We start from the raw sequence: 72,089 nt of genomic DNA, 5'->3' as shown, positions 1-72,089 counted from the left end.
CCAGGCATGCCTCCAGTGTTAGGTATGTGTGATAAGGACATGTTCAGCTACCGCTTGGTGTGCTCATCACTTTGTACACTCTCTCCTCTCTATCCTAGATGCTCTGTCAGGAGGAGATTGAGACATGCACCAGTGTACCATCTGCCAGTCGACCTTGCAACCCTGGAGGATAGGTATATCATCCTGACCTACTGTCTGAATCGTCAGACCATCATGAATCTACGTACCCAGTTGGAGCCAGATCTATTGCCTGCCATAAGTAATCCCTATGCCATCCCTCCCACAGTCCAAGTCCTGTCAGTGCTACACGTTCTTGCCACAGGTTCTTTTCAAAATACAGTTGGCTTGGTAGCAGAGATGTCACAGCCAATGGTCAGTCTTGTGTTGAAGGATGTACTGTGTGCTTTCTTGAAACACCTGGACAGCCACATCAGGTTCCCCCAATGTTTGGATTTGGCCTATGTGAAGGCATACTTCTATGATATGGGACACATCTCTCATGTGATAGGGGCCATAAATGGCAATCATAGAGCTTTGGTCCCTCCCAGTGCCAATAAACAGGTGTATAGGAACTGGAAAAACTACCACTACATCAATGTTCAGGTGGTGTGTGTTAGAAATGGGGTTTTTGGTTGGCAGTCAGGTTACCCTCTGTCGAAGCAAGAACCCTCACTCTAGTCAGGGTAAGTCACACACAATCCAAATTATCCTTTGCCCACCCGCTGGTGGCTTGGCATGAGCAGTCAGGCTTAACTTAGAAGGCAATGTGTAAAGTATTTGTGCAATAAATCATACAATAACACCATATAGCACCACAAAAATACACCACAGAGGGGGTTATTACAACTTTGGAGGAGGTGTTAATCCGTCCCAAAAGTGACGGTAAAGTGACAGATATACCACCAGCCGTATTACGAGTCCATTATATCCTATGGAACTCGTAATACGGCTGGTGGTATATCCGTCACATTTGGGACGGATTAACACCTCCTCCAAAGTTGTAATAACCCCCACAGTGTTTTAGAAAAATATAGAATATTTATCTGGATATTTGTAGATCAACACAATAAAAGATGCAATAAGAATTTGTAGGAATATCACTGAAAAGTTATATAAAGGGGGTCATTTCAACCCTGGCGGTCCAAGACCGCCAGGGCTGTTTCGACGGAAGCACCGCCAACAGGCTGGCAGTGCTTCCTGGCATATTACGACCTGCACCGCCGGGGCCGGCGGTTTTCCGCCACAATGGCCCCGGCGGTTGTAATTCGCCAGGGCAGCGCTGCTAGCAGCGCTGCCCAAGGGATTACGAGTCCCCGACCGCCAGCCTTTTCCTTGCGGTCTGAACCGCCAGGAAAAGGATGGCGGTACGGGGAGTCGTGGGCCCCCTGACAGGGCCCCATGCGGCTTTACACTGTCTGCTTTGCAGACAGTGAAAAGCGCGACAGGTGCAACTGCACCCGTCGCACGGCCGCACACCGCCGGCTCCATTTGGAGCCGGCTCCCATGTTGCGGCCCACATCCCCGCTGGGTCGGCGGGCAGAAACTTGGTTTCCTCCCGCCGGCCCAGCGGGGATGTCCAAATGGGCACCGCGGGAGTGCGGCCGCATGGCGGTCACAGCTTGCCAATGTTGTAATGACCCCCAAAGTGTCTTAAGTCTTTAAAAAGCAAAGGGCCTGATTACAACTTTGGAGGAGGTGTTAATCCGTCCCAAACTGGGACGGATTAACACCTCCTCCAAAGTTGTAATCAGGCCCAAAGTCTCTTTCAAGCACAAAGTACCTGGTTTGGAGTGGAAAATCTCAGCAGAGGGCCGCAGAGGAGGAGATGCGTGGAAAAATGGTGTGTGCGTCGGTTTCGCCCCTTCACACACGGACTTGCGTCGTTATTTTTCACACGGGGAGACATGCGTCGTTCTGCGGGAACAAAAATGGTGTGTGCGTCGGTTTCCGGCACGCGGGCCGACTCCTTCTATGGTTCGCGGGATTACCAGATGTCCCAGGGTCTGTGCGTTGATTCCTCGGCTTGTTATCCGGCTGTGCGTCGTTCTGGGAGGCTGTGCATGGAATTTTCTTTCTAACGGCAGGCATAGCGTTGATTTCCTCTCTGGAAGCCGGGTGGCGTTGTCCATGCGAGGCCGTGCGTCGAAGTTCCGGTCGCCCCATAGGTGTCGCGTCGGGCAGCGTTGGCATGCAGCGATTTTCTCATCGTGGAGCAAGCTGTACGTCGAATTTTTCGGCACACGAGGAGTCCAAATGAAAAAGAGAAGTCTTTTTGGTCCTGAGACTTCAGGGAACAGGAGGCAAGCTCTATCCAAGCGCTTGGAAAGCACTTTGGCAGCCAGACAAGAGTTCAGCAAGGCAGCAGGCCAACAGCAAGGCAGCAATCCTTTGTAGAAAGCAGACAGGTGAGTCCTTTGAGCAGCCAGGCAGTTATTCTTGGCAGGATGCAGGTTCTGGTTCAGGTTTCTTCTCCAGCAACTGTCTGAGGTGGTAGGGCAGAGGCCCTGTTTTATACCCAAATGTGCCTTTGAAGTGGGGGAGACTTCAAAGAGTGGTTTAGAAGTGCACCAGGTCCCCTTTCAGTTCAATCCTGTCTGCCATGATCCCAGTAGGGGGTGTGGCAGTCCTTTGTGTCAGAGCAGGCCCTCCACCCTCCCAGCCCAGGAAGACCCATTCAAAATGCAAATGTATGCAAGTGAGGCTGAGTACCCTGTGTTTGGGGTATGTCTGAGTGAATGCACAAGGAGCTGTCAACTAAACCTAGCCAGACGTGGATTGTAAGGCACAGAAAGATTTAAGTGCAGAGAAATGCTCACTTTCTAAAAGTGGCATTTCTAAAATAGTAATATTAAATCCAACTTCACCAGTCAGCAGGATTTTGTATTACCATTCTGGCCATACTAAATAGTACCTTCCTACTCCCTTCAGATCAGCAGCTGCCACTTCAACAATGTATGAGGGCAGCCCCAATGTTAGCCTATGAAGGGAGAAGGGTGGGTGAGTGTGGGTGTTTAGGTGTCTTGGGAGGAGGGGGTTGCTGGGAGATGCCGTGGTGGATGGGTGACTGTCTGTTGTGGTGGTGTCTGCAGGTATGGTACATGTGCTGTATGTGGGGGTGTAGGTGGTTGTGGTAGTTGTAGATGTGGTGACTAGGGTGTATGTCTGCGGGTCTGCTTTTGTGCTGACTGTGCTAAGATATAACTGATGGCTGGTTCTGTGAATGATGGTATGGTGGCTGCAGGCATGGCTGGTGTAGAGTCTAACAGGGAGGGGGTGGGTGGGTAGTCAGTGCAGTGAGTCGATGTGGTGTGTCTACAGGTGGGTGTTGCTTGTGTGCATGGCTGTGGCGGTTGTTCAAAGGATCTCTGTAGGCCAGCCATGGCTCTCTGAATGCCCTTCAGGAATATATTGCCCTGTTGGACTTGAGGTGTTAGTCCCTGGATGCCATTCATGATGGTGGACTGACCCACTGCAGGGCTGACTTTGGCAGGAACAGAGGTACATGCGGTGAAGGAGATGCCCACCCTCCTAGGTGAACGGGCAACTGGGAGGGGAGCAACAGGGAGGGCGGTGGTAGTAAGAGGGGTGGTGGACAAAGATGGTGCTGGGGTAGTCCCAGATGGGTCCACTTCCACCAGGGATTGTCCACTGGAGGAGGATTCCGAAGAAGAGGTGGTAGATCCAGTCTCCACATGGCACTCCCCTCGCCCTCCGTCCCACTCGCTGTCACTGGTGGAAGCTTCCTGAGTCCCGTGGGCTGCTGCTTCCCCACTCGCCTGTGCCCCTTCTCCTTTGCCAGATGATGCTGATGCACACAAAGAGAGGGAGAGGGAGGGGGAGTGAGACGGATAGGGGGAAAGGGTCAACAGATACCTACCATTGATACAGCTAAACATGTTAATCTGTGACAATACATGTCATAGCTAGCCAATGGCATTTGCCAATACACATTACCTATATCATGTCATTACATGTCACTACTACCCACACTTGAATGCCAACCCTCACACCTACATCAATACCAAAGTAGGACCGCACTACTATAGTCATCCCCATAATGTCAACCAAAGCCCTTTTAGCTGGCACAGCATGCTCTGGATGCAGGATCAATAGTATGCCTGAATACACATCTTACCTCTCCATACCCCGTTCACCCATCGGGTGTGCAGCTGACTGAACACAACACTTCAGGCCTCCACAGTAACAAAATCTGAATAGTCCATGCCCTCTGTAACATGTCAATCACAGTGTAGACAACTCCACTCACAGACCATAATGAACCTACCTGTCATATATCATGGCTGGCCACTCGGTACAGTGATCCCATTATGCAGAATAACTCTGATTCAGGCAATAGGCAATACAAGTCAGACACCCAAACAGTTCACATCTGAAGTGTACTATGCAAATCTGCTGTATATCCATGTGATCAGTCAGACCTATCAAAGAGCCAGTGCAGCTGATACCCAACACATATATCTCTACTCAGCATACTGCTAAGTGCATCGACAATGTGCCATGTACCACATATAACACATCCAAACACATCCACTGAGTGCAGTATCACAACAGATGTGCCACTTGGACACACATATCACATTATGGCCCACTTCCAATGCCCCCACAAATGCAGGTACACCAGTTTGACTATGTTCCATGACAACTCTAGCCTCACACACACCATTCCACAAACGGCAACTCCTGTCACAGAATCCAGACAACACACATTTCAGAGGGGACATTTTTGCATTCATTAGGCACACATGGACACACACCACTGGCTCTATGCCAAATACACATTCCAATTACACATAAGGCAGCCTGAGGAGACTGAATCCAAATATTGGATCACATCAACAAGCCATATGTCATGCAATACCCAAACCATCTGTCACTACCTATTGGCCAAGTCAAGCTGCAATGGTCACAGGCCATCAAATGTGCATCAAAATGTCCATGATGACATGATGCAGGAAGTTACTCAGCATTGCAGCATAGGAATTACTAGGGCTTTGTCATACACGCCAAGTCCACACCATAGTGACAAATAAATGATCTCCCAGTCTGGATGGTGTGGACTGACTGCCCCCAAACCCGAACTCAAATCCTGTGACCTTGGATAATGGTCCCTGTAAACTGCCTGATCCGGCTGAATCCACTTCTGAAAATGACCCTGTTAGAGTAATTGGTGTAGTTTCTGGCTTTGGTACTGGCTCTTCCCCCCACTCCATCCCTGCAATCTGTTCTGTGGCTTCTCCAGCGCACATGAGACTAATTTGGTGGAATGTGGCTGGTTTAGCCAGCAAACTGGGCACCCAAGATTGGATAACTTACATTGAGTCCGGGGATGTTTGCATGTTCCAAGAGACTTGGGCAAGGGAAGATTGTAACCATCAAGGTTACGAGTCATTTTCCATCTCGGCTAGGTGGGAGGGTAAGGGCCGCCCCTCTGGTGGACTCACAACTTGGGTGGCTTCCCACTTAGGATGTCAGGCTTCACGCCTACCGGTGCCATCAGATGATATCCTAGTGGTTTTATTAGCCTGGCCGAACCTAGCGAAACTTGCCCTGATAAATATTTACTCTAGGCCAGTGGGAGCTTCGCGGGAATCCCCCACTATAGAGGAGCTTTCAGTATATTTAGCGGAAATGCCAAGAGATATCCCTTACATAGTGGGAGGGGATTTAAATTCCCATTTCGAGCCGTTGGTCGGTCTCGTAGAGGGATTTCCCATGGAAGAAGAGTTCAGGTGGTCAGTACCCTCTGTTGTAGCACCTTCTCCAAAGGCATGGACGCCTGTGGCTTTGCAGATTACTGCTCTCACCCTAAAGCATGGAATTAGAGCCTGCAATGGACGTATTAAGTCTGATGTACCAAGCAAAACCACGTACAACAGAGTGGGAAGAGAGTCCCGCTTGGACTATGCTCTTGTACAGATAGTGAACTGGTCTTCTATCCTGGACTTTAGGGTGGTGGAGAGACTGGATAGTGACCATAACGCCCTTGAACTCGATCTTAGCCATCCTGGGCCAAAGGCCTCCATAACAACCATGGGGGAGTCCAAACCTGAACTACTATTAGACAATAACAGGAGAAGAATCAGGTGGGATAAACTAGCTACGAGCCAAGTGAAACTTTCGAAGCTCTACGCAGGTTTAATCCCCATTTTGGAAAAAGTAGGAGAGCTAGCCAACGATGTGGGCAATATAGTCCACCATGAGAAATTATATCAGGCCCATGAGGACCTTATAAAGGGAGCGGCCTCTGAGCTTTTTACCAGGGTCCAGAATCAGAAGAGGATCCAACAACATAACTCCTTATGGTACAATGCAGTATGCAGGAAGGCAAAGGGAGAACTCCTCAGATGCATCAAGGTGGGAACAGATAGAGAGAAGCTGCGAGAAAGTAGACGGGCTTATAAAACACTGGTCATCCATGCTAAAACCGAATGGGAGGAGAACCAGTGGGAGGAGCTTACCACTTCCCTCGCAACAAGAGATCACCGAATGTTTTGGAGAGTAGTAAACGGGGGGTCGGGGAACCTCCATTCGGCAATAGAACCAAATATTGCAGCAGGGGTGTGGCAGGCACACTTCCAGTCTCTCTACAGTTCCGAGCAGGGAGAAACTAAGATTGATTTCGGTACTGGACTGGTAGAGTATGGCGGGGATTTGATAACAGTGGGGGAGGTGAAGGTAGCACTAATGGGACTTAAAGCTGGAAAGGCGCCAGGATTGGACGGCCTGCCCGGGGACCTGTTCAAGCAGGAGCCCGGTGTTTGGGCCCCCTATCTGGCTGCAGTGTTTAATGGAGTTTTGTGTGGCATGGAAATTCCGAGTACTTGGCTGGGGGCAGAGGTGGTTCCTATATTTAAAAAGGTCTCGCCCCTGCTCCCTGCCAACTACAGACCAATCAGTCTAATTGACGTGTCACAGAAGCTGTTTGGCAGGATACTGCTGAATCGGCTTCAGGACTGGGTGGAAGAAACGGGTGCCCTCAGTCCGTATCAGGCGGGATTTAGAAAGGGAGTTTCTACAGTGGACCAGGTTTTTCGTCTGAACGTTATCTATTGGAGGGCAGCAATATTGGAAGGGGGTAGTTTATACACTATATTTGTGGACCTGAGGGCTGCGTTCGACCTCGTGCCCAGAGGGAAACTCTGGAGTGTTCTGGCTGAGATGGGGGTCCCCCCAGACATCCTGATAATTTTAAAGAGATTGCACCATAATAACTATGCCCGGGTCAGGTGCGGGAAACACGGGGAAGTAACGGACAGATTCCCCGTTGACAGGGGGGTTAGACAGGGCTGTGTATTGGCACCGACCCTGTTCTGCCTCTTCGTCAACGGGGTAATCGCCCATCTCAATGGAACTGAATACACTGATGCCCCAAATTTGAATGGCAGCAGGGTGCCTGCAATCATGTTTGCAGATGACACCCTGTTGCTGTCCAAAACCCCCATGGGGATACAGAGGATCCTTGATTCTTTTGTGGCTTTTTGCACAGATAGGGGGTTAGAAATCAATGCTAACAAAACCAAGTTTATGGTTATGAACCCAACCCCAAGATCACGCCCGAACCCCTTACTGGGAGATTCACGTTTAGAGAGAGTCTCCACCTTTGAATATCTAGGTGTAACGTTGAATGAAACCATGTCCTGGGGAACTCACCAGACCAGGGTTAATCTTAAATTAGTGCAGACCACTGGCGGCATTGCTGGGTTGATGAGAAGCTCCACATATCGACCGCTGGGGCCGCTTATCCAGATATACAAGGCACAGGCTAGAGGAGCTCTGATGTACGGGGCGGAACTGTGGGGTCACACAGCTTCCTGCAGTTTGTCTATAACTGAGAACAACTTCATTAGACAGATAGTAGCACGCCCGTGCAGTACTCCGCTCCTCCCCCTGAGGATGGATCTGGGTCTGAGACCAATAGCAGATGAATTAGGTCTCAGACCCATAGTCTTCTGGCGAAGGCTATGGAGCACCGAAGAACTCTCTTCTTATAGGGCGGAACTGAGGGAGTTTTTAACCCACCCTAAAGCTCTACTGATCCCGTGGATAAAATACATAAAAAAGTCCTGTATGGGATTGGGCCTCCCTGACCTGTGGTCGGATCCAGCTAACGCCTCACTAAGGATCCCACGAAGAGCTTTGGTCAGTGCTTACCACGAGCAGAAATTAGCTATGGCCCTAGACTGCAAGAATGAGGGGTCATTAACATCTGTATTCGCGCAAAGCAAGGACTCATACCGCCTGGAGAGGGTTCTGGATGCTATGTCTCCTGTGCTGGCCAGGAAGCTATTTCTCCAATGGAGATATGGCACATTGCCTCTGCGATCTTACACCTGCTCCTGGTCAACACTGCCATCTACCAAGCTATGTCCGACATGTGTGGGAGCAGAGGAAAGCGATTTGCATGTGGTCTTGTTTTGTCCAACTTACAAGGCCGCCAGGAAATATTGGCTCCTACCACTTATTAGAAACCTTGGTTTTAGGGAGTACCTCCCGGTGTACAGAATTTTAAAAACTGATGTTTCAGGTCCAATTGTGTTTGCACTAGCCAAATTCCTTACCAATGTCTGGCATATTCGTACCCGTATTTTAAAGTTGCAGGCTCCTATCTAACTTTAAGTTTTTATTTTAATTGTATGGTCTTTTATCTGATGTGTTTCCTGTTTACTTTTCCTTGATGGTTTTACATGTTCATATGTGTGTTTTTTGTGTACATCTTTTATGGCCAAATTGGCCGAAATAAAGATTAATTGATTGAAATGATCTCCCAGTGCACTCATCACCTCTGATACCATTCCATAGGTTCAAAGGCCATATCCCCCCTCGGTATAGCTCCTAGGAATATGTGATCTGTGCAACCAGGTCTCATAAGTTCAACATTTTTCAGTATCCCAGTTTGGTTACCTACACATACTATACAGTCAGCAGATAACCTATGTCTGCCTAGTCAACTATCTGGGCAATACTCCTGTCCCATGAGAGCCATTTCTGTGGTGGAACTGTAATGCCAGCCCCACAATCTCTCAATACCAGATACAGTACATGGTGTACATAGTCCCAGTGATAAAAGTAGAATCACACTGTAGCATATACAGGTAGGATTCACAGATGGTAGTGGACTGGCACCTCAGATCCACTAATGTAGATGGATGAGCTGGCCATACACAATGCTTAGGGTGATTATAACACTCACATCCATTGTATGCCCAGAATGGAGTCAGCGATATATGCCTATGTCATCAGTGCATCTTAAAATTACAGACAAGGAGTGGTATGGAAATGTGAGATGTACACCCACTGACAGTAAAGCATGGAAACATATCTAATAAAGATACTCTGCCAGGGTGCCCATTACCCATTACCAAAAGTCCATAAACATGTAGCATAAACAACAATGTCACTTGGCCTGCAGTGAGGCACCCAGTCCCATTTAAGGCCAGCCATGTCCCAGGATACAGTCAGTACTCACAACCTTGTGGCTGGTCTGCTGCCCTCAAATGCCCATCTACCTCAGGGTAGGCCACCTCCAAAATGCAGGCCATTAGGGGGATCAGGGTCCAACAGGCACCTCTCCCTCATTGAGAGGATATCCCTTGCTGGGCCTCCATGGTCTTCTGGGCCCAGCATCTCAGGTCCTCCCACCATTTGGGACAATGGGTGCTCCTCCGGCTATGGACCCCCAGGGTCTGCAACTGCTTGGCGATGGCAGGCCATATGCCCTCCTTCTGATAGGCAATTACCTGCATGGGTGATACAGACAGAAGGAAGAAGTCATGTAGACTTACACCCTACTAACAGCAGTGGACTATAAACAGCAGACTCATCAAATGCCCCCAAATACCCATTGTGACAGTTCACACAACTTAACTCCATGACCCTTGCATGCATGTACTCCCTGACTGGTACACTAACGCCAGTCACCCTCACACCCACCCCTTTCACACATGACTATGGCATCGGGCTCACCTGCTCCTCTGGTGCCCCATGCATCTGTCCATACAGGGGTAAGAACCCTTCCACCAGTTTCTCCAACTCTTCTTGGGTGAAGGCTGGTGCTCTATCACCTGCAGGACATGGCATGATGGCTCCCAGAGACAGTACACAGCAGGTCATGTCATGGAGGTCTTGCTTGCAAGAGTATCAGGAGTCAAGTGAGCAAGGCTGCAGAAAATAGCAGTCACGGGCACCGCATACAGGTCCGTCACTGCAGATGGTGATTGACATTGGCCCCAGTTCCCCATTGGCAGCAATTTTAACCAATGAGAAGTTGCACTGCGATTACAACCGCCTACTGCCATGACGACATACGCCAGCAGACTTAGGTCACTTCCATCTGTCCTGTGCTGCAGGACAGGTGGCTGCCATTTTATGCGCATATCATGCCTTGCTGCAGCTAAATAAGTGCACTGTATACGTTTTTTACCAGAATGTGGAGCAGGCCTATGTTATGCCATCATGATTAGACTGATTCATGTGACATGCATGACACAGTGATGTCATATGGCAAGTTGTCAGATGACATGTATGTCCAGAGACTCAGAGTCTCACAGTCGGTGTAACCATATGTAACCATATAGCATGACTACATACATTCCCAGTACAGGACAGCTCATTGTACCACATATGGAACATTACACATGTGATGTGAGTCACAAACTATTGATCAGGTCCAGCAATGTGCAGCAAGGATGGTGCCTATGCTGCTTTAGCATGTCCAATGTAGTGTGTTTCAGCAGTACCAGGCATGCCTCCAGTGTTAGGTATGTGTGATAAGGACATGTTCAGCTACCGCTTGGTGTGCTCATCACTTTGTACACTCTCTCCTCTCTATCCTAGATGCTCTGTCAGGAGGAGATTGAGACATGCACCAGTGTACCATCTGCCAGTCGACCTTGCAACCCTGGAGGATAGGTATATCATCCTGACCTACTGTCTGAATCGTCAGACCATCATGAATCTACGTACCCAGTTGGAGCCAGATCTATTGCCTGCCATAAGTAATCCCTATGCCATCCCTCCCACAGTCCAAGTCCTGTCAGTGCTACACGTTCTTGCCACAGGTTCTTTTCAAAATACAGTTGGCTTGGTAGCAGAGATGTCACAGCCAATGGTCAGTCTTGTGTTGAAGGATGTACTGTGTGCTTTCTTGAAACACCTGGACAGCCACATCAGGTTCCCCCAATGTTTGGATTTGGCCTATGTGAAGGCATACTTCTATGATATGGGACACATCTCTCATGTGATAGGGGCCATAAATGGCAATCATAGAGCTTTGGTCCCTCCCAGTGCCAATAAACAGGTGTATAGGAACTGGAAAAACTACCACTACATCAATGTTCAGGTGGTGTGTGTTAGAAATGGGGTTTTTGGTTGGCAGTCAGGTTACCCTCTGTCGAAGCAAGAACCCTCACTCTAGTCAGGGTAAGTCACACACAATCCAAATTATCCTTTGCCCACCCGCTGGTGGCTTGGCATGAGCAGTCAGGCTTAACTTAGAAGGCAATGTGTAAAGTATTTGTGCAATAAATCATACAATAACACCATATAGCACCACAAAAATACACCACAGAGGGGGTTATTACAACTTTGGAGGAGGTGTTAATCCGTCCCAAAAGTGACGGTAAAGTGACAGATATACCACCAGCCGTATTACGAGTCCATTATATCCTATGGAACTCGTAATACGGCTGGTGGTATATCCGTCACATTTGGGACGGATTAACACCTCCTCCAAAGTTGTAATAACCCCCACAGTGTTTTAGAAAAATATAGAATATTTATCTGGATATTTGTAGATCAACACAATAAAAGATGCAATAAGAATTTGTAGGAATATCACTGAAAAGTTATATAAAGGGGGTCATTTCAACCCTGGCGGTCCAAGACCGCCAGGGCTGTTTCGACGGAAGCACCGCCAACAGGCTGGCAGTGCTTCCTGGCATATTACGACCTGCACCGCCGGGGCCGGCGGTTTTCCGCCACAATGGCCCCGGCGGTTGTAATTCGCCAGGGCAGCGCTGCTAGCAGCGCTGCCCAAGGGATTACGAGTCCCCGACCGCCAGCCTTTTCCTTGCGGTCTGAACCGCCAGGAAAAGGATGGCGGTACGGGGAGTCGTGGGCCCCCTGACAGGGCCCCATGCGGCTTTACACTGTCTGCTTTGCAGACAGTGAAAAGCGCGACAGGTGCAACTGCACCCGTCGCACGGCCGCACACCGCCGGCTCCATTTGGAGCCGGCTCCCATGTTGCGGCCCACATCCCCGCTGGGTCGGCGGGCAGAAACTTGGTTTCCTCCCGCCGGCCCAGCGGGGATGTCCAAATGGGCACCGCGGGAGTGCGGCCGCATGGCGGTCACAGCTTGCCAATGTTGTAATGACCCCCAAAGTGTCTTAAGTCTTTAAAAAGCAAAGGGCCTGATTACAACTTTGGAGGAGGTGTTAATCCGTCCCAAACTGGGACGGATTAACACCTCCTCCAAAGTTGTAATCAGGCCCAAAGTCTCTTTCAAGCACAAAGTACCTGGTTTGGAGTGGAAAATCTCAGCAGAGGGCCGCAGAGGAGGAGATGCGTGGAAAAATGGTGTGTGCGTCGGTTTCGCCCCTTCACACACGGACTTGCGTCGTTATTTTTCACACGGGGAGACATGCGTCGTTCTGCGGGAACAAAAATGGTGTGTGCGTCGGTTTCCGGCACGCGGGCCGACTCCTTCTATGGTTCGCGGGATTACCAGATGTCCCAGGGTCTGTGCGTTGATTCCTCGGCTTGTTATCCGGCTGTGCGTCGTTCTGGGAGGCTGTGCATGGAATTTTCTTTCTAACGGCAGGCATAGCGTTGATTTCCTCTCTGGAAGCCGGGTGGCGTTGTCCATGCGAGGCCGTGCGTCGAAGTTCCGGTCGCCCCATAGGTGTCGCGTCGGGCAGCGTTGGCATGCAGCGATTTTCTCATCGTGGAGCAAGCTGTACGTCGAATTTTTCGGCGCACGAGGAGTCCAAATGAAAAAGAGAAGTCTTTTTGGTCCTGAGACTTCAGGGAACAGGAGGCAAGCTCTATCCAAGCGCTTGGAAAGCACTTTGGCAGCCAGACAAGAGTTCAGCAAGGCAGCAGGCCAACAGCAAGGCAGCAATCCTTTGTAGAAAGCAGACAGGTGAGTCCTTTGAGCAGCCAGGCAGTTATTCTTGGCAGGATGCAGGTTCTGGTTCAGGTTTCTTCTCCAGCAAGTGTCTGAGGTGGTAGGGCAGAGGCCCTGTTTTATACCCAAATGTGCCTTTGAAGTGGGGGAGACTTCAAAGAGTGGTTTAGAAGTGCACCAGGTCCCCTTTCAGTTCAATCCTGTCTGCCATGATCCCAGTAGGGGGTGTGGCAGTCCTTTGTGTCAGAGCAGGCCCTCCACCCTCCCAGCCCAGGAAGACCCATTCAAAATGCAAATGTATGCAAGTGAGGCTGAGTACCCTGTGTTTGGGGTATGTCTGAGTGAATGCACAAGGAGCTGTCAACTAAACCTAGCCAGACGTGGATTGTAAGGCACAGAAAGATTTAAGTGCAGAGAAATGCTCACTTTCTAAAAGTGGCATTTCTAAAATAGTAATATTAAATCCAACTTCACCAGTCAGCAGGATTTTGTATTACCATTCTGGCCATACTAAATAGTACCTTCCTACTCCCTTCAGATCAGCAGCTGCCACTTCAACAATGTATGAGGGCAGCCCCAATGTTAGCCTATGAAGGGAGAAGGCCTCACAGTAGTGTAAAAGGACATGTAGACTAGGCAGGTACATGTCCTGCCTTTTACCTACACAGCACCCTGCTCTAGAGGTTACCTAGGGCACACATTAGAGGTGACTTATGTGTAGAAAAAGGAGAGCTTTAGGCTTGGCAAGTACTTTTAAATGCCAAGTAGAAGTGGCAGTGAAACTGCACACACTGGCCTTGCCATGGCAGGCCTGGGACAAGGTAAAGGGGCTACTTGAGTGGGTGGCACAACCAGTGCTGCAGGCCCACTAGTAGCATTTAATCTACAGGCCCTAGGCACATACAGTGCACATTACTAGGGACTTATGAGTATATTAAATAGTCCAATTGTGTATGATCCAAAGTTACCATGTTTAAAGGGAGAGAGCATATGCACTTTAGCACTGGTTAGCAGTGGTAAAGTGCGCAGAGTCTAAAAGCCAGCAAAAACAGAGTCCAAAAAGTGGAGGGAGGCAGGCAAAAAGTTAGGGGTGACCACCCTAAGGCATGTCAGGTCTAACATGTGTCCCCCCCAGCTGAAAGTGGGGAGAGCTACCCGACCTCCTGGGAGCTCTCATCGCTAAGGCGGAAGTATCTGGAGAGACCATCAGCATTGGCGTGGTCAACCCCTGGGCGATGTTCCACCATAAAGTCCATCCCCTGTAGGGAAATGGACCACCTCAAGAGTTTTGGTTTCTCACCCCTCATCTTCATGAGCCATCTGATGGGCCTGTGGTCTGTCTGAACCCGGAAGTGAGTCCCAAACAGGTAGGGTCTTAGCTTCTTCAGTGCCCAGACCACAGCAAATGCTTCTCTCTCAATAGCATTCCACCTTTGTTCCTGTGGTAGTAGTCTTCTGCTAATGAAGACTACTGGTTGGTCTGAGCCCTCCTCATTTAGCTGTACTAGAACAGCCCCTATGCCATGCTCTGAAGCGTCTATCTGCACAATAAATTCCTGGGAGTAATCAGGGGCCTTGAGCATGGGGGCCGTGCACATGGCTTTCTTCAGAGAATCAAAGGCTTTCTGACAAGCCTCTGTCCAATTCACCAACCTAGGTTGTTTCTTGGAAGTGAGTTCTGTCAAGGGGGACACAATGGTACCATAGCCCTTGACAAATCTGCAGTAGTATCCAGTGAGGCCCAGAAAGGCTCTCACCTCAGTCTGTGTTCTAGGTGGTTGCCAGGCCTTGATAGGTTCAATCTTGGCCTGCACCTTGCCACCACCTACTAGGTGTCCTAAGTACACCACAGAACCCTGCCCAATCTGGCACTTACTAGCCTTGATAGTCAGGCCTGCCTGTTGCAGAGCCTGAAGCACCTCCTTGAGGTAGAGCAGGTGTTCCTCCCAGCTGGAACTGTAGACAGCTATGTCGTCCAGGTAAGCTGCACAGTAGGCATCTTTACCAGCTAGGACCCCGTTAACCAACCGTTGGAAGGTAGCGGGGGCATTTTTCAGTCCAAATGGCATCACCCGGAATTGGTAATGGCCATCAGGGGTGGAAAATGCTGATCTTTTTTTAGCCCCCTCAGTCAGGCCGATTTGCCAGTACCCTGAAGTAAGATCGAACGTACTCAGGAACTTGGCAGCACCGAGTCTGTCAATGAGCTCATCAGCTCGGGGGATGGGGTGAGCATCAGTCCAGGTGACTGAGTTAAGACCCTGGTAGTCCACACAGAACCAGAGTTCTGGCTTCGCACCTGGGGCAGTAGCCTTAGGAACCAATACCACCGGGCTGGCCCAGGGCTACTGGATTTCTCAATAAACCCTAAAGTCAACATCTTGGAGATCTCCTTCTTGATACTGGCCTTCACCTTATCCGACAACCTGTACATTTTGTTCTTCACAGGGGGACTGTCACCTGTGTCAATGTCATGAACACAGAGGTGGGTCAGTCCAGGAGTAAGGGAGAACAGGGGGGAGAACTGTTCTAACAGCTCATAGCAGTCTCCTCTCTGGTTTAGAGTCAGGGAGTCAGAGAGAATGACACCCCCCACTGACCCATCCCCTTCTTTGACAGAGAGGAGGTCGGGGAGAGGTTCACTCTCCTCTTCCATGCCCTCATCTGTGACCAGGAGCATACTGACCTCAGACCTCTCAAATTGAGGTTTGAGCCCGTTGTGATGGAGGACCATTAGGGGGTGCCTAGAGGTCTTGAGGTCCACTAGGTAAGTGGCCTCCCCTTTACGCTCCTTGATCTCAAAGGGGCCAGTCCAGCGGTCCTGGAGAGCCCTGGGCTCTACTGGCTCCATCACCCAAACTTTGTCTCCAGGTGAGAACTCAACCAGAGTGGTCTTCCGGTCATACCACTCCTTCATCACCTCTTGACTGGCCTCGAGGTTACTCTGGGCCTGCTTCCAGAAGCATTGGGTTTGGTTGCGGAGGGCCAGCATGTAGCTGACCACATCCTGGGGAGGTGACTTGGGAACTTTCTCCCAGCCCTCCTTCACAATGCTTAGGGGTCTCCTGACAGGGTGAACATAGAGAAGCTCAAAGGAGCTGAACCCCACCCCTTTCTGGGGCACCTCTCTATAAGCAAACAACAGGCAGGATAAGAGGACGTCCCACTTATGCCTCATGGCCTCAGTCTGGCCACTAATCATGCCTTTCAGGGTCTTGTTGAATCTCTCAACAAGCCCATTGGATTAAGGATGGTAAGGGGTGGTAAACCGATAGGTCACCCCACACTCATCCCACATGGACTTCATGTATGCAGACATGAAGTTTGTGCCCCTGTCAGACACAACCTCCTTAGGGAATCCCACACGGGTAAATATTCCCAACAGGGCTCTGATTACCACTGGTGCAGTCCCTGTTCTCAGAGGGATTGCCTCTGGATAGCGGGTGGCATGGTCCACCAAAACCAGGATAAACCTGTTGCACAAGGCAGTTTTGGGGTCCAAGGGAGCAACAATGTCGATGCCCACCCTTTCAAAGGGGGTGCCAACAACTGGGAGCGGGAGCCGGGAGCCTTAAGCCATTTCTCTGTCTTCCCACTAGCCTGGCAGGTGGGGCAAGCTCTGCAGAAGTTATCTAAGGCTGTTCTTATACTGGGCCAATGGAAGTGGGTGTCAAGCCTGTTAAAGGTCTTGTCTTGGCCCAGGTGTCCTGCCAGGGGGATGTTGTGACCCAGACCCAGTAGGAAGTTCCGGTAACACTGGGGGACCACCAGCACACGGGCTGCCCCAGGACCTGGAACCTTACGCTCACTGTAAAGAGATCATTCTCCCAGTAAATATAGTGAGTGCCAGAGGCGTCACCTGCTGGTTTGGCTGTGGCCTGTTGCCTCAGACCCTCAAGGGCGGGGTATTCCTTCAGCGCCTTGCAGATTTCTGCTCTGGCTGCTCCCCCCTCTACTTGCCAGCCAGCAAGTTTAGGTAGGTTACCCAGGTCAGCTATGTCCTCCCCAGTTGGCTCAGGGGCCTCGTCCACCACCGTGGGAACATTTGAGGCGGGTTTCCCGCGCTTCTTGCCCTTCCTCTTTGCAGCTGTCTGGGACATTTTTCCAGGCTCCAGACACCCTTGACTCCCTTCCCGGGCAGCCATTGGACCGTGTGGTCATGCAGACCCACTCAGGTAACCCTAACGTCTCCAGGTGGGATCTGAGCTCTACTTCTTTCCAAGCAGTATGCTCAAGATCATTGCCTAACAGACAACCTACAGGCATAGCAGGACTCACAGCTACTTTCAGAGTACCAGAGACCCCCCACACTCATAGGGAACCAGAGCCACCGGTAGGTGACTCTCACGATTGTCAGCGACTATGACCTGGTGGAATGTATTAGGGGCTATCTGCTCTGATGACACCAGTTGACTCTTGATAGTAGTCATACTGGCTCCTGTGTCACGCAGAGCCTCCACCTTTTGCCCATCAATGGTGACCCACTGTCTGTACTTGGAAGTATTTTGGGGCATGTGGGCTTTGGGCACCATTTCTCTTTCTCCCAGGGACACTAGGGAAACCTCTGCCTGTTCCCAAAAGTTATCTGGGTCCATCTCCCCCCGAAGCGCTACACTAGTCAACCAAGGTGTCTGTCCAGTAGTGGACGGTGCCCTCTTGGAGCTCTGGGGGTTGCCTTTATAGTGACCATACTGGTAGCACTCTAAGCATTTGGGGTTGGATCTCCCTGATTTATCATAAGTCCCTGGCTTTTTCCCAAATCTGGAAAAGGAATGGTTGTCACCCCCTCCCTGTGAATTCTTTTGGGGGCCTTTGGAGAGTTCCTTATCTGTAAGTTTATCCCCCCCCTCTTTCTTCTGTTGGGAACCCTGACCACCTTTGTGGGTGTCCCCCCAAGGTACCTTTTTTGAACACTCTGGTGCTAACCCAGAGGTCTGCCTCCTCAGCAAGCTTCCTGGGATCAGTCAGCTTACTATCTACCAAGTGCTGGCGCAACTCTGTAAACGTAGTATTGAGCATATGCTCTCTAAGAATCAAGTCATAAAACCCTTTATAATTATCTACTTTGTTGCCCTGCACCCATCCATTCAGTGCCTTACTGGAAAAGTCAAAGAAATCTACCCATGTTTGTGTGGTTTGTTTGGTGCTGTCCCTGAACCTCTGACGGTATCCCTCAGGGGTTCAGCCCAAACTTGGCAAGTAAAGTGGCTTTCTGAAGTGGGTGTGTGTTTTGATCAGGTTGATCCAATGTGAGAAGTGTGTCCCTCCCCAATGGCGGCACATAACCCCACATAGCTACCCCCCCATTGCCCTTCAGGAACCTCATGAGCCCTTAGTGCAACTTCATAAGCAGCTAACCATTTATCTATGTCATCTCCCACCACAAAACTGGACACCACATTTTTGGGTATACAAACCTTCTTTTCTCCAGCAGGTCCTGTCTGTATGCTGCCACCATTACTGCTGGATTCAGGCTGTCTCGCCTTGATCTCCAGCTCCTTGAGACTCAGTTCATGAGCCAACAATAGTTTCTTTTCAGCCAAAGCTCTTTCAGCTTCCACCTGCTTGGCTGCTCTTTCAGCCTCAGTTTGTTTGGCTTCTCTCTCTGCCCTCTTTTCCTCCTGTTGGGCCTCAATTTTCAGTTTTGCCATTTGCAATTGGGACTCCCTTTCTTCTCTCCTTTCCTCTGCGGTCAGGCTTGCTCAGAGACCCTGCTCCCTGGTCTGGAAGGAGGCACAATTGCAGTGGTAACATTACCCACTGATGGCAATAAATCCTCTGAGAGGCCATTTTCTGGCTCCTCTTCCTCATCACTTTCCTCTAAATGGGCTTCTGCCCAGGCCCTCAGCGCCACTTGAAAGTCCTCCTTTTTGGAGGCCCCTTGGGTGGGTACTCTCATCACCCTGCAGAACCCTTTTAGCTGTTTGACAGTATATGTCTCCAACAGGGCTAGGTCCAAATCTCCTACTTGAGACCCAGCCAGAGACATGCTGAGTGAGGATTTAGTTTTTGAAAATTGTCAGGAAAAACGAATTTGCAAAAGAGATAAAAATCAAATTGACCTTCAACTGTGGGTAGGTAGTGAAATACTTAGCTACTGTATGTCACTGCACAAATACAAGTCCTATCCTCACCGCTGATCACCAATGTTAGAAATGGGGTTTTTGGTTGGCAGTCAGGTTACCCTCTGTCCAAGCAAGAACCCTCACTCTAGTCAGGGTAAGTCACACACAATCCACCACATATAGCACCACAAAAATACACCACACAGTGTTTTAGAAAAATATAGAACATTTATCTGGATATTTGTAGATCAACACAATAAAAGATGCAATAAGAATTTGTAGGAATATCACTGAAAAGTGATATAAAGGGGGTCATTCCAACCCTGGCGGACGGTGTAAAAGAGGCGGCCAACCCGCAAACAGGCAGGTGGCCAAAAAAATTGAATTCTGACCCTGGCGGGAACCGCCAACACAGCCCGCCACTTTAACACTCCGACCGCCACAGCGGTACAGACAAGCAGCGCGGCGGTCACCGCCAACAGACAGGCGGCAGACAATGTACCGCCCACCCTATCACAACTCACCAATCCGCCACCTTTTCCGGGGCGGGAGCCCCGCTGATAAAAACACGGCGGAAACAGACTACGAACGGGAAAACGCTCACCTCTACACACTCCACGAGGAATCTGGACAGCATGGAACCCGAACTACATATCCTACCAGCTATTGTCTACCTGCTCCTCTACCAGAAGCACAAACGCCGGCGCAGAAGACAACGGTGAGTACTGCACCTACGACACAGGGGAGGGGGGAGGCAAAAAATTACAGGGGCATACATACGCCACACACCCACCCCCACCCTCACCCACTACAACACACACATCAATGCAGAGCAACAAGTCAGAGTAACACCCCCCAATCCCCCCGGAAGAATGCAAAGACAAAATAAAATGATCATTAAAAATGAAGTATATTATAGCATAATTGAAGTTAAGTGAAATATGAAATATATAAATAAAATATATTACATCATGAACAATATATACATAGGTCAAAAGTCCGGCCCATATTGGCTATCATCCATTGTTCGTGGGCCAATGGGCCTAAACACATGGGCAAAACCCACACATGAGACCCGATTCCATTGGAGAGAACAACAGGCACCTCAGGGGGAAGGGAAGGGGGGGCACCTCAGCCAGTTGAGTCCACGACGCCAGATCCACGAGGGGCATCCATGCCCACTGTACCATCCTGGGGAGTGCAAAGCCACAGTCTCACAAGTCTCTACGGTGGGTGGGTTGCCCACTGTACCATCCTGGGGAGTGCAAAGCCACAGTCTCACAAGTCTCTACAGTGGGTGGGTTGCCCACTGTTCCATCCTGGGGAGTGCAAAGCCACAGTCTCTCAAGTCTCTACAGTGGGTGGCTTGCCCACTGATCCATCCTGGGGAGTGCAAAACCACAGTGCATCAAGTAGATTACAGACTCCACTGGTTCTGGAGGAGGCATGGTGCCCAGAGTGCTTCGTGAAGCCCTGGCCGACACAGATCCGGCCCTGCCAATGGGCCAGCGGTGCTTGAGATGAAGGGCCCAGCGGAGCGGTGCTTGACAGGAAGGGCCCAGCGGAGCGGTGCTTGAGATGAAGGGCCCAGCGGAGCGGTGTTTGACAGGAAGGGCCCAGCGGAGCGGTGCTTGAGATGAAGGGCCCAGCGGAGCGGTGCTTGAGATGAAGGGCCCAGCGGAGCAGTGCTTTACAGGAAGGGCCCAGCGGAGCGGTGCTTGAGATGAAGGGCCCAGCGGAGCGGTGCTTTACAGGAAGGGCCCAGCGGAGCGGTGCTTGAGATGAAGGGCCCAGTGGAGCGGTGCTTGACAGGAAGGGCCCTGTTCAGCGGTGCTTGTCTTGAAGGGCCCAGTTCGACGGTGCTTGTCACGGCGGGGCCGTGTTTAGCGGTGCTTGTCTTGAAGGGCCCAGTTCAGCGGTGCTTGTCACGGCGGGGCCCTGTTCAGCGGTGCTTGTCACGGCGGGGCCCTGTTCGGCGGTGCTTGTCACGGCGGGGCCCAGTTCGGCGGTGCTTGTCACGGCGGGGCCCTGTTCGGTGGTGCTTGTCGCGGCGGAGCCCTGTTCGGCAGTGCTTGTCACGGCGGGGCCCTGTTCGGCGGTGCTTGTCACGGCGGGGCCCTGTTCGGCGGTGCTTGTCACGGCGGGGCCCAGTTCGGCGGTGCTTGTCGCGGCGGGGCCCTGTTCGGCGGTGCTTGTCACGGCGGGGCCCTGTTCGGCGGTGCTTGTCGCGGCGGGGCCCTGTTCGGCGGTGCTTGTCACGGCGGGGCCCAGTTCGGCGGTGCTTGTCGCGGCGGGGCCCTGTTCGGCGGTGCTTGTCACGGCGGGCCCAGTTCGGCGGTGCTTGTCACGGCAGGGCCCTGTTCAGCGGTGCTTGACATGTGTTCCCAGGGAACCAGATCGGGCCAATTTTTTGCGCTCAGTCGCCATCCGACCTTTCGCTTGCGGGGCCCTCCTGTGCTGGAGTCCTGGGCCCGTGGGTGACCTCCTTCACACCAGAAATGGGGCTGGTGGGGCCCTCCTGGGCAGCTCGCCTGCTGCCGGAAATGTCCGCCCTGCTGCCCTTGCCCTCCTTCGCCGATTCTCTGGGGCCCTTGCCTCCCTTTGTGGATGTGCCAGGTGACGGTGCCAGGGTAGTGCCTTTGAGGGCTGCCGTCTCTGGCCTCTTGCGCCGGCCCTTCCCTTTTTTAGTTTTTTTCCCAGGGGGTGGGCTGGCTGTCCCCTTGCTGCTGGCCGATGTTGCTGCCCTAGAAGCTGGTGGACTCCAATAGCCCTGGACTATGGTCCTTGTAGGTGCAGGGCTTGTGGTGGCTGAGGTGCTGTTTGGACTCTTACGAGATGGAGGGGGTGGGTCAGGTGATGCAAAGAGGTTAATTTTTGAGAGGAAAAACTTTTTAGGAGCAGTGGGAAGGGTAGGTGCAGTGGGTATGGGAGTGGAGGAAGAGGATGTGGTTGTAGGAGAGTCAAGTGTGCTGTCTTTCGGTGCAGGTGCTTGTGACGGAGGCTGTCGTGAGGTGGATGGCTGTTGGGTGGGTGGCTGCCTGCGTTTGTGTGGTTTGGAAGAGGGGGTGACAGACACACTGGGAGAGGACACAGGGGACGTGTAAATGGCAGTGGGGGTGGTGACTGCACATGTGCGGAGTGTTCTGGTGGGTGTGCTGGTGACGGATGTACTGGCTGATGGTGGTGTGCATGCAGGTGTGAGTGGAGACGTCACAGGGAGGGAGGAGGGAGACGAGGAGGAGGGGGACACAGAGGAGGCAGTGGCTGTTGGCATGTCTGCATGTGGATCTTGCATGTGTGAATGCTTGTGTGATCTGTGGTGCTTATGTCTGGATGAGCTGCCCTTGGGTGTTGATGTGTGTGCAGGCTGGTCTGTAGGTGTGGCTGGGATAGGCAGAGGAACAGGGGAGTGGGACTGGGATGAGGAAATCGGAGGGGGGAGGCAGGAGACAGGGACAATGGCTGCCGTCAGTGCTGAGGCCAGAGCGTTGAACGATCGCTGATGGGCAGCCTGACCCGAATGAATGCCCTACAGGTATGCATTGCTCCGGTGCACCTCCCTTTCTACACCCTGGATGGCATTCAAAAGGGTAGACTGCCCAACAATGAGCGTCTGGAGGAGGTCAATGATCTCCTCACTGAGGGCAGCAGGGGTAACTGGGGCAGGGCCTGAGGTGCCTGGGGCGAAGGAGATGCCCGCCTTCCTGGCCGAGCGGGCACGGGGCGAACGCTGAGGGGCTGCTTGGAGGGCGGAGCTGGTGCGCTGGGTGGCGGCTGTACCTGTTGTAGCGGTGGGCATGGATGTTGCCGCCACCACAAGGGAGCTCCCTTCCGAGGACGTGTCTGTGTCGCTGACGTCTCCACGGGTCCCCGTTGTGGAGCTCCCCTCTCCCTCCGTCTCACTGGTGAACTCGGAGTCGGTTGCATGGCCCTCCGGGGCCATGTGAGATGCAGCTCCCTCGTGCTCCAATGCCACTTCTCCTCCGCCTGATGATGCTAATGCACACATGAACAGGATGACTAAAAAAAAGTGGGGGGGGGGGAAATGACATGTTGAGTGCATGCATTGGCGACACCGTTGGCGGAGAAGACAGACACAGAAGCCCCCTCCACTACGCTGCGCACTCAGTGTACACTACTCAATTATTGTGACTTGGCCTACAAGCCTATGGACAACAACTGCACACATAGGTGACCCAGGGCCATGGATAGCTATACTTAGCACCCTACAGAGGTGGGGGGCTGGGGCACAGGGCCATGCCTTACGGAGGGGCCAAGCCTACAGAAATTGCCCTGGCCTAGAGATACCCACAGCCCTCCTCGCCCGCCCAGACACCTCCACTGTGCGCTAACATAGCAGAATGTGCTGGTACTCACCTCCTTGAGTCTGCTGTGATGTCCTCACGCGCCCATCCAAATCAGGGTAGGCCACCGCCAGGATCCGGGACATCAGGGGGGTCAATTGACGGGAGCCACCCCTCCTACGTTGGGAGGCCATCCCCAGCAGAGCCTCCGCGGTCTTCCTGCGGCGGATGTCCTCCCACCTCTTGCGGCAGGGGGTGCCCCGTCTGTTGTGGACCCCCAGGGTCCGGACGTCCTTGGCGATGGCACGCCAAATGTCGATCTTCTGATGGGCGCTGACCTATGTGACATGGACAGGGTGGGAAAATAAATATCATCATTTTCTGCATGGTCGATGTGAGTGGCCCCCCCTCCCCAACCTTGCCATGTGGCACATGCTCTCATCTGTCGTGCGATGCATGCCTCATTCGCTCCCCTCCCCACTATCTTTCATCTACCCCACTCAACACAGGCATTGCCCACAAAGCATGGTCCCAGTGTACTTACCTGTTGGTCTGGAGGACCGTAGAGTAGCGCATACTGGGGAGGACCCCATCAACAAGTTTCTCCAATTCCTCAGATGTGAAGGCAGGGGCCCTTTCCCCAGTCGCAGCAGCCATTGTATCTTCCAGACCGAGGTCACAGCAGCACTTGCAGTATAGGTCCTCTCCTGTGGATGATCAGGTCTCGAGTGATTAAGCAGATAGAAGATGGCGGTCATGCCCGCGGCGGTGCGTACCGTGGCGGTGCGTCCCGCGACTGCCGGCGCACATCGTCATTGGCTCCTGAGACCCATAGGGTTCAATGTTAACCAATGCTGCTTTGCGCCGCGGTCTTCGACCGCCTACCGCCAGGGTGTGCCACGCCAGCGCATTGACCTCACATCCCATTGTCACACTTCACAGGTCAGGCAGCCGCCATTTGAAGGGCCCACATGGCTTAATTCCTACTGCGTCACACAGGCCTAGGCGTTGCATTGCCACTCATACAAGCCATTCAATGCATAGCGAATCGTGTTCTGTGCAAGCTGTGGTTACGTACCTGTGGGTTGCTTGACTCTGTGCTCCATGTTGTCCTTCCTAGGCACCGTCCGCTGCGACTTGCGAGGAGATGGAGGAATGTTCCCGTGTACAGACCGCTGGTGGACCTGTCGACAATGGAAGAAAGACATGTCATACTGACATACAGACTTGACCGAGCCACGATACAGGAACTGTGTACCCAGCTGGAGCCAGACCTGATGTCCCCCATTCGCCAACCCACAGGGATTCCCCCTCTGGTGCAGGTTCTGTCAGTACTCCATTTTTTGGCAAGTGGATCATTCCAAACAACAGTGGCCATATCATCAGGGATGTCTCAGCCTATGTTTTCTAAGGTTTTGTCCAGAGTGTTATCTGCCCTGATGAAATACATGCGGAGCTACATTGTTTTCCCTGAGGTGGGCGATTTGGCTACAGTGAATCGTGATTTCTATGCCCTTGGCCAAATCCCCAACATCATTGGTGCCATTGATGGGACCCATGTGGCTTTGGTTCCCCCCAGTGAAAGTGAGCAGGTGTACAGGAACAGAAAAAGTTATCATTCGATGAATGTCCAGGTGTTCTGTTTGGCTGACCAGTACATCTCCAATGTAAATGCCAAGTTCCCTGGGTCAGTGCATGACGCGTACATCATGCGAAATAGCAGCATCCCTTATGTGATGGAAAAGCTACAGAGACACCGTGTGTGGCTAATTGGTGACTCTGGTTACCCCAACCTGTCGTGGCTACTGACCCCAGTGAGGAATCCCAGGACAAGGGCAGAGGAACGGTACAATGAGGCCCATGGGCATACTAGGAGGGTGAGCGAGCGGACCTTCGGCCTCCTGAAGGCCAGGTTTAGGTGCCTGTATATGACAGGTGGATCCCTAATGTACTCACCAAAGAAGGTGTGCCATATCATTGTGGCCTGCTGTATGCTTCACAACCTGGCTTTGCAACGCCAGGTGCCTTTCCTGCAGGAGGATGGTCCAGATGGTGGTGTTGTAGCAGCTGTGAAGCCTGTGGAGAGTGAAGAGGAGGAAGACGACGGGGACGACACAGACAACAGGGACACAGTGATACAACAGTATTTTCAGTAGCACACAGGTATGAATCAACTCTGCCATTTTACATTTACTTAAAGTCTCCTGCCTCTCTACTGTCTGTGTTTCCCCCCAGTTCCTGTTAACTGAGTTGTGACTTTCCCTTCCGTTTTCAGAGCTGTGGGCCCCACTGCGTGACCTCTGCTTTGTTTGCCCATGGACTACAGCTGTGTGACAGTGGTATGTTGTCATCACAATGTAACTGAACATTTTGGCACCGTTATGTCTAATACATTTGTTCAAAATACAAGCAGACTCCAGATTTTTTAAGTGCAATAAGTGATTTTATTAAAGTGCTAAATTTAGGGACATGATTGTAAAACGGTGATGGGTGATGGTGGAGTAATGTCCATGGCAGAGTCCAGTTTTCAGTCTCACAGGTGCATTGTCCATATGCCTGTGGAAGGATGGAGCAGGGGCAGTTTAAGTTAGGACAGGGTGACAATGTGGGACAGTGGGATGACATCAGGGGGTATCATTTGCTGGCGGGGGTCTCGGCATCCTACTCTGTCTTCTTGTGAGATCTCAGGTACCGCTTGCGGGGTGGTTCTTCTTCTGCAGGAGGTGGGGTTCTGGTGGCCTGTCGTTGTGTGGAGGCCTCCTGTCCACTAGCGCCGGCAGAGGTGGTAGCCTGGTCTGGGTCCATGCTAATGACAGGGGCCCTTTGTGGTGCCACATGGTCCCGCAATGTGGTGACTATCTGGTTAAGGGCCACGACGATGGTCCCCATTGCGGAACTAATGTTTCTCAGTTCCTCTCTGAACCCCATGTACTGTTCCTCCTGCAGTACCTGGATCTCCTGGAACCTGGCCAGTACCGTAGCCATCGTCTCCTGGGAGTGGTGGTATGCTCCCATGATGGAGGATAGGGCCTCGTGGAGAGTGGGTTCCCTTTTCCTGTCCGCCCCCTGTCGCACAGCAGCCCTCCCAGTTCCCCTGTGTTCCTGTGCCTCTGTCCCCTGGACCGTGTGCCTACTACCACTGCCCCCAGGTCCCTGTTGTTGTTGGGGTGGTGGGTTATCCTGGGTTCCCTGTAGTTGTGGACACACCGCTGATTGACGTGTCCTGGGTAGGGAGGTATGGGCCTGCTGGGTGGGTGCTGTGCTGGTGTTACCAGAGGGTGGAAGGTCAGTGTTGGGCTGTGCCTGTGCAAGGGGAACCAACTGTCCCGAGGCCCACGATGGTCCGGGCTAGTCATCAGGATCCAGTAGGGCAGAGCTGCTATCATCACTGTGGGCCTCTTCTGTGGGTGGAGTGGAGTTGTCTGGACCCTCCGGTGTGGTGACAGTCCTTCGTGATCCTGCAGGGGCATAAGTGCATGATTATTGCATGTGTGTGTGTCATGGTGTGCAATGGGTGGCTCACCATGTACACCAGTGCAAGCATTCCTGTGGGGGGGCTTGTGTGATGATGGTTGGATGGGTGTTATGGGTATGTGCAGTGAGCATGCTTTGGTGATGGGTGTCCATGCTTTGTTATGTCATGAAGGGCTTGGTGTTGGGATGTGTGGTTTGTGTTATTAGTACATTAGTGAGGAGTTGGAGTGATAGGGGAGGGTGTGAGGGTGGGGGCGTGTGATAGCATGCACGTAGGTTGGGGGATATGATAGTGAAGATTTGATTTACCAGTGTCCATTCCTTCACCGACTCCTCCGAGGCCCTCTGGATACATGATGGTAAAGACTTGCTCCTCCCATGTTGTTAGTTGTGGGGGAGGAGGTGGGGGTCCGCCGCCAGTCCGCTGAACCGCGATGTTGTGCCTGGAGACCGCTGAACGCAACTTCCCCCGTAGGTCATTCCACCTCTTCCTGATGTCCTCCCGATTTCTTGGATGCTGTCCCACAGCGTTGACCCTGTCCACGATTCTGTGCCATAGCTCCATCTTCCTGGCTATGGATGTGTGCTCCACCTGTGAGCCAAATAGCTGTGGCTCTACCCGTAGGATTTCCTCCACCATGACCCTGAGCTCCTCCTCAGAAAACCGGGGGTGTCTTTGGTGTGACATGGGGTGTTGTAGGTGATGTGTGGGGTGGTGTATGTGTTGATGAGTGTGGGGATGTGTAGTGGTGTGTGGTGTTTTGTGCGTGGATGTTGTGTGGGGGATGGTGTTGTGTGCCTCTGTGTGTTGGGGTTGTCTATTCTGTGCTCTCTCTCTGGCCTTCGTCTCTATTTTTTGGTCATAGGGGTTTGTGGGTGATGTGGGTGTGTGTTTTATATTGTGTTGGGTGTGTGGGAGTGTTGTTTGTATGTGTATCAGGTGTGTGTATTTTGAATTGTCCAATGTGGTGGTGTTTTGGAGATGTGTGTGTATTTTGAGCGCGGCGGTGTGTACCGCCAATGGAATACCGCGGTTGAAAGACCGCCACGTGGATTCGTGGGTCGTAATAGCATGGGCGTGTTTCTGTTGGCGTGGAGGTGGAGGTTTTCTTTTCGCCAGTTTAACACTGACCTTTGTTGTGGCGGACTTGTGTGGGTGTCCGAATTTCGGCGGATTCCGAGTAGTGGGTCATAATAGCTGTGGCGGGAATCCGCGGTCGCGGCGGTGTATTGGCGGTCTTCTGCACGGCGGTAAGTGCCTTTTACCGCCAATGTTGTAATGACCACCAAAGTCTCTTTCAAGCACAAAGGGACATATTTATACTTTTTGATGCAAAACTGCACTAAAAAACGGCGCAAAAGCGGCCGTACGTCATTTTTTTTGACCCGCCCACTCCCGGCCGTGAATTTTGCCTGGGAGTGTAAATACGGCGCACATGCCTCGGAGTCAATTTTTTAGACGGAAACGGCTACCTTGCATATCATTAACGCAAAGTAGGTGTCCACGCTAAAAAATGACGCAAACTCCATGGACTTTGGCGCTAGACGCGTCTAACGCCAAAGTATAAATATGGAGTTAGTTTTGCGTCAGAATTGCGTAAAAAAAAACGACACAATTCTGGCGCAAACAGAGTATAAATATGCCCCAAAGTACCTGGTTTGGAGTGGAAAATCTCTGTAGAGGGGCACAGAGGAGGAGATGTGTGAAAAATGGTGTGTGCGTTGGTTTCGCCACTTCACACACGGACTTGTTTTGTTATTTTTCACGTGGGGAGACATGCGTTGTTCTGTGGGAAGAAAAATGGTGTGTGCGTCGGTTTCCGGCATGCAGGCCAACTCCTTCTTTGGTTCGTGGGATTACCAGATGTCACAGGGTCTGTGCGTTGATTCCTCGGCTTGTTATCCGGCTGCGCGTCTTTCCGGGAGGCTGTGCGTGGATTTTTCTTTGTCACGGCAGGCATCGTGTTGTTTTCTTCTCTGGAAGCCTTGCGACATTGTCCATGCGAGGCCGTGCGTCGAAGTTCCCGTCGCCCCGTAGGCGTTGAATCGGGCAGCGTCACGTGTGGCCATTTTCTCACCGCGGAGCAGGCTGTGCGCCGAATTTTTCGGCGCACAAGGAGTCCAAATGAAAAAGAGAAGTCTTTTTGGTCCTGAGACTTCAGGGAACAGGAGGCAAGCTCTATCCAAGCCCTTGGAGAGCACTTTGGCAGCTAGACAAGAGTTCAGCAAGGCAGCAGGCCAACAGCAAGGCAGCAGTCCTTTGTAGAAAGCAGACAGGTGAGTCCTTTGAGCAGCCAGGCAGTTCTTCTTAGCAGGATGGAGGTTCTGGTTCAGGTTTCTTCTAGAGCAAGTGTCTGAGGTGGTAGGGCAGAGGCCCCGATTTATACCCAAATGTGCCTTTGAAGTGGGGGAGACTTCAAAGAGTGGTTTAGAAGTGCACCAGGTCCCCTTTCAGTTCAATCCTGCCTGCCAGGGTCCCAGTAGGGGGTGTGGCAGTCCTTTGTGTCAGAGCAGACCCTCCACCCTTCCAGCCCAGGAAGACCCATTCAAAATGCAGATGTATGCAAGTGAGGCTGAGTACCCTGTGTTTGTGATGTGTCTGAGTGAATGCACAAGGAGCTGTCAACTAAACCTAGCCAGATGTGGATTGTAAGGCACAGAAAGATTTAAGTGCAGAGAAATGCTCACTTTCTAAAAGTGGCATTTCTAAAATAGTAATATTAAATCCAACTTCACCAGTCAGCAGGATTTTGTATTACCATTCTGGCCATACTAAATATTACCTTCCTACTCCCTTCAGATCAGCAGCTGCCACTTCAACAATGTAGTTGAATGGAGCAGGCCTCACAGTAGTGTAAAAACGAATTTAGGAGGTTTACACTACCAGGACATGTAAACTACGCAGGTACATGTCCTGCCTTTTACCTACACAGCACCCTACTCTAGAGGTTACCTAGGGCACACATTAGAGGTGACTTTTGTGTAGAAAAAGGGGAGCTTTAGGCTTGGCAAGTACTTTTAAATGCCAAGTCGAAGTGGCAATGAAACTGCACACACAGGCCTTGCCATGGCAGGCCTGGGACAAGGTAAAGGGGCTACTTGAGTGGATGGCACAACCAGTCCTGCAGGCCCACTAGTAGCATTTAATCTACAAGCCCTAGGCACATACAATGCACATTACTAGGGACTTATGAGTTTATTAAATAGTCCAATTGGGCATGATCCAAAGTTACCATGTTTAAAGGGAGAGAGCATATGCACTTTAGCACTGGTTAGCAGTGGTAAAGTGCACAGAGTCTAAAAGCCAGCAAAAACAGAGTCCAAAAAGTGGAGGGAGGCAGGTAAGAAGTTAGGGGTGACCACCCTAAGGCATGTCAGGTCTGACAGTGTGACAGACCAGGAAATCTCCTAAGTGACATTCAAGTTCCCAGGATCTGTGCATGACTCCTACATTCTGAGAAACAGCAATGTTCCCCACATGATGGCACATCTACAGAGAGAGAGGGCTTGGCTCGTTGGTATGTATGAATTTAAATGTGTGTTTCTGATATGGCACCTGTCATCATACTCTTTCCTTTGTCTGTACCTGTATTGTAACAGGCCCCACATCTGTGCAGACAGATGACTCTGGCTATCCTAACCTTCCCTGGCTGTTGACACCAGTGAGGTATCCTATCACAGAAGGAGAACTCCATTTCAATGAGGCCGACAACAGGACAAGGCGTGTAATTGAAAGGACATTTGGCCTGCTGAAGGCCAGATTCAGGTGCCTGAACGTCTCTGGAGGTGCCCTCATCTACAGTCCCCAAAAAGAATGCCAGATCATAGTTGCCTACTGCATGCTCCACAATCTAGCCCTGAGATGTCAGATACCATTACTAGCTGATGATGAGGAGGCAGCTAAACCAGTGGCTGGTGATGCAGACATGGAAAGTGATGAGGAGGCAGATGAGGAAGGTGAAGCTGACTCTAGAACAGAGCTCATCAGTCAGTACTTCCAGTAACATACAGGTATCTTGTGTGTGTAAATGCAAGTGTTGCATTTCCACATTGATTGGTGTCAATGGTCCTCCTGATTTAGATCATCAGTGGTGGTGTAATGTGGTCCTATCCCGATGTGTGTGTTGTGGAATGTGACTGATTGCATGTAAGGTGCAGGGTTAAAATGTCTAATCTCTAACATGTGTACTCTATGCAGCTTGCAAGTATCACATCTCCTCTGGACAGGCCCTTATTTTGCTATGTGTCCTGCATTCTCCTGTTCTTATGTCATTCCAGCAAATAACTATGTACTGTGAATCTTTGCCTCTCCTACCTATTGCTTGAAGCATTCATGTTCAATAGCCTTTGGTTACTGTTTACAGAGTAGAGTTTTGCCCATGACTGATGCCAGCTACAGTGTTTTGTGATGTATTACCTGAGACTGGTGATGTAGAAGTGACATCTGTTGTGCCCTGTTTAGTTGCCAATACACACTGGGCACAACAGCTATGAACTGTATATGTGCTTTGTGTGCCACCATACCTACTATCCTGATGGAATTCTCAGTCATGGTCCTTTTGCAGGTTGAATAAATAGTTATACTTTGGTGTGTGGCTGGACTAGTCACTCCCTTACATCTGCCTTGGGGCATGTCTTTTGTACTGTGTCGCTTGCAGAGGGTGCCTTTCTCTGTTGTCAATTACACTGCCTGTTGGTTTATGGAGCCATACCCACAGAACATTTTGATGACCAAACATTTGTACATGTACAAATAAAGACATATATGCATTTTCTGAGATCTGCAGTGTTTATTTTGCATTAATTGTCCAACAGGTGATGAGTGGGGTCATGGTGGATGAAATCATCAGAGTAGGTGGCACAGCTGTAGGTGGCACTGGTTGAGTGTCCAAGGGCCATGGGAAAATAGAAAAATTGAGAAATGTAATTGAACAGTGGCTCAGTGGCATACAAGGAAGAGAAATCAGGAGAGGGGCACTTCCTGGCAGTGGGTTTTGTCTTGGGATCTGCTCCAGCCGGATGTCTGGATGAACATCCAGCTTTGCAGGGGGGTTCTTCAGATACAGAGGGGGAGAGCCTGAAGCCTGTGGTTCTCCTGGCAGGTCCTCCATTCCACTAGCTGCTGCAGATGTTGAGGGCTCAGATGTGATGTGGCTAGTAGAAGGGGCCTGCTGGTGGGTGGAGGAAGCATGCAGTGTGGTGTTTATGTCCCTGAGCACCCCTGCAATTGAGGTAATGGTGGCATTGTAGGCCTGACACTGCTATATGACCTCCTGAGGGTATTCACTCTGCAGCCTTTGGTTTTCCCACAACATGTTAATGATCTGGCACATCGTGTCCTGGGATTGTTGATATGTCTCAGGACTTGGGAGATGGCTTCCTGGTCAGGTGACTGCCTTATGTGCCCCGTCCTCTGGCCTACAGGCTTCCTCCAATGCCTCCTGCCCTTATGTGCCTGGCCCCCTGGCATGGTGTTCACTCTTCCAGTGTCAGCAGGACCTTCAATGTCTTTGGTATGAGGGTCAACTCAGGTCCTTATAATGTGGGACACACAATAGTTTGAAATGTACTTGGGACACAGGTTTGGGAACTGAGGTTTGGCTGTGATGTTGGTTCCACAGGGTGGGGGCGTTGATGTGGAAGACTGACCTGGGTTCTCTGAGGGGCCAGGTATGTCATCACTATCTGGACATCCAGCGGTTTGTCCTCACTGGGGCCTTCATCCTGAGGAGGGCTGGCAGTCTCTGGTATCCTCTCCATAGTGGCACTGGCAGGGGTACCTGTGGATGGAGTGAGAGAGGGTTAAGTGGTAGGGGTGTGTATGGTTTTGTCTTTGTCTGATGCATGCAGTGGCTTGACTTGAATCCCATCAATGGCAATGACAGGTGCATCACTGCTAACACAGTTTGTGGATAGTGGATTGTGACATATGGACCATGCTCCATACGGTTGCTGTCAGGCGGGCTTGGTAACTTTAGCTCAGCGAGTGGGTTCTGTTCCTGTATGAAAGGTTCACATGACAGGTGTGCCCTGTTAGCAGGTGGCAATTCAGGCATGCTAGTTGTGAGTGGGTATGGCTGTGCATTGCAGCATGGTGTCCAAGTGGGAGTAGGGTATATGTGTATGCAAGATTGCTTGTTCTTTCTCTGCATGTTGTGTGCATGGAGTACATCTTCTTACTTTCTTGCCCATGATCAGTCCATTTCAAGGTTGTTCATCTGGATAAGTGTCCCTTAGGTTTTGTGAAAATGTTGTGTGTGTTTGATGTTGTTTGGCATTGTGTTGTGCCATAGCATTACTGTCATTGCCATGCAGTGGTCCTTAGTCAAAGCATCCAGTTGCTGTAGCTGATGCAATAGTCATACATGCAAGAGATGTAATGTCATGTGCACATTGTGGGTTTTGATGGTGATGAGTAGGTGCATTGTGGGAGTTGTAGTGAATGTGACTGGCAGTGCTATAAGTGCACTTGACAGAGACTGTGTGAGCAACGGGCTTGGGTTGTGGTGTGGCATGCTGGTGTGGGGCATTAGGTGATTGGATGGGAGGTGTGGTGGAAGATTGGGTGAATTGGGGAGTGATGGATGATGAGAAAGCATGCTGGACTGGACGATTTTGTGCCAGAGGAGTGTTAGGCCCTCATTAGAACCCTGGCATTAAATGCCACCTACCGCCGTGCTGACGGCTGCCAAGATGCCATGAGAGTAGCGGTTACCACCACGGGTATTATGACCCACACATAGAAATCCGCCACTATACAGACACCCAACCAAGTCGGCCAGACCAAAAGTCAGTGATAAACTGGTGGTACCAAAACCCACACCATTACGCCAACAGGAATATTCCCACAGTATCACGACCCACGAATCACAGCAGCAGTCTTTCAACCGCGGAAAACCATTGGCGGTACATGCCGCCGTGCTAAAAATACACACACACTTATAAAACTACACCACACTGGACAATTGAAAATACACACACACCACACATCCAAACCAATATAAAACACATACCCACACTACCCACAACCCCTTAAAAGCAAAAAAAGAGACCAAGCACAGAGAGACAAGCAAGGAGCACCCACTCAATCAGAGGCACAAAACACTATCACCCATACACCATTCACTCACATCACAGCCTACACCACAACACATCACCCCACACATCACTCCACACATCCTCACACACATCACTCACACCACATCCATGACACCCCAAAGACACCCCAGGTTTTCTGAGGAGGAGCTAAGGGCAATGATGGAGGAAATCATCACGGTAGAGCCACAGCTTTTTTGATCACAGGTGCAGCAGATGTCCATTGCAAGGAAGATGGAGCTATGGCGGAGGGTCGTGGACAGGGTCAACGCCATGGGACAGCACCCAAGAGCCAGGGATAACATCAGGAAGAGGTGGAACGACCTAGAGGAGAAGGTGCGTTCCGTAGTATCAAGACACCAGGTTGCTGTACAGAGGACTGGCGGTGGACCCCACCTCCTCCCCCACAACTAACAACATAGAAGGAGCAAGTCTGGGCGATCATGCATCCTGAGGGCCTCGCAGGAGTAGCAGGAGGACTGGACTCTAGTAAGGCAAATCTTTACTACTATCACCCCCCAACCCTACCTGCATGCCATCACAAACTCCTACCCCTACCCTCACCCCCATCACTCCACCAACTCACATATACCCCACTATCACAGCCCACCCATCCCAATACTAAGCCCTGCATGCAACACCAATGCATGGACACCCATCACAGACCTGCATTGACACCCATCACCACAGCATGGCCAGTATCTAGACTCACCCAGCCCACAAAATCACCACTCACACAAGGGTAAGCTGATGGGGAAATCACAATCAGAGATGGAAACACATCCATTCACAATACAGCCCACACAGATACATTAACAATGCATTTGCATCCCAACAGGACCCCTACTCAACATTACCGGAGAGGAGGTACCAGCTACATCCAGTCCCTCCTCTGAAGACGCACACAGTGATGACAGCAGCTCTGCACACCTGGATCAGTATGACCAACCTGCCCCATCAGGGGCCTCTGGACAGTCGGTTCCCCTGCCACAGTCCCAACCCACCACAGAGCCTCCCCCCTCAGGAAACACCACCACAGCACCCACCCAGCGGGCCCATGCCACTGTCCCCAGGACTCATCAATCAGCAGTGTTTCCACCACTACAGGGACCCCAGGCAATCCCACAAACCTAGGACGATCAGGGACCTGGGGTCAGTGGTAGTGGGCACACGGTTCAGGGGACAGAGGCACAGGACAAGAGGGAAGCTGGGAGGACTGCTGTGCAACAGGGGGAGGACAGGCCCAGGGAACCCACTCTCCACGAGGCACTCTCAAACATCCTGGGAGCATACCACCATTCTCAGGAGACCATGGGCCAGATACTGGCCAATTTGCAGGAGACCCAGCAGCTGCAGGAGGGACAGTACCTGGGGATCAGGGATGACCTCACAAAAATCTACACCATCCTGGTCACCATTGCAGGGGTGCTGGCTGACATAGGCAACACCATGAGGGAGGCACTGGCACAACAAAGGGTGCCTGACACTAGCCAAACCGATGAACACCCTTCCACCTCCGCTGTCGCTAGTGGACAGGAGGCCCTGCCACAGGACCAACAGGCCACCAACACCCCACCCTTTGCAGGAGGAGAACCACCCTGCAAACGCTCCCTGCGATCCAAGCAGAATACAGAGAACATTGCCAAGACCTCTGCCAGGAAATAGGACTCTCCTGATAGCCACCCTTCTGTCCCACTCTGTTACCCTGTCTACCTTGAACTGCCATTGCTCCCCTTCCTATGCCCCGTTGGACAATGTACCTGTGATACCAAGAGACTGGACTATACAATGTACTTTCCTCCACCATCACCCCAGCACCTTGCACATACCCCTGTACTTATTAGCACCTAAATAAACACCCTTGAAACAAATACCAATCTGGAGTCAGTCTAATGATTCACAAATGTATTAGCACAACATTATCAAAGCATTGCAACATTTATGTACAGTGAAATATACTACAGGATGACCTTTGGTGGGCAGCAGTACATATAGCAGGAGCCAGAATGGGGCACAATGATCTGAAAATAGAGAATCCAAAGGGAACAGTCAGTGGCCATAGACATAGGAAAGAGGCTACCTTGTACAATGTCCAACAGATTACTGAAATGTTAAGTGGAGTTACAGTATCTTACCTGTGTGTCACTGGAAGTACCGCTGTATTATGTTTGTTCTGTTGTCCAAATCTTCTTCCTCTGCCTCCTCTTCGTCACTGTCCACAGTCTCCACAGCTGCCACAAGACCATCTCCAGGCACATCCTCCTGCACAAAGGGCACCTGGCGTCTCTAGGTTGCGCAACATACAGCATGCCACGATGATCTGGCATACCTTCTTGGATGAGTAGTACAGGGACCCACCTGTCAGATGGAGTCACCGGAACCTGGCCTTCAGGAGGCCGAAGGTCTTTTCTATAATCCTCCTTGCACGCCCATGTGCCTCATTGTAACGTTCCTCTGCCCTTGTCCTGGCATTCCTCACTGGGGTCAGTAGCCATGAGAGGTTGGGGTAACCAGAGTCACCTGTAAATATAGGGTGACAACTGTTAGACACACACTAACCCTTAGGGCCAATCCCATACCCAGACATCAACATATACTCGGTGGGGACCTTTGGCTCACCTGTTAGCCGCACCCTGTGCCTCTGGAGTTGGCCCATCACATATGGGATGCTGCTATTCCTCAAGATAAAGGTGTCATAGCCAGGATAGTTGGCATTCACATGGGAGATGTACTGGTCCGCCAAACACACCATCTGCACATTCATTGAGTGATAGATTTTTATATTCCTGTAAACCTGCTCATTTCTTACAAATGCTACATATGTACCATCAATGGCACCAATGATGTTGGGGATATGTCCCAGGGCATAAAAGCCAGCTTTCACTGTGGCAAAATCCTCCACCTGGGGGAACACGATGTAGCTGTGCATGTGTTTCAGCAGGGCAGACAACACTCTGGTCAACACGTTGGAGAACATTGGCTGAGACATCCCTGATGCCATGGCCACTGTTGTTTGGAAGGAACCACTTGCCAGGAAATGGAGCCCTGACAGGACCTGCTCTAGAGGGGGATTCCTGTGGGCTGGTGGATAGCTGACATCAGGTCTGGCTCCAATTGGGCATACAGTTCTAGGATTGTGGCATGATCAAGTCTGTATGTGATGATAAAGTGTCTGTCCTCCATTGTTGCAAAGTCCACCAGGGGTCTGTACACCAGAGGATGCCGCCATCTCATATACTGCCTCAGCAGTTGAAGCCTATGGAAGAGAACGGTGAGCAGAGGGTAATATTTCCACATCTATTGCACTAATGCTGATTAATTTACTTTACAGAAGCAGTATGTGAAGTCCAGAGTCAGTTGATGTGCCAATGTCTGCTGTGACGCAGTTAGTTGACATGCTCTGTGCCCCCCTGAAATGGCGGCTGCCTGACCTGTGAAATGAGGTAATTGTGCTAGCGTTGTTCATCGTTGCATTAGGTGATCGATGACCGTCGTGCAAATTCGCATTGGTATTGGGCCCTATGGGTTCCATGAGCCAATGGCAATGTACGTCGGTGGTGACGGTACGCACCGTCGCGGACGTGACCGCCACTTTCTAACTATTCACTCACTTGCTACCTGACCATCAACAGGAGAGGACCTACACTGCAAGTGCTGCTGTGACCTGTGTCTGGAAGCGACAATGGCTCATGTGTCTGAGGAAAGGGCCCCTGCCTTCACTGCGGAAGAGTTGGAGAGACTGGTGGATGGGGTCCTACCCCAGTACATGTTACTCTACGGTCCTCCAGACAAACAGGTGAGTACACTGTGAGCATGATGCATGGGCCATGAATGTATGGAGTGCTGTGGATGTAAGCCACATGTTGGGGGGTGCTGAGGTGTCCTGGCCAGAGTGCAGCATGTAAGGTGGTCAGTTTATGTGTGTCAGGACATGGGTGGGAAATGGTGGGCAATGAGTATGAAGGTCCAGACTGGTGAGTAATTTCCTTCTCTGCTGTCTTTTCCCTCCAGGTCAGCACCCACCAGAAAAAGGGTATTTGGCGTGCTATCGCCAAGGAGGTGCGGACCCTGGGGGTCTTTCACAGGCAGAGCACCCACTGCCACAAGAGATGGGAGGACCTGCGCCGCTGGTCAAAGAAGACGGCGGAGGCCCAGCTGGGGCGGGCCTCCAACCATGGAAGGGGTGCCCGTTGCACTATGAACCCCCTGGTGTTCCGCATCTTGGCGGTGGCCTATCCGGAGTTGGACGGATGCTTGAGGGCCTCACAGCAGCCACAAGGGGGGGAGTACAGATTCTGAAAGCTGACTTTGTACGCGTTAGGAGGTACCTAGGTGGGGTATGTGGGCTGTGAGTGCCCCTAGGCCAGGGCGGTCATGGCAGTGTAGGTCCCTTGTTGGGCAGGCTCTGGAGCACTTTACCCCAATGGTGTAAGTGGCCATTTACCACTGGGCAGGGTCCTGTGGATATCTGGTATGCAAATGCTGGCGTTGGGCATTGTACCCCATAGGATGGTGACTGTCTCAGTAAATGGTTGGGCATGGCCTAGTGCATAGGGCAGATCCCTGTTTGTAGTGTAGGCCAACGGTGGTGTGGTTGCTGGCATTGACCAAGTGTATCCTCTTCCCCTCCCTTTTTGGTTTGTCACCCTGACCTTGTGTGCATTAACATCATCTGGCGGAGGAGCAGAGGCACCGGTGACAGAGGGAGCTTCATCCCACATGGGCCTGGAGGCCGCATCCCCCGAGGGTGAAGGCACCAGTGCAACGGAGGGCGAGAGGAGCACCTTGACAGCGACAGGAGGGGAGACCACAGGCAGCGACTCCTCCTCTGATGGAAGCTCCCTGGCTGTGGCGGACACCTCTGTGCCCACCCCAACAACAGGTACAGCCGCCACCCCACTACCAGCACCGCCTTCCCAGCAGCCCCTCAGTGTGTTTCCAGTGCCCGCTTACCCAGGAGGTTGGGCATTTCCTTCGCCCCAGGCACCTCAGCCCCTGCCCCAGTCAGCCTTGCTGCCTTCAGTGAGGAGGCTATTGACCTCCTGAGATACCTCACTGTTGGGCAGTCAACCATACTGAATGCCATCCAGGGTGTCGAGAGGCATTTGCATCAAACAAATGCATACCTGGAGGGAATTTACTCTGGCTTGGCGGCCCAACAGAGAGCTTTTCAGGCTCTGGCCTCAGCACTGATGCCAGCCCTTGTCTAGCTTCCCCCCTCCAACTTCCTCTACCCAGACCCAATCCCCTCAACCTCAGCCTATCCCAAGCACACCTTTAGACCAGCATTCGCCCAAATCACCACACAAAAGTGGCTCAGGCAAACATAAGCACCACACTTCATCTCACAGGCACTCACACAAGCACCATGCCCATGCAAACACACCAACATCCACTGCCTCCACTGTGTCCCCCTCCTCCTCATCATCCACCTCCCTCCCAGTACCGTCTAAACTCACACCTGCATGCACTATATCTTCATCCACTACATCCATCAAAGGTACATCCATCACAACACAGCCCTCACGAGCAGTCACCACTACCACAACCATGCACACATACCATGTGTCCTCTCCCAGTGTGTCTGTGAACCCTCCTCCCAAAGTACACAAACTCAAGCACCCACCCACCCAACAGCATCTAGCCCATTCACCTTTACCCAAACTCAGCAGACAGACACCTCCTACCACGACTCCCTCTCCTTCCACTACCAAACCCTCTCCATCTTCCCGTCCCCGCGTGTCTAAAAAACTGTTCCTGGCTAACATTGACCTCTTCCCTATGCCTCCCCCGTCCTTCCCCTCGGGCCAGGGTGTCCAGATCCCAGGCCAGCACCTCATCCACCAAGTTGGTGGTCACCCTGGTACCTGTAACTCCCAGAGGATCAAAGGGGGCACCCGTCAGGCCAGCCACTGTGCCACCAACCCCTGCAAAGGACCAACCCATTCCACCACCTGCTAAGGTGAAGAAGGAGCCAGCATGCAGGAAAGCCAAGGAGCACGACCCACCCAGCAAGGCCTCCTCCAAAACTCCAGCTGCCAGTGCCAAGGTCCCAGCAGCATCTGCCAAGGTGAGGAAGGGGCAGAAAAGCCAAGGCAAGGCACTTCAGGCCTCAGAGGCTCCAGGTGAGGGCCTGGTGCCCACCATCAGACCCGACAGCCCTGCCACCTGTACTGCGGCAAGCACCGCCGCAAGCACCGACACCTGCCCCGCCGCAGCCACAACAACTGTCAGCAGCATCATCCCCAGTGGGCAGCCATCCGAGGTTGCAGGAGATGGGCTGGGGCCTCCCTCCACCACTACTAGCACCTGCACCACAGCCAGCACTGCCAGCATCCCTGCCGCAGGCACCGCTGCAAGCACCACCACCTGCCCCCCTGCTGCCACAACAACTGTCAGCAGCATCATCCCCAGTGGGCAGCCGTCCGAGGCTGCAGGAGATGGGCTGGTGCCTCCCTCCACCACTACTAGCACCTGCACCACGGCCAGCACCGCCAGCATCCCTGCCGCAGGGACCGCTGCAAGCACCACCACCTGCCCCCCTGCTGCAACAACAACTGTCAGCAGCAGCATCCCCAGTGGGCAGCCGTTCAAGGCTGCAGGAGACGGCCTGGAGCCTCCCACCACCACTGGAAGCACCCCCACCAGCACCGGCACTACCAGCAATTTGCAGCCTTAATCGCCACAGGATGGAGTTTGGCCCTGCCTCCATTCAGTATCATGCAACCTGTTCCCTGCAAATGTTGTGCCTCAGACACCCAGGTGGTAGAAAGTGAACTGCCACACCCCAAGTGCTGCATCACTGGCCACAAAGCTCCCTCCAGAACTAGTGGAGAAGCCACCCAGTAGAGAGACTATGCCCTTGCACTCCCCAGGACCAAGCAGTGGGCAACCCACCCACTAGAGAGACTGGGCCTTGCACTCCCCAGTACCAAGCATTGGCAACCGACTCACTAGAGAGACTGTGGCCTTGCACTCCCCAGGACCAAGCAGTGGGCATGGAGCCCCCTTGAGGAGCAGTGGCGTTGTACCATCTTCCGGCTGAGGTGCCCCCCTACCCCGTCCCCCTGATGTCCCTGTGTGTTTACAACCTGATGCCCCTGCAGTGTTCTCTCCATATTGAGGCAGGAGTCAAGTGTGGGCTTGGCCCATGAATTTTGGCCAAGAGGCCCTCAGACATTTGCAAAGGATAGTGTACTGCCTTCTGTACATATTGTAAATATTTGTATATACTGTTTTTCTATAATCGTTAAGTATATCTTCATATTTCAAAATATCACTGATTTAAATGAATTCCTTTTTTTATCCTTGCATTCTTCCAGGGGGTAACAGGGAGTATATGTACTGTTGTTGCATGTGTTTGTGTGTATAGTGTTGTGAGTGAGGGTAGGGGTGTTGCGTGTTGCGTGTTTGGGTCACTCTCTTTTTCCTCCCCCTTCCCCTGTGTGCTAGGTGCAGTACTCACTGTGGTCGTCACCACCGCCTTTGATATTCATCTTGTATGAGTAGGTAGACCAGCATCGGCAGGACCTGTAGCTTGGGCTCAATGGCGTCCTGGTTCTTCGTTGCATGTTGAGAGGTGAGTGGTTTCCCTTCCAAGTCCTTTTTCTGCTGTGCTTTTGATGTCGTTGGTACCACCCCAGAAAAGCTGGCAGATTGGCGGGTTGTCATAGGGTGGGCGGTACATTGTCTTCCGCCTGTCTGTTGGCGGTGACCGCCGCGGTGTTTGTTGCTACCGCTGTGGTGGTCGGTGTGTTAATGTGGCTGTATGTTTTGGCGGTTTCCGCCGTGGTCGTGATCCCATTTTTTTTTACCGACGGCCTGTTGCCGGTATTACCGCTGCTTTAACACTGACCGCCAGGGTTGTAATGAGGGCCTTAGTTACTTACCAGAGTCCAGTCCTCCGGGTATTCCAGTTAGGCCCTCTGGATGCAGAATGTTCAAGACCTTCTCCTCTCATGATGTGAACCCTGGGCGAGGAGTTGGGGGCCCACCGCCAGTCTTCAGCATGGCACTTTTCCCCTGCAGGTCGTTCCACCGCTTCCTGATCTCCTCCTTTGGGCTTGGATAGTTGCCCATTGAGTTGACCCTGTCGACTATTCTCTCATTTTTTTGGCAATGGATGTTTTCTGTACCTGTGCTCCAAACAGTTGTCGCTCTACCCTGACAATTTCATCGACCATGACCCTCAAGTCATCGCCTGTGAAGCGCGGGTGCTTTTGATAGGACATGGTGGTTGTATTGTGGGTGAGAGTGGGTGTTGTGTGTGTAAGCATGCAGTGTAGGGTCCTTGGTGGGGTGGGAGTGTTTTGTTGTGTTTGCAGGTTGCTTGTGGTATTTGTGTGTAGTAGTTGTGAGAAAACAGGGCTGAATGCAAAGGCCCCCAAACTTGGTTTCACTTTTTGCTGGTGTTTTCCGGACTCTCATGGCGCCCTGGGTACTGCTAACCAGTCCCAGGGCCTGTGCTCTGTATAAAATAAGTATGCAATTTAGGCTAATTATAATTGGCTATGTCAACCTACCTATAAGCCCCCAGCATACGGTAGGGCATGTAGGTTTAGGTACCCCAGCATAGGTAGTGCACCCATAGGTGCACTGCTGAGATGCCCAGGTTAATTAGAAAGGCAGGCCTGCTTTGCTGGCTGATTTTAAATTAAAGTTAAATGCAAATTCAACTTTTCAATTAAAAGTACTTCCAAAGGCTTAAACTACCTTATTTTTAGATATAAGTCACTCCTAAGGTGTGCTCAATGGGCCCTTATGGTTTGGTGCCATGTAACTATAAGCAGGGACCTTATAAAAATAGTTTTAGAAGCCGTGGTGGGGTAAAATAGCTAAATTTGTTTTTCCCTCACTGTTGTGAATGGCCTCCACAGGCTAAAATGGGGAGACTTTATTTTAATTAACAAAGTCCCTTAAAGTGTCAGATACAACACGTGTGGTATCAAATTAATTATTATAATAAATCCCACAATTTACAATTGTTGGATTTAATATAACTAGTCCAGGTAAAGAGTTTTAAACTCTACCTGCACATTTGCCAACTGCAGCTCTGTAGTGCACTTCTCTGATTGGCCAGACTCTGGTAGCCTGGCCAGGCTGCCTTGATGAGATGTGAAGTGGCCTGGGATGAACACAAAGGAGGTGCCTGCGGGAAAGAAAACTGCCTCAGCAGAGGGGGAAGCAGAAATGGGTGAGGGGTGACAAACTGGAGTTCAAAGGTAGGGAAGGACACTTGGAGCAACCCAGTGCCTCCCTCACATCCTGCAACCCCAGACAATTAGGTGCCCTCTTGATTAGATTAGGAGAGGGCAGGAGAGGGGTGTGTTTAGTATTTTTAGCCATACCAGTGGGTGGGCTCAGCCAGATGTAACCTCCAAAATCAGTTTCAGCCATGATGGATTTCTGAACAATGTTGCTCCATGATGGATTTCTGAAGATTGTTTTTTGCCACACTCAGATCCCTGCCAGATCCCTGCAAGGAAGAATGTCAGAAGAAGAAGGACTACCCTGCTGCACCCCTGACCTGCACCTGGACAATGCACTGTGAAGGACTGCACCAACTGCACACTTGGGCTTCACAACAAGAAGGACTTTGCTTGGCTTCAACTGGTTCAAGAAGGGACTCCCTGTTTGCTACATGTGAACAATTGCTAATCAGAGTCCCCTGTCTCAGATCCTGAAGAACCTGACCAGCTGAACACTGTCCAGTGGCCAATTTGGAGTTTGAGCCAGGTACATTCTGGTAATTGTTGTCCGCACCCTCAAGTAGCAACTCCGAGCATCTGGAACCTTGGGGTGAGCTGTGGACTCCAAAAGAACATTTAAAGACCTTCTTGAAGAAGATCTAGAAGTCTGGAGAAGATTGGAGAACTTTCTGGAAAAAGTTCCATAAAAAAGCTCCATAAAGGGATATATATATATATATATATATATATATGCATTCATTCATTCGAGCTTTATTTGGGTAAAATACCCTAAAAGCATTACATACACAATAATAAATCATCAGAAATAATTAAAAGAGCCACTAATCTCAAACCAAAGATAGATTATCGGCATGTACTATGTTCAATTTTAAAAATGTGTTTAAAAATACCATAAATTTAAGAACTTCATAAAGGACTTCTTACACAGTGATAGATCCTCAGTAATAGTTAAGTTGAGCTCATCCGCAATATTATTGTACAACATACACAAAATCTAAAACGTATAATAAATATAAAACACAGAAATTCGATTTTTGAACATACATAAAAAGCTGATGATCAAGGCACAGTTATGAGAATTCAAAAGTTACACGTTAATACTCAAAGATTTGTTTTTACTATGCCAAATTGACACTAAGGGATTATTATTTTATTTTTTTTAGTTTTTTTATTTGTGGGGAGCGACCCCTTAGGCAAGGGTCGCTCCCCTGGGGGCAACATTTTTCCTAGGCCAGATCAGGCTATTTTTATTAGGCCAATCTGCCCCCAAGGGGGCAGAAACCACTAGACACCAGGGATTTTTTATTTATTTTTATGTGCACATAAGAGGAGCGGCCCCTTGGGCAAGGGCCGCTCCTCAGGGGGGCAAATAATTTTACGCCTGTTTCTGCCCCCCCTGGGGGCAGCTCGGCCTAAAATTATTAGGCCGATCTGTCCCCGGGGGGGCAGAAATCCACTATACATCAGGGAAAATGTTCTTTGTTGTTTTTCTTTTGTTTTTTTATGTTTGGGGAGCGACTCCTTAGGCAAGGGTCGCTCCAGGGGGGGGTCAAATTATTATCAGGCCATTTCTGCCCACCCTGGGGGCGGATCAGCCTTGCGATCTGCCCCTGGGGGAGGCAGAAAGCACTAGACTCCAGGGAATATATATTTGTTTGGGCTATTTGAAGTAAGGGGAGCAGCCCCTTGGGCAAGGGCTGCTCCTCGGGAGGCAAATTATTTTTAGACCATTTCTAGGCCTATTTTAGAAGGCCCATCTGCCCCCAAGGGGGGCAGAAAGCCCACCAGAGACCAGGGAAGATTTTTTTTTCAAAATAAGAGGTTGGCAGTATGGCCAGACCCCCACCCCAAATAAATGGGGCCAAAGTTTTTCTGCCCACCAGTGGGAAGATTGGGCAATTACCCCTGATCCACACCTCGGGGGGACAGAAAGTCTACTAGATGCCAGGGAATACAAAATATAAAAGAAAATAGTGGGGTGGTGGCTACCAACCAGTATGGGCCTGGTTATGCCTCAACCCGAACTGAAGGGGCTAACAGTCTTTCAGCTCTCCCCCGCATACTAAAACATCTTATCCCATGACAAGCAAGAGGGCTTTGTTTATTTTTGTTTTTTGTTTTACATTTGGGCCATGAGAGCTTGGTAACTCTCAAAATCGGCCCACTTGGAATGGTGAGGGCTGCACTTTTTTTTACTTTGGGACACTGCCATGTACAAAAATCCACAAGACTTAGACACATCTGAAAACTAAACATCTTGTTGATTCCAGGGTGGTGTGCTTCACATGCACCCTGCACCATTTCCTTACCCACAATGCCCTGCAAACCTGCAACTTTGCTGGAAAGCACACATTTTTCCCACATTTTTGTGATGAAAGCTTCCGGAATCTGCAGTAAGTCCACAAAATTCCTACCACCTAGCATTGTCTCATCTATACCGATAAAACTTCTGCTGCACTTGCCAGCCTAAAAATTATTTTTTTCAAACTGCCCTGTTGGACCCACTTTGGTTCCCCCTCAATTTCAACGTGTTTTTGGCTCTTCCATGTTACAAACACTCGGCCCACCTATTCAAGTGAGGTATCATTTTTACCGGGAGACCGAGGGGAATGTTGGGTGGTAGGAAATTTGTCCCGGTGCAGTGATCCCACACAGAAATGTGGGAAAAATTAGATTTTTTAGCTAGATTTGCGGTTTGCTGAGGATTCTGGTTAAGAAAATATTTGGGGATCCACGCAAGTCACACCACCCTTGACTCCCTCGGGTGTCTAGTTTCCAGAAATTTCTGGGTTTGGTAGGTTTCCCTAGATGGCTGCTGAGCCCAGGACCAAAAACGCAGGCCCCCCGCAAAAACAGGTAGTTTTCTATTTGCTAATTTCGATGTGTCCAGATAGTGTTTTGGGGCACTTCCTGTTGCGAGCACAAGGCCTACCCACACAAGTGAGGTACCATTTTTATTGGGAGACTTTGGGGAACGCTGGGTAGAAGGAAATTTGTGGCTCCTCTCAGATTCCAGAGCTTTCTGTCACCTAAATGTGAGGAAAAAGTGTTTTTTTAGCCACATTTTCAGGTTTGCAAAGGATTCTGGGTAATAGAACCTGGTGAGAGCCCGACAAGTCACCCCATCTTGGATTCCCCTAGGCCTCTAGTTTAAAAAAATGCACAGGTTTGGTAGGTTTCCCCAGGTGGCGGCTGAGCTAGAGGCCAAAATCCACAGGTAGGCACTTTGCAAAAAACACCTCTATTTTCTTTGAGAAAATGTGATGTGTCCACTTTGTGTTTTGGGGCATTTCCTGTCGCGGGCACTAAGCCTACCCACATAAGTGAGGTACCATTTTTATCGGGAGACTTGGGGGAACACTGCGTGGAAAGAAATTTTTGGCTCCTCTCAGATTCCACAACTTTCTGTCACCGAAATGTGAGGAAAAAGTATTTTTTTAGCCACATTTTGAGGTTTGCAAAGGATTCTGGGTAACAGAACCTGGTGAGAGCCAGACAAGTCCCCCCATGTTGGATTCCCCTAGGTCTCTAGTTGAGAAAATGTGATGTGTCCACTTTGTGTTTTGGGGCATTTCCGGTCGCGGGCACTAGGCCTACCCACACAAGTGAGGTACCATTTTTATCAGGACACTTGGGGGAACATAGAATAGCCAAACAAGTGTTATTGCCCCTTGTCTTTCTCTACATTTTTTCCTTCCAAATATAAGACAGTGTGTAAAAAAGAAGTCTATTTGAGAAATGCCCTGTAATTCACATGCTAGTATGGGCACCCCAGAATATAGAGATGTGCAAATAACCACTGCTCCTCAACACCTTATCTTGTACCAATTTTGGAAATACAAAGGTTTTCTTGATACCTATTTTTGACTCTTTATATTTCAGCAAATGAATTGCTGTATACCCAGTATAGAATGAAAACCCACTGCAAGGTGCAGCTCATTTATTGGCTCTGTGTGCCTAGGGTTCTTGATGAACCTACAAGCCCTATATATCCCAGAAGAGTCCAGCGGACGTAACAGTATATTGCTTTCAAAAATCTGACATTGCAGGAAAAAGTTACAGAGTAAAACGCAGAGAAAAATGGCTGTTTTTTTACCTCAATTTCAATATTTATTTATTTCAGTTGTTATTTTCTGCAGGAAACCCTTGTAGGATCTACACAAATTACCCATTGCTGAATTCCGAATTTTGTCTACTTTTCAGAAATGCTTAGGTTTCTGGGATCCAGCATTGGTTTCACACCCATTTCTGTCACTGACTGGAAGGAGGCTGAAAGCACAAAAAATCGTAAAAATGGGGTATGTCCCAGTAAAATGCCAAAATTGTGTTGAAAAATTGGGTTTTCTGATTCAAGTCTGCCTGTTCCTGAAAGCTGGTAAGCTGGCAAATTTAGCACCGCAAACCCTTTGTTGATGCCGTTTTCAGGGAAAAAAACACAAGCCTTTTTCTGCAGCTCTTTTTTCCAATTAAAAAAAAAAAAAATCAATGTTTTTTGGCTAATTTCTTGATCTCCTTTAGTGGAACCCACAAAGTCTGGCTACCTCTAGAATCCCTGGGATGTTGGAAAAAGAGGACGCAAATTTGGCATGGGTAGCTTATGTGGACAAAATGTTATGAGGGCCTAAGCGAGAACTATTCCAAATAGGCAAAAAAAGGCCTGGCACAGGAGGGGGAAAAGGCCTGGCAGCGAATGGGTTAACAAGGGACGCAGGACAACAGCCCTACCCAAAATCTCCCATATCTCCCACATTTTGAGTCAGGGAACCAGGTCAAAAGCAGACTTAAGGTCCACAAAGGTAACATAGAGTCTCCCAGCATCCGTGTCCACCGTCTTCCATTAAATTGTAAGTAAGAGGAAGACCTGGTCTACTGTACTTGTTTTCCGCCTGAAGCCCGCCTGTTGGTGACTTAAGACATCATTTTCCTCTATCCATTCCTCAAGACTACCCAAAACCTGGTAAAAAATATTTTCTGCAAATTGTCAAGCAAGCTTATTGGTCTATTATTGCCCGGGACTGACCTATCCTCTTTTTTGTAAATTGGGACAATTATTGCACCTTTCCAGGAGCAGGGGGGGTGCTACCTGTCAGAACAGCATTGGACATGTTATCTATATAGGGGCCACAGAATCTGAGATCAGATTTGAACAAATCGGATGGAATTCCATCTGAGCCAGACACCTTTCCTGATTTTTGGACGTTAATGTATTTCTCTGTTTCTCTTAGAGTAGACGGTGTAAGCCCGCCTACGTAAGTGTTATCAATCACCCTTGCTCTCCCTGTGCCGATTTGTGGCCCAGACTCCTGCCTATGGAGTTCAGTAAAATAACGCGTCCAATCATCAGGTGGTCTATGACAATCAGGTCTGGGATTCTCTTTTCCCGCCCTTTGGGCTACCAACGACCGAAACTGCTTAGGGTTACTTTCCTTAGCTGCTACTAACAATTCCTGCCAAGTTGCCTCCTCCCATTCAGTCTTACTTGTCCTAATTGCAGTGGCATACTCTCGCCTCGTGAAAATGATCATTGACCTGTCTTTTTGTTTGATTGCCTCCAAGAGTCTGCACGTGGTCTTTTTACACACTTTATTAAACCATCTATTGCATTTGCCTATTTTCGGCTGGTTGTGTCCTTAGCTGGCTCTGAAAAAAAGCTCTTTCAAAGATAAGAAGAATTCTGCATGAGTGGCCATAATCAGAGCCGATGTGTGTGTGCTAGAAACAGCGACTAAATGGTAAGTGGTGACTAAGCTGTGCATTTTAGCCACTGATTCATTTGAATTCATAAAAGTCTCCCATTTTATGGCAAGCTTGTTATTTGTCACCACCATGGGGAGCATATCATCATGCTTCTGCTGAATGTCTATTTTTAGCAGAAAACCACCTATCAAACACAACCAGAATAGGTGAATGATCACTAGAGCGTTGTTTTCCAACCTCAAGGTCTTTGATTCTATGCCAGATCCTTACATCCATGAGCACAAAATCAATATGACTGCAATAGGACCCTCTAAAAAATGTTGGATTCGATGGACTGCCTGAAGGAAAGCGCCCATTTACTGGCCATAGTCCATTTGTTATTATGAATTCAATGACCTGCAATGCCCTGGGACTGGATTTTGTCTGTTGTTTTGTATTGAAGGAGCTGGAATTCCCCCTATAGAGTCCTCTACCTGCGTTAGCTCAGAAAAGAGGGAATTAGGTTCTAGGGACACATTAAAATCTCCATCTTTAATAACAAAATGTGAGGGAAGACATTTCGAGGCAAGAGCACTCAGCATACTAATAGAATTAGTAATTAGGCTTTGAGGACCTGGTCTATTATATATATTGACACACAGAAGCCGGGGATTCAGATGCAGCTTAATCGAAACTGCCAATATATCAGCTGAGTCTATATGGATTTCTTTCATTTCACCCACCTGGGAGATTTTTACCCAGGTAATAAGGCCCCCACCTGCTCTCCCAGCTGCAGATGGAGTAGGCTTCTTGCAAAATGAGGTGAACCCTTGCCTATAAACATTTGAGGTGGCCCGCATTTCCTGAAATAAGCAAATGTTAATGCTATAGATAAACTGCCCCCATGCCGCATCATCAATCTTATTTCGTATGCCAGCTATATTCCATGAAATTAATGCAAGATTAGAGAACCCATGTCCCACATGATCATTCTTTAAGAGCTCACAGCTAGGGATTATAATTGTTCTCCTGTTGATTTCTGCCCTGTTTGATTCTTCAGCTTGATCAAATACCCTAGGAGTAGTCGATTCCAAGAGCACCCTAGTTTCTATTTGGAGATTACTTACATAAACATGTAAGTTGTGATTTGCAGGGGCAAATGATAAATGCAGTCAGTCTATGTCTAAGAGATTATCTGCTTGCATTGTTCTTGATAAATTCTCTTCTCAATTAGAGTTTACGCACTCCCTCCTTGCATTTTGGATTTGGATCCTTAGTTCCCACATGGGACGGCTCTGTGCTCGTGGTAGTAGAGACCCTGCTACCCCCAGTGCCTCGGTCAGGCCAAGAACTTTTGAAAACAACATTTGAACTATTTCGTAATGGATTACGCATCTCCACAGATATCAAACCTTTTACCAACATGAGACTAACAAGCATTAGTTCGATAGTATCTTTACACGCTGATTTCTCTGTATAACGATTGGCAGAAATTATATCTGAATATACAATAGAACCACATTGCCTAACATGTCTTCTCCAATGTGTGACCTTTTTCTCCAGCGACAAGCTGTCTTCCAAAACATTAGGAGGTAAGGGAGGTACTCCACACAAGTAAATCAGATAAGCTCTATTAAGGCTTTTAGTAGAGGGCTGCACAGTGCTCGAATCCCATGCCATACGCACACACGGCCGGGTCGATGTCAAAGAGCTGTTTTGACCAGATGCCCTTTGATGATTTTTGGAACTTGCCAAGGCTACTCTCGCCCTGGCAGCTGGCTTAGGAGAACCCTTGCTCGTCGTATTCCTCTGCTCTACGATGTTATAGAGATGTGCCTTCTCTTTGAGTACTTTCAATATCCCTTTTCATTGCAATGGGTCAGAGGAGATTGAGTACCTCCATCATCATTTGTTTAAGGTCTGTTACCTCTTTTTTTAAGCCATTAATAACATTAACCACTTCTTCCTAGGTGAACACTCCATTAAGCTGGTGGCTAGATATTTCCACAGTCGAGTCACGTTTACTAGATCCTGTTGATTGGTCAAGAGTCTCCAGTGGCAAAAAACTATTTTTACAAGGAATTTCATGAACATTTACACTATATGTTGGGAATCTGTCAGCATTACTCTGTGGGGGGCTACTTTTACTAGCCTCTGCATTAGATTCACCAGATTCCCCTGATAACAACAAACCTGCCAAGGCACCTTTCTTGAAGGCAATATCTCCCTTGTTTGGAGATCTAGGTTTAAAAAGGGTGAGAGTGAGACACTTCTCAACCCTTTAGAGGTTCGCTTCTCTTTCCTCTTCAAAATAAACTCGGCTTCTTCAAATAATGAGTCAATTTCATTTGTTACACAATTAGAGAGATTTTGAGGAATTTTGTGAATTTTGGATAAAGTTGCACCTGCTGCAGGACTCCCTTTTGCCTTACACTTCCCCATGACGTAACTTGTATTTGAAAAGGTAGTAGTGTTTGGAAGAATTAATGACCAGTCCATACCTTAAGACCATGAGGGATGGCCCGGCCCAGCCTCAGGAAGTCTCTGACGGGCACGGATGGGCCCTCCCTTGGCCCGGGCTTGACTCGAGTGCGACCTGCGCTGGGGGAAGGCAGAAGCGCTTTTATGCACTGTTGGTGTTGCTGGAGCAGGTTCCCTTTTGCCCCCCCTTCTCCCACGGGCTCCTGGGACACCGAGTCCTCTTCAAAATGTCCTGCGCTGCGGGAAGGGAGCAGCGCTTTCATGCGCTGTTGGTGCTGCTAGATCAGGTTCCTGTCGCCATCCCCTTCTCCCAGGTGCTCCTGGTACACCAAGTCCTCTTCAAAACATATATATATATATATATATATATATATATATATAGATAGATAGATAGATAGATAGATAGATAGATAGATAGATAGATAGATAGATAGATAGATAGATAGATACCTTCACTGCTTAGTTTTGGCGATGCCGTGAAGCACCAAATCACCAGTGGTGCTGTCTTGTTCATAGAAGTACTCTTATTTTGCCTAGGTCACTAGGGTTGTTAAAAATAAGCTGAATGCCTGATTTTAATAGTATTGATGTAGAAGAATGGATGTAGTAATTGTAAAATAGATTTTGTTGGCTATAGTTTCGGGTATTATTTTATTGTTTAAAGTCAAATTGCCAAAGGAAAGTACTTACAGAGAAGTATATATAAATGAATGGATATTTTGGGCATTGATATAGACAAATAACTGTGATTATTGCGGGACGTAAAGATAATATAGTATTTTTGCTCTTTTTACTATGTTCTGAAAACACGTGACTATGATTAAACCAATCAGGTATTAGATAACAGGGATACCCTTTAAAAAAATTCAGAAACACAGTGGTGATTGGTGGAGATTGTTGACACATGATAAATAAAGGGGAGAGGCAATATGGCACCTCATAGGTTGAGAAAGAGAAAGGCATTTTTTGTCAAAACACATTCCTGTACCATGCGCCAGGATTAAAAACTCAATTAGATAGTTATATATAGAGAAGTTCTACACTATTGCCCTTGGCACTGGGTTCCTATTTTCATTCTTTTTTTTTTCATACTGTTAAATTTGAAGCTTTGGATTTACCCAGTGAAACTTTCCCCTTTTGGTACTGACCTACACACAAGTATTAGCCCAATATAACAATAAAGTAACTTTGGCAATGCATAAGCCAATTGACAATGCTTTGAAGTAAGGACAGCAGTGGGCCAATTTAGAGTTTGCCAGACAAAATGATAGAGTACCCTGTTTGACAAACTCTTGGTCCGCACACTCAACTTAGTTTGGGGCAAACTGTCAGTATGCCCTGATGCTTTAATGGAATGTCAGCAACAGTCAGTGCATCAGATTGCCTGCCTATGTATGGTGGCCTGTCTGATGTCATTTTTCCTTTCCATCACCTTCAGGAAAACGTAGTAGTGACAAGCAGAAACCTTAAAATAATTACCTCACACCCAGGGAAAAAACTTCCTGAGTTTGGGGGTCAAAGTTATTAGTATTTCAAAAACAAACTCCCAGTTGAAAAACAAAAGATTTGGTGGATGGAAACCAAAACAGATGAAGGTGGTACACCAAACGTTTGTACCTTCAGAGGAATTGCCATGATTGTGTTTTCTCCCATGGAACAGTGATCACTGTTAGGGCAGAAGTGATCTCTAAGGGGCATATTTATACTCCGTTTGCGCTGAATTTGCGTCGTTTTTTTCAACGCAAATTCGACGCAAAACTAACTCCATATTTATGCTTTGGCGTTAGACGCATCTAGCGCCAAAGTTCATGGATTTAGCGTCATTTTTTTGCGTGAACACCTTCCTTGCGTTAATGATATGCAAGGTAGGCGTTCCCGTCTTAAAAAATGACTCCGATGCATATGCGTCGTATTTATACTCCCGGGCAAAAATGACGCCCGGGAGTGGGCGGGTCTAAATAAACCGCATTAGCGCCGGATTTTAGCGCCTGGGTCAGGGCAGGCGTTAAGGGACCTGTGGGCTCAGAATGAGCCCAGAGGTGCCCTCCCCTGCCCCCAGGGACACCCCCTGCCACCCTTGCCCACCCCAGGAGGACACCCAAGGATGGAGGGACCCACCACCAGGGACATTAAGGTATGTTTAGGTAAGTATTTTTTTTTTTGTTGTGGCATAGGGGGGCCTGATTTGTGCCCCCCTACATGCCACTATGCCCAATGACCATGCCCAGGGGACAGAAGTCCCCTGGGCATGGCCATTGGGCAAGGGGGCATGACTCCTGTCTTTGCTAAGATAGGAGTCATTTCAATGGGGGTTGGGCGTCGTAAAAAAATGGCGCAAATCGGGTTGAGGCGCTTTTTTTGCCTCAGCCTGACTTGCACCATTTGTGGACGCCCATACGCCATTTTCCCCCTACGCCGGCGCTGCCTGGTGTACGTTGTTTTTTTTAACGCACACCAGACAGCGCCGGCGGCTAACGCCGGCTAACGTCATTCAATGCGTTGGCGCAGTTTTGCGTCAAAAAGTATAAATATGGCCCTAAATGTGTCAGGCAGCAGTCAACCAGAGTTGCTGATGTAATATCCTCCGCAACCCTGACTGGTGAACTATTACCTAACAAATTCTATATAGGACCGTAAGTGTTTTCGATGGCTGGACAAAAATATGGACAAAAATAAAAGTGGGTTACCAAGCTCCTAACCTATTTTTGTGAGGCAATTTTCACAATGCCCATTGTGGTGGCACATGAATTTGGTGCTAAAGAGTAAAATGTCACTGTATTGGGTATTTGTAGATCTCTTAATACAATGTGATAAAATAATTTTTGTAAACTCAATATTTGGGGTATACCCCTTGGATTGTTGAAAATGCTTGTGATTCGTACTACTGGTTACTGCTGTGCAAAACTGCTGCCATATTTACAAGCCTTTAGTGCCGTGTAATGTTGTTGTTTTTTTTACACTACAGTGGTGCTAAACAGGCCCTGACCCTGCGGTGTATTTACAAAGTGGAGCAATGCTACCATTGCGCCACTTTGTAAACCCTTGCGCCACATTATACCTGTGCCAGGTGTAATGTATGCAAGGGAGCGTTCCCGCGCAGGGAGGGCCAATAGAATTACGCAGTGAAATCTACAAGATTTTCACTACACCATTCTAGTGTCATTTTTCACACCTGCACCACAACTGTGCCAGAAATGTTGTAAATACAGCACTACTGTGGTGTGGTTAGAGGGGCGCAGGTCAGCACAAGGAAACCGGCGCATCGGAGCCGATGCACCAGTTCGTTGTAAATATACCCCTACATGCCTCCAATTTTTACATTTCACGTGCCTTATGATGCTAATTAATTAACTATTACTCTGGTGCTTGCAACATCCGTAAAGACGACGTTTTGCGCAGCACTTTTGAATGAAATCTATTTGAGGGGGGATCAAGTAATTATACAGATTGTTTGAAAACACATCTTATGTCAAAGAACAATTTTAGTAATTTACATTACAGTGATCGTGGTGTGCATAGTACATAAGCAAATTAAACTTGAAAGCTTCTTAGTGTGAATTATCTGTTTTTTAACAGCTTCAACTATTTGGGCAACGTTACCTCGTAACTTTTTGTTTATTATTTTGTTGTTTAAAGCTCATCTGTGTGTAGGCCTGAAAAACACCCATGTTTTCTTGGCACAGCAAACATGAATTTTACTTGGTTGCTGTGTATGTTCAGCTGCTCTACAGTCTGGTTATGTTTTGTGAGGATAAGCAATGGCAGTCTTAAAATTTGTCTATTTATTGCATATGAAAATATTACTGATTAACTATTTTAGGCGAAAGCTCTAATTTTCAAGTCTAAAAGAAAGATTTACACATGGTTTATTGAGCCATCCAAGTTTGACTTATGGCTTTATTTAGAGTTTAGGGAGTTATGTATTACTTTAAGACGTGTGGATGCGTCATATCTTATATTTAAGTCCACTCATATACCTCAATTCATAAAAATGGGAGGGGTAGCAAAAATTACATCACACGCCCCTTGACCTTCACTTTCACTCATGCACAAACAACTTACGCAGACCCTCATGGTGTGGGAAAGTACCATCTTCCTTGGCATGTTACCCCCATTTTTACCTGTATGTCAGTATGTTTTTGCCTGTCTCACTGGGATCCTGCTGGTCAGGACCCCAGTGCTCATAGTTTATGGCCTAATGTGTGTGTCTGTATAATGCTTGACTGTGTCTCACTGCTTTTAAATTTGTCACTGTAGGCTAGTGACTTAATTTACCAATTTCAATTGGCACACTGCCCCCCCCCCCTTATAAGCCCCTAGTATATGGTACCTAGGTACCTAGGGCATTGGGGTTCCAGGAGATCCTTATGGGCTGCAGCATTTCTTTTGCCACCCATAAGGAGATCAGGCAAACCCTTTCACAGGACTGCCACTGCAGCCTGCGTGAAATAGTGCACACACTATTTCACAGCCATTTTTGCTTCACTTAAGTAACTTATAAGTAACCTATATGTCTTACCTTCACTTGCTGAAGGTTAGGTGCAAAGTTACTAAGTGTGAGGGCATCCTTGCACTACCAAAGGTGCCCCCACTTAGTTCAGGGCCATTTCCCGGGACTTTGTGAGTGCGGGGACGCCATTACACATGTGCACTACACATAGGGGCTGGCCTCCGGTTGTACGACGGAATGCCGACTGACAAAACAACGGCTGCCTAAACAACGAGGTCGGAACACCGACCTCGTTGTTACTACTAATGCCTTTACCACGAATGCCTTAACAACGATATTTCATTGTAAAGGCATTCCTGGTAAAGTCATTAGTAACAGGCACCCATTGATTCTGCATGCTTCACCCCACCCCCTCAACCCCACCCCAAAACCTAAAACCCTGACCCCCCACCCGCTCCCCAAAACCAAAAACGCCCCACCCCCCAACCCCATCCCAAAACCTAAAACCCCCGACCCCCCACCCCCTCCCCAAAACCTAAAACGCCCCACCCCAAAACCTAAAACCCCAACCCCCCACCCCCTCCCCAAAACCAAAAACGCCCCACCCCCCAACCCCACCCCAAAACCTAAAACCCCGACCCCCCACCCCCTCCCCAAAACCTAAAACCCCCCACTTACCTGAGTCGTCGCCTCATCTGCATCATCCTCCTCAGCCGACTCCCTTGTTTGTACCTTAACCATGCATGTTCGTTGTTCAGGACATGCGTGGTTAAGGTACAAAATAACGAAGTCGTGGTTAAAGAAAGCGTTGTTCCGCTTTCGTTAACCAGGACTTCGTTATAAAAAAGTCGGCATAAAGGATGTTTCCCCTGGCCTCCCAATGTGGAAGGGGTGCCCGTCGCACCATGACCCCCCTGATGTTCCGCATCCTGGAGGCGGCCTATCCGGAGTTGCATGGGTGTTTGAGGGTATCACAGCAGCCACAAGAGGGTGAGTACAGATTCTGAAAGCTGACTTTGCGCACTTTAGAAGTTAGCTGGGTCGGTGATGTGGGCTGTGGATACCCCTAGGCCAGGGCGATCATGGCAGGGTAGGTCCCTTGTTGTGCAGGCTCTGGCGCACTCATACCCCAATGGTGTAAGTGACCATATACTACTCGGAAGGGTCCTGTGGGTTTCAGGTGTGCTGATGCTGGCGTTAGGCATTGTACCAATGGGCTGGAGAGTGTCTCAGTAAATGGTTGGGCATGGCCTAGTGCATAGGGCGCCTGCCTGTGTGTTGTGTCCACCAACGGTAGTGGTGTTGCTGGCATTGACAGAGAGTATCCTCTGTCTCTCCCCCCCTTTTTGTTTTGTCACCCTGTCCTTGTGTGCATTAGCATCATCTGGCAGAGGAGCAGAGGGACCGGCGACGGAGGGAGCTGCATCCCACACGGGCCTGGAGGCCGAATCCCCTGAGGGTGAAGGCACCTGTGGGACGGAGGGCCAGGGGAGCACTACGACGGGGACAGGAGGGGAGACCACAGACAGCGACTCCTCCTCCGATGGAAGCTCCCTGGCAGTGGGAGACACCTCTGTGCCCACCCCAACAACAGGTACAGCTGCCACCCGCCCTACAGCACCACCCTTCCAGCAGCCCCTCAGCGTGTTTCCCATGCCCGCTCACCCAGTAGGGTAGGCATCTCCTTCGCCCCAGGCACCTCAGGCCCTGCCCCAGTCAGCTCTGCTGCCCTCAGCGAGGAGGCTATTGACCTCCTGAGATCCCTCACTGTTGGGCAGTCAACCATTCTGAATGCCATCCAGGGTGTCGAGAGGCATTTGCAACAAACAAATGCATACCTGGAGGGCATTCACTCTGGCGTTGCGGCCCAACAGAAAGCATTTCAGGCTCTGGCCTCAGCACTCATGGCAGCCATTGTCCCTATCTCCAGCCTCCCCCCTCCAGCTTTCACTACCCAGACCCAATACCCTCAACCTCAGCCTATCCCAAGCACACCTTCAGAACAGCATTCACCCAAAACAACACACAAAAGTGTCTCAGGCAAACACAAGCACCACCATTCATCTCACAGGCACTCACACAAGCACCATCCCCATGCAGACACACCAACATCCACTGCCTCCACTGTGTCCCCCTCCTCCTCTTCATCCACCTCCCTCCCAGTTGTGTCTCCACTCACACCTGCATGCAGTACATCCTTATTCACTACCTCCATCACCAGCACGTCCATCACAACATAGCCCTAACGAGCAGTCACCATACCTACAACCATGCACATGTCCCCTGTGTCCTCTCCCAGTGTGTCTGTGAGCCCTCCTCCCAAAGTACACAAACGCAAGCAAACACCCACCCAACAGCCATCCACCTCACAACAGCATCCAGCCCATGCACCTTCACCCAAACTCAGCAGTCGTACTCCTCCTGCAATCACTCCCTCTTCCTCCACTCCCAAACCCTCTCCATCTTCCCGTCCCAGTGTGAAAGATTTTCCTGGCAAACATTGACCTCTTCCCTACGCCTCCCCCCGTCCTTCCCCTTGGACCAGGGTGTCCAGATCACAGGCCAGCACCTCAGCCACCAAGTCGTCAGACGCTGTGGTACCTGCAAGTCCCAGAGGATCAAAGGGGGCACCCGTCGAGGCAGCCAGTGTGCCACCTGCAAAGGACCTACCCATTCTGCCACCTGCCAAGCTGAAGAAGGGGCCAGCATACAGCACAGCCATGGAGCATGACCCACCCAGCAAGGCCTCATCCAAAACTCAAGAGGACAGTGCCAAGGTCCGAGCATCATCTGCCAAGTTGGGGAAGGAGAAGAAAACCCAAGGCAAGGCACTTCAGGCCTCGGAGGCTCCAGGTGAGGGACTGGTGCCCACCATCAGTACCGACAGCCCCACAACCTGTACCACGGCAAGCACCGCCACAGGTACCGCCACCTGCACCGCCATCTACACCACCACCTGCACCGCCACCTCCACTGCCACTTGCACCGCCGCTGCAGCAACAACTGTCAGCAGCAGCATCCCCAGTGGGCAGCCGAAAGAGGCTGCAGGAGACGGCCTGGTGTTTCCCTCCACCACTACCAGCACCTGCACCACAGCCAGCGCCAGCAGCATCCCCGCAGCAGGCACTGCCGCAAGCACCGCCACCTGGGCTGCCATCTGCACCGCCACATTCCCAGCTGCTGCCACAACAACTGTCAGCAGCAGTATCCTCAGTGGGTAACCATCAGATGCTGCAGGAGACAGTCAGTAGCCTCCCACCACCACTTGAAGCACCTCCACCAGCACCGGCACTACCACCGGTTTGCAGCGTTAGTCGCTGCAGAATGGAATTTGGCCTGGCCTACATATGGTATCATGCTACCTGTTCCCTGCAAATCTTGAGACTCAGACACCCAGGTGAGGGAATGTGAACTGCCACACCACAAGTGCAGCATCACTGGGCACCATGTCTCCTCCAGAACCAGTGGAGAAATGCATCCACTCACCCTATCCCTGGCAGGATGAAGCAGACTGGGCACAAAGCCCCCTGCAGAACCAGTGGAGAAATGCATCCACCCACCCTATCCTTGGCAGGATGATGCACACTGGGCACAAAGCCCCCTCCAGAACCAGTGGAGAAGCCAACCACGTGAGAGACTGTGGCTTTCCACTCCCCAGGACCAAGCAGTGGGCAACCATCCACTTGATAGATTTGAGAGACTGTGGCTTTGCACTCCCCAGGAGCAAGCAATGGGCAAACCACCCACTTGAGAGACTTGAGAGACTGTGGCTTTGCACTCCCCAGGACATCGCTGTGGGCATGTAGCCCCTTCCAGGAGCAGTGGAGTAGTACCATCTATCGGCTGAGATGCCCCCCTGCCTCTTCCCCCTGAGGTGCCTGAGTGTTTACGCCCTGATACCCCTGCAGTGTTCTCTCTGTTTTGAGGCAGGAGTCAAGTATGGGCTTTGCCCATGATTTTTGGCCCAGTGGGCCATGGACATTTGCAAAGGACAGTGTACGGCCTTCTGTACATATTGAAAATATGCCAGGGTTGTAATGAGGGCCTTTATATCACTTTTCAGTGATATCTCTACATTTACTTATTGCATCTTTGATTGTTTTGACCTGCATTTAACCCGATAAATATTATATATTTTTCTAAACAGCGTGGAGTATTTTTGTGGTGCTATATGGTGTTACTGCATGATTTATTGCACATATACTTTACACATTGACTTCTAACGTAAGCCTGACTGTTCAGTGCCAAGCTACCAGAGGGTGGACACAGAATAATTTGGATTGTGTGTGACTTACCCTGACCAGGGTGAGGGTCTTTGCTTGGATAGGGGATAACTTGACTGTTAACCAAAGACCCCATTTCTAACAGTGGCAATACCTTAGCCACCAAATGAGAGATAGACAAATCACTCATTCACAGGTCAGAGGTTAAAGTAGAAAATACTAACTAGATAAAGGCATGGGATCAACAGATGTGATAAATTTAGATACATTTCACATCTGGACTTCATGAATGCAGAATTCTGTAAATGTTTAAGCTCTATAATGCCTTCAATAATAACAAAAGTCAAATAGTCAAAACATATATTTCCCCCACAAATGCCAGATCATATTTTGGAATAAGCAAAATAGAAGTCCTCAACATAAAACACTTTACAGACCACTTTTATTGATTGATCAAGGTGCAAGCAATGTATAAACACTTTGGACAAAAGAATGCACAAATAATTACTGACCCTATTGATAAAGAATATGTAACTTTCATCAAAATTAACAATGGCTCATGCAACTTTCATATTATGGTTTGATGCATTACTATCTTTGCAATGTGAAAGGACATTAAACAAAGATTACTTCACTACAGTACTATACACCAATGCTCATTAACACTTAGCAAGAGCATTGAGATTACACACTTTTACAACACAAATCAAAAGTGGCAAGCAAGAATATATAATAATATTATGTGCTCCTCGTATTTTGATTCTAATGTTATGACCTGATTCATCGACATCACCACTTTTGGATTGTATTTCTAGTCTGTAAAAAGACCAATATAGCAGAAATGTATAAAACAAGACTACAAGCTAGATCCAGATAAATGAGTATCTAAGTCAAATGCATAGTAAAGTATTGATACAAAAATCAGATGCAAAATGTGCTGATTAGATTGACAGTGTTAAGATTAACGTAGATTTGTTCTTCTAAAATTGAAACAAGCTTAGGGGCTCATTTAGAATTTGGCAGGATGGAAGAGCTACCTTAAATCAGTGGTTCTACTACCTACCCAAGCTCACTGTTCTCCTTCCTCATATTATTTCCACATGCATATTCCTGCAAAACAGTTCCTGCAACAGCACTCCTAGAATTCTTTTAGATTGTGTATGAATCATGCACTACATTTTTTTCTTTAAAATCTAGGTGTAGGCAGAACTTGTGGGATTTCACTCTACAGAATTCTGCGGAATTACATGAAAACTCCCTGGAATTACAGGGAGTTCCTCAAGCAGGTGGACATTGGACAATGTTTTGCCAACATCCAGGAGCTTGTTCCACTCTGAAACATCAGCATGTATGGCACAACACGGCGTGCAAGAGGGTGCTGCTGCTCCAGTTGGTTTTGCTCTTGCTTGAGTTGATTTTCTACTCAAATGACAGTTTCCACAATGCAAATGGTCTTGCCTGCCCACAACCACCCCTGTTTTTAAGTTTTCACTGGGTGCACTCCGAGTGCCTGAAAATCGTAGTAAGGGATGCCAATTCTCATTCCCTCACCAATTTACTGTTGGTGAGCTACAGGTGAGAAAAAAGTACACTACATAGTGGTCACCAGAATTTGGCCAAACTCTGCCTCACAAACGTGATGCGGTTTGCCAAACACCACCAACTCTGCCAATGGAAACTAATTTATCATCCATGCCTATTAAAATCTTCCAGTTGTAAATTAGAAATGTTACAGCTCAGCATAGAGAAATTGAAGTACAAAGAATCACTGAGGAAGAATCACAACTGTTTCTGAAATTAATAAAATGCACATAGAGCTATTTTTCACTAGTTTGGAAAGCACAGCTGAGTAAAAAATACCTTGAGTATCTGCTATCTTTATAAAGAGACTAAATTATTCATGCAGTTAGAGAAACTGCATACTTTAACCACTTCGCTGCCAGGCCTTTTCCCCCTCCTGTGCCAGGCCTTTTTTTGCCTATTTGGGGCAGTTCGCGCTTAGGCCCGCATAACTTTTTGTCCACATAAGCTAACCAAGCCAAATTTGCGTCCTTTTTTTCCAACATCCTAGGGATTCTGGAGGTACCCAGACTTTGTGGGTTCCCCTGAAAGAGGCCAAGAAATTGGCCAAAATACAGGGAAAATTTTGTTTTTTTCAAAAAAATTGGAAAAAGTGGCTGCAGAAGAAGGCTTGTGGTTTTTCCCCTGAAAATGGCATCAACAAAGGGTTTGCGGTGCTAAACTCAGCAGCTTCCCAGCTTTCAGGAACAGGCAGGTTTGAATCCGAAAACCCAATTTTTCAACACAATTTTGGCATTTTACTGGGGCATACCCCATTTGTGCAATTTTTTGTGCTTTCAGCCTCCTTCCAGTCAGTGACAGGAATGGTCATGAAACCAATGCTGGATCCCAGAAACCTAAACATTTCTGAAAAGTAGACAAAATTCTGAATTCAGCAAGGGGTCATTTGTGTAGATCCTACAAGGGTTTCCTACAGAAAATAACAGCTGAAAAAGAAAAATATTGATATTGAGGTGAAAAAAACATCAATTTTTCTCTACTTTTTACTCTGTAACTTTTCCCTGCAATGTCAGATTATCGAAAGCAATATACTGTTACGTCTGCTGGACTCCTCTGGTTGCGGGGATATATAGGGTTTGTAGGTTCATCAAGAACCCGAGGAACCCAGAGCCAATAAATGAGCTGCACCCTGCAGTGCGTTTTCATTCTATACCGGGTATACAGTAATTCATTTGCTGAAATATAAGGAGTAAAAAATAGCTATCAAGAAAACCTTTGCATTTCCAAAAAGGGCACAAGATAAGGTGTTGAGGAGCAGTGGTTATTTGCACATCTCTGAATTCCGGGGTGACCATAGTAGCACGTGAATTACATGGAATTTCTCAAATAGATGTCTTTTTTACACACACCCCTATATTTGGAAGGAATAAATGTAGAGAAAGACAAGGGGCAATAACACTTGTTTTGCTATTCTATGTTCCCCCAAGTCTCCCGATAAAAATGATACCTCACTTGTTTGGGTAGGCCTAGCGCCCGCGACAGGATATGCCCCAAAACACAACGTGGACACATCACAGAAAACAGAGCTGTTTTTAGCAAAGTGACTACCTGTAGATTTTGGCCTCTAGCTCAGCCGCCACCTAGGGAAACCTACCAAATCTGTGCATTTCTGAAAACTAGAGACCTAGGGGAATCCAAGGAGGGGTGACTTGTGTGGCTCGGACCAGGTTCTGTTACCCAGAATCCTTTGCAAACCTCAAAATTTGGCTAAAAAAACACATGTTCCTCACATTTCTGTGGCAGAAAGTTCTGGAATCTGAGAGGAGCGACAAATTTCCTTCCACCCAGCATTCCCCCACATCTTCCGATAAAAATGATACCTCACTTGTGTGGGTAGGCATAGCGCCCGCGACAGGATATGCCCCAAAACACAACCTGGACACATCACAGAAAACAGAGCTGTTTTTAGCAAAGTGACTACCTGTAGATTTTGGCCTCTAGCTCAGCCGCCACCTAGGGAAACCTACCAAACCTGTGCATTTCTGAAAACTAGAGACCTAGGGGAATCCAAGGAGGGGTGACTTGTGTGGCTCGGACCAGGTTCGGTTACCCAGAATCCTTTGCAAACCTCAAAATTTGGCTAAAAAAACACATGTTCCTCACATTTCTGTGGCAGAAAGTTCTGGAATCTGAGAGGAGCCACAAATTTCCTTCCACCTAGCGTTCCCCCACGTCTCCCGATAAAAATGATACCTCACTTGTGTGGGTAGGCCTAGCGCCCGCGACAGGATATGCCCCAAAACACAACGTTGACATATCACAGAAAACAGAGCTGTTTTTAGCAAAGTGACTACCTGTAGATTTTGGCCTCTAGCTCAGCCGCCAGCTAGGGAAACCTACCAAACCTGTGCATTTCTGAAAACTAGAGACCTAGGGGGATCCAAGGAGGGGTGACTTGCGGGGCTCGGACCAGGTTCTGTTACCCAGAATCCTTTGCAAACCTCAAAATTTGGCTAAAAAAACACATGTTCCTCACATTTCTGTGGCAGAAAGTTCTGGAATCTGAGAGGAGCCACAAATTTCCTTCCACCCAGCGTTCCCCCACGTCTCCCGATAAAAATGATACCTCACTTGTGTGGGTAGGCCTAGCGCCCGCGACAGGATATGCCCCAAAACACAACGTGGACATATCACAGAAAACAGAGCTGTTTTTAGCAAAGTGACTACCTGTAGATTTTGGCCTCTAGCTCAGCCGCCACCTAGGGAAACCTACCAAACCTATGCATTTCTGAAAACTAGAGACCTAGGGGAATCCAAGGAGGGGTGACTTGTGTGGCTCGGACCAGGTTCTGTTAGCCAGAATCCTTTGCAAACCTCAAAATTTGGCTAAAAAAACACATGTCCCTCACTTTTCTGTGGCAGAAAGTTCTGGAATCTGAGAGGAGCTACAAATTTCCTTCCACCCAGCGTTCCCCCAAGTCTCCCGATAAAAATGATACCTCACTTGCGTGGGTAGGCCTAGCGCCGGCGACAGGAAACACCCCAAAGCGCAACGTGGACACATCCTAAATTTTGGAAAAAAACAGAGGTGTTTTTTGCGAAGTGCCTACCTGTAGATTTTGGCCTCTAGCTCAGCCGGCACTTAGGGAAACCTACCAAACCTGTGCATTTCTGAAAACTAGAGACCTAGGGGAATCCAAGGAGGGGTGACTTGCGGGGCTCGGACCAGGTTCTGTTACCCAGAATCCTTTGCAAACCTCAACATTTGGCTAAAAATACACATGTTACTCACATTTCTGTGGCAGAAAGTTCTGGAATCTGAGAGGAGCTACAAATTTCCTTCCACCCAGCGTTCCCCCAAGTCTCCCGATAAAAATGATACCTCACTTGCGTGGGTAGGCCTAGCGCCGGCGACAGGAAACACCCCAAAGCGCAACGTGGACACATCCTAAATTTTGGAAAAAAACAGGTGTTTTTTGCGAAGTGCCTACCTGTAGATTTTGGCCTCTAGCTCAGCCGGCACCTAGGGAAACCTACCAAACCTGTGCATTTCTGAAAACTAGAGACCTAGGGGAATCCAAGGAGGGGTGACTTGCGGGGCTCGGACCAGGTTCTGTTACCCAGAATCCTTTGCAAACCTCAAAATTTGGCTAAAAATACACATGTTACTCACATTTCTGTGGCAGAAAGTTCTGGAATCTGAGAGGAGCCACAAATTTCCTTCTACCCAGCGTTCCCCCAAGTCTCCCGATAAAAATGATACATCACTTGTGTGGGTAGGACTAGCGCCCACGAAAGGAAAGGGCCCAAAACACAACGTGGACACATCACATTTTTTTATAAAAAGCAGTGCCTACCTGTGGATTTTGGCCTGTAGCTCAGCCGACACCTGAGGAAACCTAGCAAACCAGTGCATTTTTGAAAACTAGAAACCCAGGGGAATCCAAGATGTGGTGACTTGCGGGGCTCTGACCAGGTTATGTTTCCCAGAATCCTTTGCAAACATCAAAATTTGGCCCAAAAAACACTTTTTCCTCTCATTTCGGTGACAGAAAGTTCTGGAATCTGAGAGGAGCCACAAATTTCCTTCCACCCAGCGTTCCCCTAAGTCTCTCGATAAAAATGGTACATCACTTCTGTGGGTAGGCCTAGCGCCCACAAAAGGAAATGGCCCAAAACACAACATGGACACAACATATTTTTTCACAGAAAACAGAGGTGTTTTTTGCAAGGTGCCTACCTGTGGTGTTTGGCCTGTATCTCAGCCGGCCCCAGGGGGGGGGGGCAGAAATGCCCTAAAATAAATTTGCCTCCCCAACCCCCACCCTCCCCCGCCGGGAACGACCCTTGCCTACGGGGTCGCTCCCCCTGCGTGACATTGGCACCAAAAAACAAATCCCCGGTGCCTAGTGGTTTCTGCCCCCTTGGGGGCAGGTTGACCTAAACTCAGCCAATCTGCGCCCAAGGGGGGCAGAAATGGCCTAAATACAATTTGTCCCCCAGGGGAGCGACTTTTGCCTGATGGGTCGCTCCCCATCTCTAAAAAAAAAAAAAAAAAGAAAAATTCCCCTGGCGCCTAGAGGTTTCTGCCCCCCCCCGGGGGCAGATCGGCCTAATAATAGGCCGATCTGCCCCCCGGGGGGGCAGAAATGGCCTAAAATAAATTTGCCCCCCCAACACCCACCCCCCCCCGGGAGCGACCCTTGCCTACGGGGTCGCTCCCCCTGCGTGACATTGGCGCCAAAAAACAAATCCCCGGTGCCTAGTGGTTTCTGCCCCCTTGGGGGCAGATTGACCTAAAATTGGCCAATCTGCCCCCAGGGGGGCAGAAATGGTCTAAATACAATTTGCCCCCCCAGGGGAGCGACCCTTGCCTGATGGGTCGCTCCCCATCTCTAAAAAAAGAAACAACAAAAAAAAAAACACAAAAAAAAAATTGCCCTGGCGCCTAGAGTGTTCTGCCCCCCCCCCCCCGGGGGGCAGTTCGGCCTAATAATAGGCCGATCTGTCCCCCGGGGGGGCAGAAATGGCCTAAAATAAATTTGCCCCCCCAACCCCCCCCCGGGAGTGACCCTTGCCTACGGGGTCGCTCCCCCTGCGTGACATTGGCGCCAAAAAACAAATCCCCGGTGCCTAGTGGTTTCTGCCCCCTTGGGGGCAGATTGACCTAAAATTGGCCAATCTGCCCCCAGGGGGGCAGAAATGGTCTAAATACAATTTGCCCCCCCCAGGGGAGCGACCCTTGCCTGATGGGTCGCTCCCCATCTCTAAAAAAAGAAACAACAAAAAAAAAAAACACAAAAAAAAAATTGCCCTGGCGCCTAGAGTGTTCTGCCCCCCCCCCCCGGGGGGCAGTTTGGCCTAATAATAGGCCGATCTGTCCCCCGGGGGGGCAGAAATGGCCTAAAATAAATTTGCCCCCCCAACCCCCACCCCCCGCCCCCCGGGAGCGACCCTTGCCTACAGGGTCGCTCCCCCTGCGTGACATTGGCGCCAAAAAACAAATCCCCGGTGCCTAGTGGTTTCTGCCCCCTTGGGGGCAGATTGACCTAAAATCGGCCAATCTTCCCCCAGGGGGGCAGAAATGGTCTAAATACAATTTGCCCCCCAGGGGAGCGACCCTTGCCTGATGGGTCGCTCCCCATCTCTAAAAAAAAGAAAGAACAAAAAAAAAAAACACAAAAAAAAAAATTGCCCTGGCGCCTAGAGGTTTCTTCCCCCCCTGGGGGCAGAAATGGCCTAAAATAAATTGCCCTCCCCCCCAGGGAGCGACCTTTGCCTAAGGGGTCGCTCCCTTTGCGTGAAATTCACGCAAAGAAAAAACTCCCTGGTGTCTAGTGGTTTCTACCCCCCTTGGGGGCAGATTGGCCTCATCAAAATAGGCCAATCCGCCCCCAAGGGAGGCAGAAATGGCCAAAATATAATTTTCCCCCAAGGGGAGCGACCCTTGCCTAAGGGGTCGCTCCCCACCAAAAAAAAAAAAAATGGTCCCTGGTGCCTAGAGGTTTCTGCCCCCCCTGGGGGCAGATCGGCCTAATAGTAGGCCGATCTGCCCCCAGGGGGGGCAGAAAAGGCCTTCCCAAAAATATGCCCCCCCTGGGAGCGACCCTTGCCCAAGGGGTCGCTCCCTTTTGTCAATAACAATAATAAAAATAAAAAAAACCTTGGTGTCTAGTGGTTTCTACCCCCCTTGGGGGCAGATTGGCCTCATCAAAATAGGCCAATCTGCCCCCAAGGGGGGCAGAAATGGCCAAAATATAATTTTCCCCCAAGGGGAGCGACCCTTGCCTAAGGGGTCGCTCCCCACCTCAATAAAAAAAAATGAAACAAAAAAAAAATAAAAAAAAAATAAATGGTCCCTGGTGCCTAGAGGTTTCTGCCCCCCCTGGGGGCAGATCGGCCTAGTAAGGCCGATCTGCCCCCAGGGGGGGCAGAAAAGGCCTTTTCAAAAAAATGCCCCCCCTGGGAGCGACCCTTGCCCAAGGGGTCGCTCCCTTTGGTCAATTTCAATGAAAAAAAAAAAAATCCCTGGTGTCTAGTGGGGTTTCAAAAGCCGGATTGCAAGAAATCTGGCTTTTGAAACCCTCGGAGGGACTTCAAAGGGAAGGAAATACTTTTCCTTCCCTTTGAAGCCCCTCCGGGCCTCCCAAGTGATTGAAAAAGAAATGCTTTTGCATTTCTTTTTCAATCGCGCTGGAAGCAGAGCTTCCAGCGCGACTAGGGAGGCCCCTGTGACAAATCAGCGCGCGCTCGCGCGCTGACGTCACAGGGGGGGGTGGGGGGGGTCGGGGGTGGAAGGGGAAGGGATTCCCCGGTCAGCCCTGACCTAGGGGGGTGGGGGGGCGGCCCTCGGGAGGAGCGCTAGCGCTTCTCCCGAGGGAAGCATTCAGGACGTAATGGTTACGTCCATGGCGCCACACGGGCGCTGCCATGGACGTAACCATTACGTCCGTGGCGGGGAAGGGGTTAAGGTGCATAGACTTACAAGCTACCTTGTGGTATCATTGAAGCGAATACTTTTTAAAAAAGGAGTCAGTGCATAGGCTAATCAGGTCAGTGTGATGTGTGTCTTCCACTGTGTCTGAGCTGAGTAAATACTGATCACAAGGGACAACAAGATCAAACCTAGCAACTTTCCATTTGCTGTATGACTCTATCACTCAGTTTGTCAACATATATCATCATTTATGATTGTTGTTTTATTTTCTTCCCTGGATCTTGTGTTCCTTGTTTCATTTTTGGCTTCCTACGTTTTCAAAACTTGGGCTATGCTCTTTGAAAACATTGGAATGATTGGTCCCATCTCTTCAGCTCGCCTATTTACAAACTGCTCACTGGGTGTTTCTGGGTACTAGGATGTTTCACCCTGCCTTAGTCGGCTTGTTAGTGCCATTTCTCCTGAAGTAGTCAATGGGTTTATACTGATTTCTATTCCTTGTTCAGACTTGCATGTTTGATTATATCTATTAATGATCATTGTATCATTTCTGACTTATCCAGGAGGTTGCTTATACCATACTGCCTCTCGGAATGCCCTAGTGGGGAGATTGGTGGATTCTCAACCATATCCAGTTGTTGGAAAATGGGTTATTGGTAAGGGCAGGTAGGTACCTACACTTAGCAATAGGCCACTGACCTCCACTTAGGTCCAGTTAGGTCTCAGTAAATTAAACCCAGCTCAACCCTTGGTAGCTTGGCAATGAGCGACAAGGCTAAACTTAGGAGACAGAGTGTAAAGCATTCAAATATCACAAAACAGTAATTAAACTAAACACAGGAAACAGTTTAAAAATCCAAAACCAATTCATAAAACAAAATTATATTTTTATCTTTAAAATGACACAAAAACGAATAAAATCGGATAAGGGGAACCGGAGATATGAATTTTTAAAGAATTATTGTTTTTTTAGTGCCTAGAAACAAAAAGCACCAATCGGGTCATCTGGTTGCACCTCGACCGGGGCAAAGTCAAAGTTTCAGGCCGACCGCGATGGAGCCTGGCTCGGCTACAGGCCGTGGGATGACTCGGTCAAAAGTTTACCTTCGCACTTAGTCGTTTTTCTGAAGATTTTCTTCAGCGGGACAAACCTGCCAGTTCAATCCAACCTCCTGGAACCTTTCTCGCGGGAATCCTCGGTGGAGATTTTTACCTTCGAACTTAGTCATTTTTTCGAGGTGAAAATCTTTTGACCGGGGTAAACCCGGTCAACTTTTGTACGTTCAGACTTAGTCTCTTTTTTGGAGATTTTCTTCACCGGGACAAACCTGCAAATCAGGCCGGGTCGCGGTTGAGGCAAGCCGGCTAGAGTTGCTGTGGCGGGTCGTTCCCTCTATGGAGATTGGAAACTTCTCCAAACTTCTGGGTCTTCTCCCAGATGTTCTTTTAAGGTTCTTTTGGGGTCCACAGCTCACCCCAAGGGTTCAGAAGCTCTGAGATGATGCTTGAGGGTGTGGACTACAACTCCCAGAATGCACCTGGCGCAAGCTCCTTTTTGGCCACTGGGCAGTGGTCAGCTGGTTGATTTCTTCAGGAGTTGGTGCATGGGATTCTGATTAGCAATTTTTCACCTGTAGCAAACAGGGAGTCCCTCCTTGAACCAGTTAAAGCCAGGCAAAGTCCTTCTTGTGGTGAAGCCCAAGTGCGCAGCTGGTGCAGTTCTTCTGAGTGCAGGTTCCAGGTGCAGGCCATGGGTCCAGCAGGGCAGTCATTCTTCTCCTTTGGTTCTTCCTTGTTGGAACCTGATGGGGATCTGGTAGGGAACTGAGGTGTGGGTGCATGTCTGCCAGTTTTATCCTTGCTCCTCGGTGAAAAACAAGGGGGTCCTGGTTCTCCAATCAGGGGCAGGGTCCTTCCCCCTGTGATGACCACTTCCTGGGAAGTGTGGCAAAAATCAATCCTAGGAGGCAACATTCCTCAGAAATCCATCATGGCTGAAAGTGATTTTTGGAGGTTACATCTGGCTGAGCCCACCCACTGGTGTGGCTAAAAATCATAAACACACCCCTCTCCTGTCCTCTCCTAATCTAATCAAGGGGGCACCTAGTTGTCTGGGGTTGCAGGATGTGGGAGTGTTGCTGGGTTGCTCCAAATGTCCTTCTCTGCCTTTAAAGACCAGTTTAGCAGCCCTCCCCCTTCCTGCCTCACCATCTGCTGAGGGGGGATCCCCTCCCACAGGCACATCTCTTTATGAGAAGCCAGGCCACTTCACACCTCATTAAGGCAGCCTGGCCAGGCTGCCAGGCGCTGGCCAATCAGAGCACAGCAGCAAAAATAATGCAGGGCTGAAGTTGGCAACTTTTCGTTTAAAGTTCAAAACTCTTTACCTGAACAAGTTATATTAAATCCCACAACTGGAAGTTGTGGGATTTATTATAACAATTAATTTGATACCAAACTCTTTGTATCTGTCACTTTAGGGGACTTTTAAAATTAAAATAAAGTCTCCCCATTCTAGCCTATGAAGGCCATTCACTACAATGAGGGAAAAACAAATTTGGCTGTTTTTACCTCACCAGGGCTTATAAAACTATTTTTATAAGGTCCCTGCTTATAGTTACATGGCACTCAGCCCTAGGGGCACATAGGGCACCCCTTAGGGGCGACTTAGATGTAAAAATAAGATAGTTTAAGACTTTGGAACTACTTTTAATTCCAAAGTCGAATTTACATATAACTTTAATTTAAATGACACTGGGCACCTCAGCGGTGCACTACCTATGCTGTGGTCCCTAATCCTACATGCCCTACCATATACTAGGGACTTATAGGTAAGTTGACTTAGCCAATTATAATTAGCCTAATTTGCATATTGATTTTACACCGAGCACAGGCCGTGGGACTGGTTAGCAGTACCCAGGGCATCATCAGAGTCAGGAAAACACCAGCCAAAAGTAGAAAATGGGGGCAAAAAGTTAGGGGGCTTCTGCAATCAGCCCTGTTTTCTCACATCAGTGCATTGCTCTCTCTTGTGGTACAAGGTACATTACCTACCTTTTATTTCATATAAAACATTTTTTAAATATTTTTATCAGATGCTACGCCAAATCAGAACTAACTGAAGGAGAAATGTATAATTTCCTTAGTGTCAACTACATTATATACCCAGAACATTGTGCATTATTAGGTGGATGGCAGTTGAGAACCTTATGTATAAAAAATATACAAATGCATGTTTTGGCCTTGAAAATACTACAGTGCATGTTTGAGTAGGGTGTGGTATTCACGATTCCAGCCTGCAGCTGGCTGCCAGTTGCATTGGAATTCATTGCCTAACCTAGTTAAGTCTGACCCTTTCCTGCTCACCTCTCCCATTTTCCTCCTTTATTTTCACTTCCTTCCTACCATCCCTGCTCTTGTGCTTTTATTTTTCATTTTTTCCATGCTGGCTGCTTCTTAATTTTTGACATCCCTGCCCCCACTAGTCAGGGCAAAGACAGACAACAGA

This window comes from Pleurodeles waltl, chromosome 8 (genome assembly GCF_031143425.1).
Source record: "Pleurodeles waltl isolate 20211129_DDA chromosome 8, aPleWal1.hap1.20221129, whole genome shotgun sequence".
In the NCBI taxonomy this organism is placed as follows: domain Eukaryota; kingdom Metazoa; phylum Chordata; class Amphibia; order Caudata; family Salamandridae; genus Pleurodeles; species Pleurodeles waltl.
This window is presented reverse-complemented; position numbering follows the sequence as displayed.